Genomic DNA, 72,089 nt, shown 5'->3' with positions numbered 1-72,089 from the left:
CCGCATCAATCTGCTTCTGAACTTCCTCTTTGATCTTCACTGCCATATCTGGATGAGTTCTTCTGAGCTTCTGCTTCACAGGCACGCACTCAGGCTTCAAAGGCAGGAAATGTTGCACAATATCTGTATCTAAACCCGGCATGTCTTCATAGGACCAAGCAAAGATATCTGAATATTCTCGTAGCAAGCTGATCAAATCTTCCTTAACAGACTCTTCAAGAAGTGCCCCAATCTTCACCAGGCGCTCACAATCTTCAGACCCCAAGTTGACTGTTTCCAATTCTTCGAGATGTGGCTGAATGATCTTCTCTTCGTGCTCAAGGAGACGAGTGATCTCATCAGGAATCTCCTCAACGTCATCTTCCTCTGCCTCAAATACAGGGAATTCAAAGTTGGGAGATGGCGTTGGATCATTATGTTCAATGGGTTTTAGGATCAACCTGCATAATGATTTTGGTTAAGAAAAAACTTCAGAATTTTAAACAAGCAAATCATTATGCAGATGAAAAATGTTGCTTTTACAGCTTTTATTTTTGTTTTTATGGTTTTTTGTGATCACTGATTTCATAAAGAAAAGCAAAAAGTGAAAACAAAGGAAAAACAAATGTTTTGACAATGCAAAAATTGAATGAAAATATCATTGTATATATGCTTTGCCAACAATGTCATCACTTCTCCTTTTGGCATGGGAGAAGGGTTTTAAACAAGAGTGAACAATTACTCTGATCTATGGACAACTGTAGGAACATCCACAGCGACCCAATTGTGGCAGACACCACCAGGAATAACAAAATTGTTCAGATCTTCTGCATCTTCTTCTTCAATGATAGCAGCAGCTTCCTCTTCTGCAGGTTGATCAGCATGGATGAATCCTCCACTAGTGAACAGACCTTGCTTATTGCATGCCCCAGAACCATAGCCAATGCCAGCCCGGGATCGGTTATCTTCAAGTTCGAGCACTTTCCCTAATCCAGCGACTGCACCACATTCAATGGCCAGTTTAGCATCACGGTAGGAAGTGAATGAAGGAGACTTCTTCTCGATTGGTTTATCAATAGATAAAGCTTGGAACTGAGTTCCAACTTCATCCTCTGCATCAATGTACGAGAAGGAAGACAGATTACTGACCAGGAGAGCCTTTTCTCCCCCTACTACAACCAATTTCTTGTTTTTGACAAACTTCAGCTTTTGGTGTAGGGTGGATGTCACGGCGCCAGCCTCGTGAATCCATGGTCTGCCCAAGAGACAGCTGTATGATGGGTGAATATCCATTACTTGAAAAGTGATCTGGAAATCACTTGGTCCAATCTTGATCGGGAGATCAACTTCCCCAATCACGGTCTTACGCGACCCATCAAAAGCTTTAACAACAACCCCACTCTGCCTCATAGGAGGACCTTGATATGACAATCGTGAGAGTGTGGATTTTGGCAATACATTCAGAGATGATCCAGTGTCCACCAACACATTGGACATTGCATCAGATTTGCAATTCATGGATATGTGTAAAGCCATGTTGTGGTCTCTTCCCTCCTCAGGGAGATCAGCGTCACAAAAGCTCAAGGTGTTGCAAGCGGTAATGTTTGCAACAATGCTATCAAATTGTTCCAGGGTGACGTCGTGATCGACATATGCCAGGTCCAAGACTTTCTGCAGAGATTCCCTATGAGGCTCTGAATTCAGCAATAGAGAAAGGATAGAGATCTTGGAGGGCGTGTGTAGAAGCTGGTCTACAATATTGTACTCACTCTTTCTGATGAGCCTCAGCATCTCATCAGATTCTTCATCAACAATGCCACTCGGGCCATTTGAAGAAACAGGAGTCTTTTGTTCAGACGAGGAGGGTTGGGCAACAGCAAGTGCCGGATTCTGAACATTCACAGCAGTCCCCACAGGACGCTCAACAGATTCAGAAGAAACAGCAGGAGCTTTAGCAGGTGCAGAAAACACACGACCACTTCGGGTCAACCCACTAACATCAGCAATAGTGGTCACGGAAGTAGACGGCAGAGGTACTTCAACTCCATCCTGGACAGCAACAGGATTGTACCGGAAAGGTACGGCTCGATCAGATGAATACGGCACAGGGCCAGCTGGTTTGATAACCAGAGAAGGTGCAGCTTTCGACTTGTTGCTATTGTAACGAATAACAACGGGCTCTGGCAATTTGAACACCGGGGAGATGACACTCACCTCGGGCTCAACAATATCAACATTGCGATTCTGGAGAATCTCAATGGTACCTTCATTCAACATCTTCTGAAGTTCTCGGCGAACCTGATCACAACCCAAGCGGTTAGTAGAACAGACGCGGCACTGGTCATGGTTATGCTTCAAATAACTGTGCTGACACAGCATCTTATGTAATCCAACCAATGACTGCCGGATATGACTGACATACTTCACTTTGTACTTCCTAAGGTCTTCTTGGATCATATTCACAGACTTCCCATGCGAAGGCAATGGGTTCCTGGTAACATTAGGGTTGGAGTCTTCAAAACTCAGAATTCCGCTTCTCATGAGGTCTTGAACCTTATTCTTCAGCGGGAAACAGTTCTCAACGTTGTGGCCCGGAGCACCGGAATGGTAGACACAATGCTGGTCTGGCTTGTACCACCATTGCGGGTTTGCAGGAATTGCAGGAGGATCCCTGGGTGAAACCAACTTCCTCTCCAACAAGGAGGGATAAAGCTCTGTATATGTCATCGGAATAGGGTCGAAGCTGACCTTCTTCCTATCATAGTTCACATTAGCCTGATTGGTTGTACTTCCACGAGGCTGGTAAGCCTGTTGCTGTGGACGCTGCTGTTGCTGTTGATATTGCGGTTGGGGATATTGCTGCTGATGCTGATACTGCTGAGCATTATCCTTGAATACAGGCGCTACACTAGCCACCTGATGCTGATGTCTGGCACGATGTGCAGGCTTCCTCTGAACAGAGGGTCTTCGATGCTTTGGCTGAGACTGCACAGCATGGGCTTCACCTTCTTTCCTCTTAAACGCTCCATACCGTTTAGAGGAAGAACCATCATCTTTTGCTAATCGTCCTTCACGGACACCTTCTTCAAGACGCATCCCCATGTTCACCATCTCGGTGAAATCAGAGGGAGCGCTAGCCACCATTCTCTCATAGTAAAATGACCCAAGAGTCTTCAGAAAGATCTTGGTCATCTCTTTCTCTTCTAATGGCGGAGTGATTTGAGCTGCCAGCTCACGCCATCTCTGGGCGTACTCCTTGAACGATTCTTTGTCCTTTTGTGACATAGACCTGAGTTGATCTCTGTCAGGCGCCATGTCAACATTGTATTTATATTGCTTGACGAAAGCTTCGCCAAGATCATTGAAAGAGCGGATGTTGACGCTGTCTAGGCTCATGTACCAACGGAGAGCAGCACCAAACAAACTGTCTTGGAAGTAGTGGATCAGGAGTTGATCGTTGTCTGTCTGCGTGGACATCTTTCTGGCATACATGACCAAGTGTGCCAAAGGACAAGTGTTCCCCTTATACTTCTCAAAGTCTGGGACTTTGAATTTGACTGGTATTTTAACACCGGGAACTAGACAAAGTTCGGCTGCTGACTTGCCGAAGAGATCTTTGCCTCTGAGAGTTCTCAATTCCTTCCTCAGCTCAAGGAATTGATCGTTCATCGCATCCATTTTCTCGTGTACATCTGAGCCCTCAGACGCTTCAGAGTGATAAATGGTGTCGTCTACCCTTGGCATGGTATGCACGACAGGAGGAACAGGAATAGGGACCGGGCTAGATGCCGGCATTTGAGCAAAGGTAGGAGCTGGCAGATCAGGCATGAAGCCAGGAGGCATCCCCCAAGGAAAACCGGGAGGCATGGCATTTGGCTGCTGGGCACTGACAGGCACCGACGAAGTAGCTACTTCAGATATAACCGTCCGCTGAACGGGAGTTGCTGGCTGAGGAGCAGGCTGATTCTGGGCAGCAAGGAGTTGCTCCATCAATGCGCCAAGTCTGGCGACTTCATCTCTCAGAGTCTGATTCTCTTGTTCCAACTGCTCCATAATCCTTGCAGAGTTGGCCCTTGTATAATACCGGTGAGTCAGCTTGTCTTCAAAATAAATGAAGAGCAGATGGTTAGAACCAGAAGACCAGAAAAAGGTACCTGTTTATGCAGGAATGATGCATGAAATGCTTTGTGCAAATGCTTTGATTTTCAAGGAACCCTTAGGGTTTTGTTTGCAATATTTTTGAATATTTAAACATTTTGATCGCTCATGGAAAATATTTCATTCAAAGTGTTAGACAAAGAAGTACAGCATTCTTTTTAAATATTACAAAGAGAAAAGGTAAATAACATCCTATGGATCCCCATTAGCTCGGGATGCTGGAAGACGAGAAGTGTACAACTTCTTGATCTCTCTCTCATAGGCGGCCTCCATATCAGCCTTCTCCTTTGCAAGTTGATCATACTTCCTTTTCCAGAATTTGGATGACTGAGGAAGCAGAGAAGTCCAAGTGTCGTTCGGATCGTCGATCACTCGGTGCTCGAGAAATTCAATCATATCATCTTTCTCCTTGAGCTGCTGCAACAATTCCTCTCTCTCGCGGATCCAGGCACGCGAAAGGTCTTCTTCTCTCAACTCCTCTACACGTTGGGTAGGGAGGGTTGAAGGCCCAGCCACATCCAACAGTGTAGGTCTCGGATGATCATATGGCATCAGGTAGGTAGCAGCCCTCTGTCTGACCCAAGAGGTGTATGGCTCCAAAGCAATGCAGTTCTTTGGACCCAATTCATTCCTACTCTTTATGCGAATATTGCGCCAAGCGCGGACGAATCTGGCTTTCAGGCCTTGGGGATCTTTACCCTCCTGAAAGAACACACCTTCTAACAGAATGTTATGGGGTTTATCCTTTAGGGGGAACCCAAGCTGACGACGTGCAAGCGTAGGGTTGTAGGTAATCCCACCACATGTACCAAGAAGAGGCACATTGGGGAATTCACCACAAGAATTGATGATCTGAACGGTATCATACACGCGATCATACCAGGTGATATCATCATTGGTGAGAGACATGAGTCTCTGAGACCACCGTAGACATCCCTTGTTCTCCTTGAAAGCAACTGTCTGCGGCAAGTGCGAAATAAACCACTTGTACAGCAGGGGTAAACAGCAGACAATGACTCCTCCATTCTTCATATTCCTCAGATGCATGGAGACATATGCATCACCCAACAAGGTCGGAACTGGATTAAGAACTGAAAAGATCCTAATGGCGTTCATGTCGACGAACTTGTCAAAGTTGGGAAACAGCACCAATCCATAGATAAGCAAAACGAACAGAGCCTCAAAGGCATCCTCACTCATGGCCTTCCCATAGAAAGTGGCTTGAGCAATGAGGAACTCGGAAGGAAAACCCTGAATTCCGCCTTTGGTAGTCAGATTAGCTCTAATCAGATCTTCATCTATGTGCAACAAGCTGGAAATCTCTCGAGCAGATGGAATACTCTCTAAGCCACTGAACGGCACTTGATCCAGAATAGGAATCCCAATAAGGTGAGAGTATTCTTCCAAAGTTGGCAACAACTGGAAGTCCGGAAATAAGAAGCAATGATAGAGCGGATCATAGAACTGAGCAAGAGTGCTCATCAATCCCTCATCCACTTGAGTAGTCAGCAACGGCAGAAGCTTCCCATATCGAGCCTTGAAACCCAAGGGATCTAATACATATGATGTCAGATTCCTTAACTCTTTTACATCAGGCTGCTTAAAGCTGTACTTCTTTGTATGCCTTTTCGGTCTTTCCATGTCTGAAAATTTTGCAAATAACCCTTTAAGTTCCTTGAAAATTTTCTCTTTTGATGACATGAATGCGGATGAAATGCGTGAATGCATGAATGCAACAAACACACTCAAGGATCAAGCAAAGCACACCAAACAAAGGTCGTGGGAAAGCTCTATGTATCCCTAATATCAATCATCCATTTTGGTGGATTTAGGTTTTCACCTTATCGACACCCAAGTTCCATTGATATTAACGGTACATGAACCGGTTCAGACATTCCTAATATCAACCAGCCGCTTTGATGGATTTTAGTTTTACACCTGATCCGGGATCCATTGATATTAACAATGTTTGAACGACTCAACCACGAATCACGGGTTTGTTGAGAGTCACGAGCATGGAGTCTCGGTTAAGAACCACCCAAAGGGAGTGTACTAGGGTTTAAACCTGCCAGACATGTTCTATCAGAGGTTCCCATAATCATCGTTCCATCTTTCGAATATTTTCGGAGGAACGAATACTCGTATTCCAAGAATATTCTCAAGAGAAACTCTTATGAGTGTAGTATCGCGTAACAATCGTATCAGAACTGACATCTGAACGACCTCCGCACTACAGTCCTAAAAATAGGCCAAGATGGGTTTGGTAAACTAAGGTCCTTGGCTTCTGCGGAACATGATTGAAAGAATAATGCCTAACCACAAATAACTTGTGTGACATTATTAGTTCAACATGACCTCCACCAAGTGAATGGGCTCGCAAGTCAACTGGCTAAGGACTACTCCACACCAGTCGACAAGACTATGCCATTCTCCTATCCTAGAGAGCACTCGAGTTCGGGTACAGAACTCATCTCACAGATCACCAAAGCAAACAGCAAATGTATATCAAGCAATTCACACATTACAATCAATACAGTCATCCCAAATTGTACAAAAATATGTCAGATAAACAATAATAACATATATCACAACAAGGGTGAAAAGTAGGCAATACAAACCAGGGATGAAGCATGATCCCCAGCAGAGTCGCCACTTTTCTGTAGCGGTGTATTCGTCGCTATATGATCTATCGATTAAATCATAAGCTAAGTGATACGTTGAAATTTTTCGAGTCGCCACCGCACTTTTATTTATCCAAAGGATTGGCTAAAAAGCGAACAAAAGCCTAAGAAGTTTTACACGTAGAAAACTAATAAAAAGATCAGAGAGTCTGGGTAAGGGGTAAATTACGCAATGGGAAGGTGTTAGGCACCCACTACGTCCTAGGTACTCCTAGGGAGCCCTTTTCACACTTGTTATGCAAAAATTATTATTTGTTATGACATAAAGATTGTGCAAACATGATTGGGATGGTGAGAAAAGAATGTACAATTTTATTATTATTGGGTATTGGGTTCGAACGGATGAACCCGTTGCCTACGTACCTTCCATCAAAGGTAAGGATCAGAACGCCGTAGTTCGGCTAAAAGATTTCCAAAAGTGGGTTAGGTTCAATTTTAAACACAAACCCTAGGTCTTACGTTATCCACGGGAGAAAACTCAACCTTATACAAACAAACAACGTCCACCATGTGAGAACAGCTTCAACTGGCCAGGGAGGGGTTAACCCTATAATAGGCGAGGAAGACTTATAATTCAATCACTAAAGACAGAAGGTGAGATTAACATCAACCACTAAGATAAATCAAACCTATAGCTCATGTATGAAAAGATTAATGGACAAAGCCAAAACAAGTGAATGAGTGGAATTACTGATTATGATTATGAAAATGAAGTCAAAGTATAATTAAGATCAATTCAAATAAGCATTATGAAATGGATTTTGGAAAAAGGTCAAGGACTTGAGTCCAGGTTTTTAGTTAGAAAACATGAAGATGTTTGCACAACACTTATGTCACGTTTAAAAGATAAAGTGTGAAAAGTCTAGGACATAATGAATGATGAATGGATGAAGGATGGATAGTAAAAACTTCTTAGAAGGTTCACTTCTTGAGATCATATGGGAGATGATTCAAGTGTGTCCTTTGGAATAGCAATTAATAATAATAAACAAGCAAAGAAAGACGGATATCGGATGCCAATCAATGGTCTTATACCAATCTCCTAAAACAAAATGGGATATCAGAAGCCACTCAATGGACTTACACCGATCTCCACAGGCAAAGAAATAAAAGCGGATACCGGATACCAATAGATGGATTTACACCAGTCTCCTAAAACAAAACGGGATATCAGATGCCACTCAATGGTCTTACACCGATCTCCTCAAAAGAAAAGAACAGAGATGAAATATGGAAGTCAACTGCCAATTTATCTGGACTTAGGTTAACTCCACAGTATGGTCCTAGGAAATCCAATGCCACATCACTGGGACTTACAATGGATCCTCACATACAAGAACAAGAGCAACAATATGATCACAGGTATGCAAATGCCAACTTACAGGGACTTATAATTGCAACCTCACATCAACAAAGAAAACAAACTATGATCACAGGAAAGCAGATGCCAACCTACAGGGACTTATAACTGCAACCTCACATACAAATCAAACAGATCAAATTATGATCACAGGATAACAGATGCCAACTTACAGGGACTTATAACTGTATCCTCACATACAAACAGATAAACAGAAGATATGAGTGACCAATGAGGTCTTACACTCTATCCTTCCATATCACAGGAGCAAATGCCAAAGCAATGGACTTACAATTGTCCTCCATGGGCAAACAACAATGATAGCATCACAAAACAGATGAGATGATCATGCATTAATGGCAATTGATGATGATGATGCATAGCATATAAGCAAACAAGTGCATATGACAATCAATCGATCAATGAATATCAAACAGCACACTCTATAGCCAAACAATGGGGGCTCACACAAGAGGGTTTGACTTTAACAGTCCATTGTAATAGGTAAGTGTCGCTCTTAACCTGGCCATTGAGGGGCTCAGGTGAAGCAGATGAAAAGGAGATGAGGGGTGTGCCTCATTGCTTCTATCTCAAATCAGAGAGAGCATCAAAGAAAATGTGGGAGTTCAGAAAGTAGGAACTCTCTCCACATTATTGACTCGATTAGATCTTGGGTATTTATCTCATTTGCTTCAACCAGGTACTGGGAGCACAGAGAGGACACACTGAATAGTGGGGGATAGATTGCTTATCCCTACCTTCCACCAATTGCCTTACTTGAAGGACTTTTCCTGCTTGGGACAAATATAAACAAACACAGGCATTGCCTCTTAAGGAGGACTTCAGACAGTTTGCCCGGTCAAATAACAGACCGGGTCTCCAGACTACATGAAGAAGAAAGGTTTATACCTCAAAGCAAATGCTAAAAAGCAAAGCAAGCAAGCAAGTTCAAAGAACTTAGGCAACTAAAGTACCTGAAAAAGTCAACTCATTAGTAAACAAGTCAACAGTCAAAACTAAAAGGAAATGAACCAATAGTCACACAGAAGGACCAATTGTGCAAGGCACAAAGACTCAAGAATATGAGTCACCTACAAAACAAATTGTTAGCACATGATAAACAATTCAATTCAAACAAATTTGAATGATCCTCAAGGTATTGGTGCTTAACCTGAAACAGACAGCTCAATATAAGCTCAGAAGACCACTAGGACTAGCCTAGGGTCAAAGATGAAAGAAAAAGGCCAAGGCAGCAAGCAATATTCAATCAAAGTCAAAATCAATCATGTAGGAAAGTAAACACAATTGGATTCAAACTTATATCATGCATCAAGGTCATTTCATATGCAAAAGGATGCAAAGCATGGCAAGAGAAGCATACAAAAGTCAACAGCAAAGACTTCATCCAAAAGTCAACTCAAGCATTTTCAAAAATTAAGAAATAAATCACACTCAATCCTAACATCTAACATGGTATACATGCAAAATTTCATGGCATTTGGATGAGAGGAAGGCAGTCAAGTAAAATCATGAAGTCAAACCAAATTCAAGTAAGCATAGTGAAAGTCAACAAACATGGGTCAACTTCAAAAAATCATATCAATTTGAAAACAGAAGAGAAATGAATGAGATTAACACCAATGCAAAGCTTGAGATGTCTAGTTATCACATATGGAATTTCATGATCATACAATAAGATTTGAGAATTTCACAAAAGATTTGGCAAGGTATAGCACAAAAAGTCAACAAATGACCACATATGGAAGAAAATTCTCAATCAAATGGAAAACAGCAAGATTAATTCCAAGAAAATTCATACATCAATTAGACATACAAGGGATCATTCATGCAAAATTTCAAGTGATTTGGATAAGGGTAAGCATGTGAACAAAAATTGGGAAAATGTATGATCATGGTATAGCACCAAATGTAACACATAACTTCAGAAAATCATAACTCTCAATCCACAAATGATAAATGCACAAACTTTATATGGAAATGAAGATCAATGTGTCTAGTTTCACCACAAAAAATTTCAAGCTCATTGGATGCAATATGAGTATTTCACAAAAAGAATGGCACAATGTATCATTTTGGCATACATGTGAAGAAAATAATTATCATAAAAAATCCAGCCAATGGAAAAATCATTAAAATTCATAATTAAATACTAGACTCAATTGTGAACATCATGGAAAAAGAATCATAATTTTTGGATAAAAATGAATTAGAAAATAATTTGTGAAGTTGAGTGAAATAATTGGTGAAACATGAACAAAAGCATGAGCTAGATGGTCAACACAAGTCAACGTGTGGCAATGCTGTAATTTCCTGTCTCACTAATTGAAACGGCGTCGTTTCAGGGCGCCTCAGGAAATGTTCCTATTGGCCACTAGCCAATGGAACAGTGACGAGCCAAAGGCAACTCATGTTTTCTGTTTTAGAAGCCCTAGGTTTACATACAGCAGGGCAAGTATTCAACACCAATGTTCACCATTCAAACAACAATTTCAAATGGAATAGATCAAACAGCCATTGCAAAACAGCATGTCCCTCATGTAATCGATCAACATAACATCGAATGGACAGCAACAAATTAATCATGGCATTGGCATAGTAGATATCATACAAACATCATATGACAAAAACCCAACAAACCAAGTGGAATTTCTGGGCAGGTAGCAAGACAGAAACATCATGCAACATTCAACCATCACCTAACACGACAAACATAATGAGCATGTTTATGGGATTTCAAACAACAACATGGCTTTAGCAGCATGGCTGCACACTCATGTTCATCATTAACAAACAGCATTTCACCAAAGTCACACAACAGCATGTAAACAATACAAGTTCATCATCATCATGTACTCATCACTACTGACAGCAAATAAGGTTTTCAAGGAAATTCAAAACTGCAGCCAGGTTCTCAACATTGTATCATCAACAACATCAACAGACCAACATTCAACAAGCATCTCATAATGGCATGGTATGTTCAACTTCACAATTCATTATCAACATGTGATATCCAAATAGCATGGCAGTGGGAATCACAAACAACATGCCAAAATAAACAAAAATGAGAAATTCATGGCAGCTCAAGCTTTAGAAACAGCAGCATATCATTATCCACATGTTATCATCAATTGAAAATCGAACAAACCAAACCAACATGGCAATGACAACAACAGCAACATGATTCATCACCAATCACACATTCATCATTATTTATCAACCAAACCAAATGAACAACAGCATGGCAAAGGTATTTCATACGAGTTCAAAACAGTAGCAGTATTCATTCACCATTCAAAATTCATCATCATCAAACTGTCAAAACAACAACAGCACTAATCGAGCAGGACCATGACATACCAACCTCATGCATTATCAACCAACACAGCATAAGCATATTCATGAAAGAATTATGGGCGTGGTTATGTTTAACAGCAGCAGGATGTATACATTCGTTATCATCATCCACACCAAAACAAACAACAGCAAACAACTGACATAAAATGGATTTCAATGAGAAAGTAACAGGGTTTATCAGCATGGTTCAGCATGGTTGCATGTCTATCATGTTCAATCATCCATTTGCAGCATGGTTAATGGCAAGCAAACAATATCATATAACACAGACATATGGATTTTTCTAATATTCATCATTGTCATGTACTCATCACAACAGCATACAACATGAATTGGAGTTCTGAAAAAACATGAGGGTTTATCATGACAGCCTGGTATAGCATCATGTTCATCAATCATCATATTAAATTGAACAAACAAAAGCAGCAACATGTTCCAAAATTGTAGCAGGGTATCATGAACATCAACATCCTCATAACAGCAGCAAGCACACGTTCATCATTAAATGTCCATCAACAAATCAAGCAAAACAAAACAATGGCATATAGCAGCAACAGCAACATGGTTTTAGCAGCATTGAGGTTTTGGCAATGTTCTAGCAGGCATTTAACAAGCATACAACACAATCACATTGTTTTTTGAACATGTTCATAAGACTTCAGAAACTGCAGCAGGAATTTAGCAACAGCATGGATTTAGCAGCAACAGCAACAGTATTCATCATTCAATATTTAACATGGAAATTTCGAAATGTCCAGAAGTGAAAATCAACCATGCTAGTAGCATCATCAAGCAACAAACAACAAGAATATAGCAATGGTTTCTCTCGAATCAACCAAATGTGAGCAAATCGATTGGAAACAACCTCAAGCATGCAAAATGAAAACCATGTTTCTCTCAGCATAACCAACCGTTTCAAACCATTTAAATTTCATGATAATCAGCACAACTCAAACTAGCTAAAGCATATCATGGCATGGAGAAAGAAGGTACTCGAAAACTTACTTGTTTTTGAAGCAAGTTGTGAAACAGTGATGCTTTTGATGATATGAGTGCAAACAGCTGGCTCTTATGCTTTATGTTGAAGGATGTTGAAGCTTTTCTAGCTCGAGAACACTTGGAGCTCTTCAAATCTCATCTTGCCATTAAAGGTCCTTTGTAAAACAGAGCTTGAAAATGTTGGCCCAGCTAGGATTTTTCAATTGGAAAGCAGTCTACAAGGATGATGAATGATGAAGAAAGCCAAGAAAGCTCGAGGGTTTACAGCTTTTTGCAGAAAATCTCGGTCAAGCCAAAATGCAAGATGAGAGAGTAAGAGTATTTTCTGTGTGGTGGCTGTCAAAATTAGGGTTGGAAATGCAGAAGAATGGCTTAAATATCATCTGTTAATCCTCATTTAACCATGTGCTAAGCTGACTTAGTGTAAATGCCTTCATTTGCAAAGTTGCTAATTGTGGACAAAGTGGAAGTGGAGGGTGTGTGCTGCTGCGAATTGGGCCTCAAATAGGCTGGAAACAGACTGCAATTTTGCTGTTTTTGGTTGTACAGAAAATGCAGTGTGTGTTTTGTTTATGTACTTCCTTTTTGCACCTTTTGCCAACTTTGAATTTTGATTCAAAATGATGATAAAAGGATGGTATGATGATGGTTTTGGGATTGGAACAAGTCACAAATGTGATATGGAACATTTCCCAATTGACCAAATCAAGAAAAAGTCAAAAACTCAAAAAGTCAAAGTTTGGTCAAACTTTGAATTTAAATGCAAAAGGTCCAAAAATGCCATTTTGAATGGTAAGGTTTTAGGTCATGAAATTTATATTTTTGGAAAGAGGATGAAAAATGTGGTTTGTAGGAAAAAACCCCACCAAATTTGGCCTTATGGTTTGAGAGTTATGGCTTGTTGAAGTTCAAAATTTGGTGAAAATGATTTGATCATATCTTGACAACCACACATGGGATTTTGATGTTCTAGGACTTTTTGAAAATGGGAAGACAAGATCTTCAACTTTCATGTTGGGCAAAAATTCATTTGAAGCTTGTACCATGATGTAAGTTTAAGATCAAGAAGTTTCCATTTTTGGCAGTTGAAATTACAGGTCCACTTTCTATTTCTGGAAAATTTTCTGATTGACTTGATTTTCTTCCATGATGAGGTTGAACATGATAGATGAGGCTTATACAAGCATGAATGAACTCCTTCAAATCAATTCCATCCATTAAATCCTTGATTAAATCAACTGTTGACCAAGTTTGACTGTCTGTTGACTTTTCTAGGGTTTTGGACTGATTGGACCTCTTCTGATGAATTTCAAACCCTAATTCCTTGAGAACTTGACTTCAAATGATGTCTCAAGGTGTATGAACTTGTGATTATTGATCATGGTGCCCAAATTCTGCAAGAATGGCCACCATCCATTGCTTTGACTGACTGTTGACCATCTTTGACCTAATTGCTGATGATTACTTTATCTGCAAGCAAAAAGGTTAGACTGACAATATTTTTGTACTTTTTGAATGATAAACACATGAAAGCAAAGATATACAAATGCAAAGTATGCTTGGTGATCAAGAAACAAACCCACAAAGCAATCTATCCACTAAGAGGAAAGCAAAGGCATGCAGTGATCCTTGAGGCCATGATATGAATGATATGGGCCATGAGGGATCTTAGGGCCCAAAATTGGGGTCTTACAGATGCCCCTATTTAAGGTCATTCTAGCCGGAGAAGTGAAGTTTAGAAATCTTCATCTCGACGCGGTAGAATGGACTTAAATAACAGTAATGAGACAAATTTTGGTCCCTAAGAGACCTCATGATGCAGATGTATGTATGCAAAAGACACAAATTCTGTGGGGAATATGATTCACACAGAAGAAAAGACGATCCGTCGGAGTAATACACTCACCAGGAACAGAGACTCTGACAAGACTCTATGGGGATAGTAAAAGAAAAAGAAATGTGTGAACAATACACGACTCTAAACTGGGGAAAAACAAAACTGACATAACGTGACCAAAACACGACTCTGATTAGGAGAAAAGAAAACAGACAGGAGAACTCACTGGGGAGTGAAGGACTCACACTGGGAAAAGAATTCCAAATGGAAAATAAATCCATTGGAGAGACACAAGCTGACTCCTGAAGAGAAGCAAAAGAAAACTCCACTGGGGAAGTAACAAGCAAAATGAGATGTTACCAAGCATACGGGTAACAAACTCAGGAAAATCTGACTCCACAGGGGGACCGAGGTCATAATAGGGAGCAGAAAGGAGGGAACACCAAAGATACCGGTTACTGGGTATATAACAGGTGACCGACCAAAGCGTGAATTGGATTTCACTTCCAAAACACTCATCATCCTGAAGAGAGCAAAAAGCCAACTTGTTTAAAGGATGGACATTCAATTCCACAAGGAATGAATCTTACTCTGAGGGGAAAACAATCAAAAGATTGACTCAAGAGCGCACGAGATATAATATCCATTACCGTCAGAACGTGGATAGAATACTCAGATGAGACATATTATTCATTACCGGCAGACCGTGAATAATATACTCGAAAGGAAAATTATCCTGGACCGGTTACTGGGTTGTTTATAGGATAAAATCCGAAGACGTGAATTGGTTTTCACTTCCAAAACACTCATCATCCGAAAGGAGGGCTTGAAAAAGCAAATCGACTTACAGGATGGACATTCGAATCCACAACGGGAAAACGAATCTTACTCAAATGGGGACACAAACCCAAAGAGCGCATGAGATATGATATCCATGACCGGCAGACCGTGGATAAGATACTCGCATGAGATATATTATCTATTACCGTCAGAACGTAGATAATAAACTCGCATGGTAAGAAACACCAGAGATACCGGTTACTGGGCATATAATAGGTGATCTACCGAAAACGTGAATTGGATTTCACTTCCAAAACACTCATCATCCAAAACACAAACTGGTTAAAGGATGGCTATTCGATTCTACAAAGAATACGAATCTTGCTCAGTTGGGGAAAAATCAACAAAGATTCCAACTAAAGAGCGCATGAGATATATTATTCATTACCGTCAGAACGTGAATAATACACTCGAAAGGAAAAGACACCAGAGATACCGGTTACTGGGTATATAATAGGTGACTAACCAAAAAGAGAGACAATCGATACCAAGCATACGGGTAAACGAAAGACAACTCAAAGGGATAAATTGCAAGCATCCGGCAATTATCCAACAACAAGAATATTCGACTCCACAAAGGGAAATAACGAATCTTACTCGACCGGGGAAACGCAAAAGGCTTCGACTGAAGAGTGCATGAGATATACTATTCATTACCGGCAGACCGTGAATAATATACTCGCATGGAAGACTATCCACAACCGGTTACTGGGTTAACAAAGGATAAATCAACCGAACAGAAAGGCATCGGGATACCAAATTAGGTATATAATGATAACCAATCAAAAGGAGCAACAGACATTACCGACAAAAGGGTAAATGAAAGGCGAACTGCTGAGGATAAATTGCAAGCATCCGGCAATTATCGACAGAAGACTAGCTGGGGATGCATTGATAAAGGATCAATGATCCAGGGAACAAATCACAAGCATACGGTGAAAAGACCCACTGGGGATAAAATTGCTAGCATACGGCAATTATCCACAAAAGACTTGCTACGGATATAAGTGCTGATCTGAGCAACTTATACAAGCAAAGGAAAATCAACATCAAAGACTAGATGAAGATAACCACAAAAATTAGGGTTTACATCTACCGAATACGGGGTAGAAGACCAACAACTCCACGTGGGGATAGAACAAATCACAAATCCGCACGGGAAACCAAAATAGGGTTTATAACAAACCACAAACTGCTGAAGAGCAGGAAAATAGGATTTACAACTACCGGGTATGAGGTAGAAGACCAAAACTCTGGCTGGAGAGAAAAAGGTGTATAACCACAAATTCTGTTAAGAAGGCCAGGAAAGATAGGACTTACAACTACCGGTTACTGGGTAGAGGCCCAAAAAACATTCCGCTGGGGAACAACCCACTGGGAAGCACAAGATATCTGACAAATAGCCGATTCGGGAATGATCCGAAAAGACAGACTGAATAAAGACACGTCCTAATGAGGATATAACTCAAATAGGAAAATCCATCCCAATATATGTGTTGGGAGGATACGGAAGAAACCGTCATCCACGAGGGTATATCTCAGTGGGGAACTGCAGAAGGAAAGACAACATTTTCTGCTTATGGGGTTGACTCTATATGGAGAGATTTATAAACACCCGACATCTGCTTGGGGAGATCTGTAAAGAAGATCTGTATTACCATAGCAGGAGACACGACAAACAAAAGATATATGGCAAGAAATGCAACATGAATATCTGAATGTTTATGAATATGCATGAATATGCGTGATTTATGTTTGATGAATGCTGACAAAACAGACAATTCTAACACAAACAGGTTCAGGAACAAAACGTCCGGTATTATATTTCCAGGGAAAGAACCAGCTGGAGAGCCAATCTGCGGAGATCTACATGCTGTAAAGCAAAGATCTGCAAGTACTGCTGAAGAAGCAGAGAATCAGAGATATCAGTAAATAACCAATCCAGGGTACAGAAAGTCACAACGGGCAAAACAGCCACCAAGACGAATCTGTAGGGGAACAAGAGAAGTCCCAAAGTATATCTGCAGGGGATCCCAGTGTCAACTGAGAAACAAAGAGTGCGTTGCACAAGCACGAACTGCTGTAGAAGCAAATCCAAATAACTCCACCGGGGAACAACCCACTGAGGGAGAATGATATCATCCAAATAGAATCTGACTGCATAAGCAACTCTACTGGGGAAAACTGTCGGCTACACTCTTGGGGAACAAACCACTGAGGGAGGACAAACCAAACAGATATATTCTGCAACGAACCACTCCACTTGGGGAGAATATACAGCCAACTGATCACAACAAGTAGATTCTGCAATACAAGCCACTCTACTGGGGATCACAAACAGTCAGGAAATCAGATCCGTTCACTGGAGGCAAAAGCCATCATCCGACTATACGGGGATTGAAGGAGTAATCAACGGGCGAAACTGCCACAACAAACATTCTGCAGACTAAGCTGAGGAAAAGATGATTGCAATACTGGGATGTCAACCCAAACAACCACTGAGTAGGAAAATAAATCCTGCTCTGCCGGAGAGAATAACTCTGATGGAGAGATAGCAAAAATTCCGCAGACGACTTCGCCGGGGAGAAGGTAAAGTACCGGGTATCAAACCACTGACTTACCGAGTCTTCAAAAGAAAACAAACGTGCTGAGGAAACAGACAAATCCTGCTGGCACACTGCATGGGGAAAGCGGTAACAACTCCACTTGCAACCCTGGTGGGGATATTAATAACAACTCTACTCTCGACTCCGAGGGGAGTACCGATCAATCAGTTATACTCATGACTGCGCTGAGGAGACAAATAAAAAGTCTGGGGCACGACCCACTGGAGAAAAGTGACGGGGCACCAAGATGACAAACCATCAACCGCCGAAACTTCTATAAGGAAACACCCATGCTAGGGAGAACTGCTGCTGGAGGAAACAAAGTCTTCAACAACAGATCACTTGCGACTGTACTGGGGAACAGCCCCAACAACAACTCTGTTTGAGGAACAAACCCCAACGAAGATCTGAAGAAAGAAGATACCACCAAACCAGGAATATGAGCAATGTCTTACCTGTTGGGAATCGTGCCACCCTCGGGAGAGCACTGAGATATTCTTGAGTATCCTTTCAATCTTGTGAATGTTCACTTTGTTTAAAACAAAAAAATTTTGAAAAATTGATTTGTTTAAAACAATGACATTTTATCAATTTAAAACATGCAAAACATTTGTTGAATTGAAACAAATAAGAGTGCAAATAAATTGGATAAAAAGCTCAAATTGATTTGATAGAATGGTAGTCTGCAAATGGCAAGACTCCATAGATCTGTACAAATTTGAAATCAGTGATATATATTGGAAGAGGGCTACATTGAACATAATGATCCTTTCTCTACCAATTTGAATCTCGATGTATCCGAAGCTTCGGTTGACGACGAATCGAGAATCTTCTGACGAAATGACGACTGATGAACCAGAAAGTCTTGTCAGGATGCAGTTACTTGCCAAATCCCTAATTTTTGCCTAGATTGCCCCAGAGTGAGGTACTCAATCTAGCGGGATGCAAATATATCACTTTTTTAAGTCTCTAATTTTTGCCTGGATTACCCTTGCGGGTTCTCCACCGAGACGCTCATTTTTGCCTAAGCCACCCTTCCGGGTTTTCAACTTAGCGAGCTATTCTGTTTTTTCATTCTTTTTTCATTTGCATATACTCTCCTTTTTTTTTTTAGGCAAAGTATCTCTTAACTGCATCTGAATTCACAGGACGAGTGAAATCCTCCCCATCCATTGTTGTAAGCATCAAAGCTCCGCCTGAAAAGGCTCTCTTAACAACATATGGACCCTCGTAGTTTGGAGTCCACTTGCCCCTGGAATCGGGCGCGAAAGACAAAACTTTCTTGAGCACAAGGTCACCTTCTCGGAACACACGAGGCTTGACCTTCTTGTCGAATGCTTTCTTCATTCTCTGCTGATATAACTGACCATGACACATGGCAGTTAATCTCTTCTCTTCAATCAAATTCAGTTGGTCATAACGACTCTGAATCCATTCAGCATCAGTCAACTTGGCTTCCATCAAGACTCGCATTGATGGGATCTCCACCTCTACTGGGAGAACGGCTTCCATGCCATAAACAAGAGAGAAAGGGGTTGCCCCTGTTGAAGTGCGTACAGACGTACGATATCCATGCAAAGCAAATGGCAGCATCTCATGCCAATCTTTGTAGGTGACAGTCATCTTCTGGATAATTCTCTTGATATTCTTGTTAGCAGCTTCAACAGCCCCATTCATCTTAGGTCTGTAAGGAGAGGAATTATGGTGTGCAATCTTGAATTCAGCGCACAACTCATCCATCATCTTGTTGTTCAGATTGGATCCATTATCAGTAATGATCCTCTCTGGCACACCATAACGGCAAATCAACTGGTTCTTGATAAACTTCACAACCACCTGTCTGGTTACATTCGCGTACGAAGCGGCTTCAACCCATTTGGTGAAGTAATCAATTGCTACGAGAATAAATCGATGTCCGTTGGACGCTTTCGGCTCAATCATACCGATCATGTCGATTCCCCACATAGAGAAAGGCCATGGTGATGAAATCACATTCAGGAGTGTCGGAGGAATATGAATCTTATCCGCATAAATTTGACACTTGTGACATTTCTTCACATACTTGCAACAGTCAGACTCCATTGTCAGCCAATAGTAGCCTGCTCTCAACATTTTCTTAGCCATGGCATGTCCATTGGAATGAGTACCAAATGAACCCTCATGGACCTCAGTCATCAATAGGTTTGCTTCGTGTCTATCCACGCATCTGAGCAAAACCATATCAAAATTTCTCTTGTACAGCACTTCACCACTGAGGTAGAAACTGCCTGACAACCTTCTCAAAGTTTTCCTATCTTTCACAGATGCCCCAGGCGGGTAGACCTGGTTCTGGAGGAAATTCTTGATATCAAAATACCAAGGCTTGTCATCTTTCACGTCTTCGATTGCAAATATGTGAGCTGGTCTATCCAAGCGCATCACAGTAATATTGGGGACATCATTCCACCATCTGACAACAATCATGGAAGCAAGCGTAGCAAGGGCGTCTGCCATCCGATTATCCTCTCGAGGAATATGATAAAATTCAACTTCTGTGAAGAAAGTTGAAATTCTCCTTGCATAATCTCTGTATGGGATGAGACTTGGTTGATTTGTCTCCCATTCACCTTTGATCTGATTGACAACCAAAGCTGAATCACCATAGACATCAAGATATTTGATTCTTAAGTCAATGCATTCTTCCAGTCCCATAATACAGGCTTCATATTCCGCCATATTATTCGTGCATTTGAAAGTTAGCCTTGCTGTAAACGGAATGTGCGAACCCTGGGGATTAACAATTACTGCCCCAATTCCATTTCCATATTGATTAACAGCGCCATCAAACACCATCGTCCATCTGGAACCAGGTTCTGGACCTTCATCAAGTGTAGGCTCATCGCAATCTTTCATCTTCAAATACAGAATTTCCTCGTCAGGGAAGTCATACTGAACAGACTGATGATCTTCAATTGGCTGGTGCGCTAGATGGTCAGCCAAGATACTACCTTTGATAGCTTTCTGAGCTCGATACTCAATATCATACTCAGACAACAACATCTGCCAACGGGCAATCCTCCCAGTTAAAGCAGGCTTCTCGAAAATATACTTAATTGGATCCATTCTGGATATCAACCAAGTTGTATGATTTATCATGTACTGGCGCAAACGCTTAGCTGCCCAAGCTAAAGCACAGCACGTCTTCTCAAGCATAGAGTACCGAGACTCACAATCAGTAAACTTCTTACTGAGGTAGTAGATAGCAAACTCCTTCTTCCCTGATTCATCTTGTTGACCGAGTACACAACCCATCGAGTCTTCAAGAACTGTTAAGTACATAATCAGAGGTCTTCCTTCTACTGGCGGAGACAAAATCGGAGGTTCGGACAGATAATCTTTGATACTGTCGAAAGCTTTCTGGCAATCCTCGGTCCAATCATGAGACTGATCTTTCCGAAGGAGCTTGAATATCGGCGCACATGTGGCAGTCATGTGGGATATAAATCTGGAAATGTAGTTCAAGCGGCCAAGAAAACCTCGGACTTGCTTCTCAGTTTTGGGTGCGGGCATCTCTTGTATTGCTTTGACCTTTGCAGGATCAACCTCAATACCTCTTTCACTTACCACAAAACCCAACAACTTTCCGGAACGGACTCCAAAAGTACATTTGTTCGGATTCAGACGAAGCTGGAATTTCCTCAAACGCTGAAAAAGCTTCAACAAATGCTCAATATGCTCACCTTCCGTTCGGGACTTAGCAATCATATCATCAACATAGACTTCTATCTCCTTGTGCATCATGTCATGAAACAAGGTAGTCATAGCTCGTTGATACGTGGCTCCGGCGTTCTTCAAACCGAAGGGCATCACTCGATAACAGAATGTTCCCCAAGGTGTGATGAATGTTGTCTTCTCCATATCCTCTGGTGCCATCTTGATTTGATTATATCCGGAAAATCCGTCCATAAAGGAAAAGACTTTGAATTTAGCTGTATTGTCTACCAACATGTCAATGTGTGGTAGAGGAAAATCATCTTTTGGACTAGCTTTATTCAAATCTCTGTAATCAACGCACATACGGACTTTTCCGTCCTTCTTAGGAACAGGCACAATATTGGCCACCCATTGAGGATATGTCGAAGTCACCAGAAACCCCGCATCAATTTGCTTCTGAACTTCCTCTTTGATCTTCACTGCCATATCTGGATGAGTTCTTCTGAGCTTCTGCTTCACAGGCACGCACTCAGGCTTCAAAGGCAGGAAATGTTGCACAATATCTGTATCTAAACCCGGCATGTCTTCATAGGACCAAGCAAAGATATCTGAATATTCTCGTAGCAAGCTGATCAAATCTTCCTTAACAGACTCTTCAAGAAGTGCCCCAATCTTCACCAGGCGCTCACAATCTTCAGATCCCAAGTTGACTGTTTCCAAGTCTTCGAGATGCGGCTGAATGATCTTCTCTTCGTGCTCAAGGAGACGGGTGATCTCATCAGGAATCTCTTCAACGTCATCTTCCTCTGCCTCAAATACAGGGAATTCAAAGTTGGGAGATGGCGTTGGATCATTATGTTCAATGGGTTTTAGGATCAACCTGCATAATGATTTTGGTTAAGAAAAAACTTCAGAATTTAAACAAGCAAATCATTATGCAGATGAAAAATGTTGCTTTTACAGCTTTTATTTTTGTTTTTATGGTTTTTTGTGATCACTGATTTCATAAAGAAAAGCAAAAAGTGAAAACAAAGGAAAAACAAATGTTTTGACAATGCAAAAATTGAATGAAAATATCATTGTATATATGCTTTGCCAACAATGTCATCACTTCTCCTTTTGGCATGGGAGAAGGGTTTTAAACAAAATGAACAATTACTCTGATCTATGGATAACTGTAGGAACATCCACAGCGACCCAATTGTGGCAGACACCACCAGGAATAACAAAATTGTTCAGATCTTCTGCATCTTCTTCTTCAATGATAGCAGCAGCTTCCTCTTCTGCAGGTTGATCAGCATGGATGAATCCTCCACTGGTGAACAGACCTTGCTCATTGCATGCCCCAGAACCATAGCCAATGCCAGCCCGGGATCGGTTATCTTCAAGTTCAAGCACTTTCCCTAATCCAGCGACTGCACCACATTCAATGGCCAGTTTAGCATCACGGTAGGAAGTGAATGAAGGAGACTTCTTCTCGATTGGTTTATCAATAGATAAAGCTTGGAACTGAGTTCCAACTTCATCCTCTGCATCAATGTACGAGAAAGAAGACAGATTACTGACCAGGAGAGCCTTTTCTCCCCCTACTACAACCAATTTCTTGTTTTTGACAAACTTCAGCTTTTGGTGTAGGGTGGATGTCACGGCGCCAGCCTCGTGAATCCATGGTCTGCCCAAGAGACAGCTGTATGATGGGTGAATATCCATTACTTGAAAAGTGATCTGGAAATCACTTGGTCCAATCTTGATCGGGAGATCAACTTCCCCAATCACGGTCTTACGCGACCCATCAAAAGCTTTAACAACAACCCCACTCTGCCTCATAGGAGGACCTTGATATGACAATCGTGAGAGTGTGGATTTTGGCAATACATTCAGAGATGATCCAGTGTCCACCAACACATTGGACATTGCATCAGATTTGCAATTCATGGATATGTGTAAAGCCATGTTGTGGTCTCTTCCCTCCTCAGGGAGATCAGCGTCACAAAAGCTCAGGTGTTGCAAGCGGTAATGTTTGCAACAATGCTATCAAATTGTTCCAGGGTGACGTCGTGATCGACATATGCCAGGTCCAAGACTTTCTGCAGAGATTCCCTATGAGGCTCTGAATTCAGCAATAGAGAAAGGATAGAGATCTTGGAGGGCGTGTGTAGAAGCTGGTCTACAATATTGTACTCACTCTTTCTGATGAGCCTCAGCATCTCATCAGATTCTTCATCAACAATGCCACTCGGGCCATTTGAAGAAACAGGAGTCTTTTGTTCAGACGAGGAGGGTTGGGCAACAGCAAGTGCCGGATTCTGAACATTCACAGCAGTCCCCACAGGACGCTCAACAGATTCAGAAGAAACAGCAGGAGCTTTAGCAGGTGCAGAAAACACACGACCACTTCGGGTCAACCCACTAACATCAGCAATAGTGGTCACGGAAGTAGACGGCAGAGGTACTTCAACTCCATCCTGGACAGCAACAGGATTGTACCGGAAAGGTACGGCTCGATCAGATGAATACGGCACAGGGCCAGCTGGTTTGATAATCAGAGAAGGTGAAGCTTTCGGCTTGTTGCTATTGTAACGAATAACAACGGGCTCTGGCAATTTGAACACCGGGGAGATGACACTCACCTCGGGCTCAACAATATCAACATTGCGATTCTGGAGAATCTCAATGGTACCTTCATTCAACATCTTCTGAAGTTCTCGGCGAACCTGATCACAACCCAAGCGGTTAGTAGAACAGACGCGGCACTGGTCATGGTTATGCTTCAAATAACTGTGCTGACACAGCATCTTATGTAATCCAACCAATGACTGCCGGATATGACTGACATACTTCACTTTGTACTTCCCAAGGTCTTCCTGGATCATATTCACAGACTTCCCATGCGAAGGCAATGGGTTCCTGGTAACATTAGGGTTGGAGTCTTCAAAACTCAGAATTCCGCTTCTCATGAGGTCTTGAACCTTATTCTTCAGCGGGAAACAGTTCTCAACGTTGTGGCCCGGAGCACCGGAATGGTAGACACAATGCTGGTCTGGTTTGTACCACCATTGCGGGTTTGCAGGAATTGCAGGAGGATCCCTGGGTGAAACCAACTTCCTCTCCAACAAGGAGGGATAAAGCTCTGTATATGTCATCGGAATAGGGTCGAAGCTGACCTTCTTCCTATCATAGTTCACATTAGCCTGATTGGTTGTACTTCCACGAGGCTGGTAAGCCTGTTGCTGTGGACGCTGCTGTTGCTGTTGATATTGCGGTTGGGGATATTGCTGCTGATGCTGATACTGCTGAGCATTATCCTTGAATACAGGCGCTACACTAGCCACCTGATGCTGATGTCTGGCACGATGTGCAGGCTTCCTCTGAACAGAGGGTCTTCGATGCTTTGGCTGAGACTGCACAGCATGGGCTTCACCTTCTTTCCTCTTAAACGCTCCATACCGTTTAGAGGAAGAACCATCATCTTTTGCTAATCGTCCTTCACGGACACCTTCTTCAAGACGCATCCCCATGTTCACCATCTCGGTGAAATCAGAGGGAGCGCTAGCCACCATTCTCTCATAGTAAAATGACCCAAGAGTCTTCAGAAAGATCTTGGTCATCTCTTTCTCTTCTAATGGTGGAGTGATTTGAGCTGCCAGCTCACGCCATCTCTGGGCGTACTCCTTGAACGATTCTTTGTCCTTTTGTGACATAGACCTGAGTTGATCTCTGTCAGGCGCCATGTCAACATTGTATTTATATTGCTTGACGAAAGCTTCGCCAAGATCATTGAAAGAGCGGATGTTGACGCTGTCTAGGCTCATGTACCAACGGAGAGCAGCACCAAACAAACTGTCTTGGAAGTAGTGGATCAAGAGTTGATCGTTGTCTGTCTGCGTGGACATCTTTCTGGCATACATGACCAAGTGTGCCAAAGGACAAGTGTTCCCCTTATACTTCTCAAAGTCTGGGACTTTGAATTTGACTGGTATTTTAACACCGGGAACTAGACAAAGTTCGGCTGCTGACTTGCCGAAGAGATCTTTGCCTCTGAGAGTTCTCAATTCCTTCCTCAGCTCAAGGAATTGATCGTTCATCGCATCCATTTTCTCGTGTACATCTGAGCCCTCAGACGCTTCAGAGTGATAAATGGTGTCGTCTACCCTTGGCATGGTATGCACGACAGGAGGAACAGGAATAGGGACCGGGCTAGATGCCGGCATTTGAGCAAAGGTAGGAGCTGGCAGATCAGGCATGAAGCCAGGAGGCATCCCCCAAGGAAAACCGGGAGGCATGGCATTTGGCTGCTGGGCACTGACAGGCACCGACGAAGTAGCTACTTCAGATATAACCGTCCGCTGAACGGGAGTTGCTGGCTGAGGAGCAGGCTGATTCTGGGCAGCAAGGAGTTGCTCCATCAATGCGCCAAGTCTGGCGACTTCATCTCTCAGAGTCTGATTCTCTTGTTCCAACTGCTCCATAATCCTTGCAGAGTTGACCCTTGTATAATACCGGTGAGTCAGCTTGTCTTCAAAATAAATGAAGAGCAGATGGTTAGAACCAGAAGACCAGAAAAAGGTACCTGTTTATGCAGGAATGATGCATGAAATGCTTTGTGCAAATGCTTTGATTTTCAAGGAACCCTTAGGGTTTTGTTTGCAATATTTTGAATATTTAAACATTTTGATTGCTCATGGAAAATATTTCATTCAAAGTATTAGACAAAGAAGTACAGCATTCTTTTAAATATTACAAAGAGAAAAGGTAAATAACATCCTATGGATCCCTATTAGCTCGGGATGCTGGAAGACGAGAAGTGTACAACTTCTTGATCTCTCTCTCATAGGCGGCCTCCATATCAGCCTTCTCCTTTGCAAGTTGATCATACTTCCTTTTCCAGAATTTGGATGACTGAGGAAGCAGAGAAGTCCAAGTGTCGTTCGGATCGTCGATCACTCGGTGCTCGAGAAATTCAATCATATCATCTTTCTCCTTGAGCTGCTGCAACAATTCCTCTCTCTCGCGGATCCAGGCACGCGAAAGGTCTTCTTCTCTCAACTCCTCTACACGTTGGGTAGGGAGGGTTGAAGGCCCAGCCACATCCAACAGTGTAGGTCTCGGATGATCATATGGCATCAGGTAGGTAGCAGCCCTCTGTCTGACCCAAGAGGTGTATGGCTCCAAAGCAATGCAGTTCTTTGGACCCAATTCATTCCTACTCTTTATGCGAATATTGCGCCAAGCGCGGACGAATCTGGCTTTCAGGCCTTGGGGATCTTTACCCTCCTGAAAGAACACACCTTCTAACAGAATGTTATGGGGTTTATCCTTTAGGGGGAACCCAAGCTGACGACGTGCAAGCGTAGGGTTGTAGGTAATCCCACCACATGTACCAAGAAGAGGCACATTGGGGAATTCACCACAAGAATTGATGATCTGAACGGTATCATACACGCGATCATACCAGGTGATATCATCATTGGTGAGAGACATGAGTCTCTGAGACCACCGTAGACATCCCTTGTTCTCCTTGAAAGCAACTGTCTGCGGCAAGTGCGAAATAAACCACTTGTACAGCAGGGGTAAACAGCAGACAATGACTCCTCCATTCTTCATATTCCTCAGATGCATGGAGACATATGCATCACCCAACAAGGTCGGAACTGGATTAAGAACTGAAAAGATCCTAATGGCGTTCATGTCGACGAACTTGTCAAAGTTGGGAAACAGCACCAATCCATAGATAAGCAAAACGAACAGAGCCTCAAAGGCATCCTCACTCATGGCCTTCCCATAGAAAGTGGCTTGAGCAATGAGGAACTCGGAAGGAAAACCCTGAATTCCGCCTTTGGTAGTCAGATTAGCTCTAATCAGATCTTCATCTATGTGCAACAAGCTGGAAATCTCTCGAGCAGATGGAATACTCTCTAAGCCACTGAACGGCACTTGATCCAGAATAGGAATCCCAATAAGGTGAGAGTATTCTTCCAAAGTTGGCAACAACTGGAAGTCCGGAAATAAGAAGCAATGATAGAGCGGATCATAGAACTGAGCAAGAGTGCTCATCAATCCCTCATCCACTTGAGTAGTCAGCAACGGCAGAAGCTTCCCATATCGAGCCTTGAAACCCAAGGGATCTAATACATATGATGTCAGATTCCTTAACTCTTTTACATCAGGCTGCTTAAAGCTGTACTTCTTTGTATGCCTTTTCGGTCTTTCCATGTCTGAAAATTTTGCAAATAACCCTTTAAGTTCCTTGAAAATTTTCTCTTTTGATGACATGAATGCGGATGAATGCGTGAATGCATGAATGCAACAAACACACTCAAGGATCAAGCAAAGCACACCAAACAAAGGTCGTGGGAAAGCTCTATGTATCCCTAATATCAATCATCCATTTTGGTGGATTTAGGTTTTCACCTTATCGACACCCAAGTTCCATTGATATTAACGGTACATGAACCGGTTCAGACATTCCTAATATCAACCAGCCGCTTTGATGGATTTTAGGTTTTACACCTGATCCGGGATCCATTGATATTAACAATGTTTGAACGACTCAACCACGAATCACGGGTTTGTTGAGAGTCACGAGCATGGAGTCTCGGTTAAGAACCACCCAAAGGGAGTGTACTAGGGTTTAAACCTGCCAGACATGTTCTATCAGAGGTTCCCATAATCATCGTTCCATCTTTCGAATATTTTCGGAGGAACGAATACTCGTATTCCAAGAATATTCTCAAGAGAAACTCTTATGAGTGTAGTATCGCGTAACAATCGTATCAGAACTGACATCTGAACGACCTCCGCACTACGGTCCTAAAAATAGGCCAAGATGGGTTTGGTAAACTAAGGTCCTTGGCTTCTGCGGAACATGATTGAAAGAATAATGCCTAACCACAAATAACTTGTGTGACATTATTAGTTCAACATGACCTCCACCAAGTGAATGGGCTCGCAAGTCAACTGGCTAAGGACTACTCCACACCAGTCGACAAGACTATGCCATTCTCCTATCCTAGAGAGCACTCGAGTTCGGGTACAGAACTCATCTCACAGATCACCAAAGCAAACAGCAAATGTATATCAAGCAATTCACACATTACAATCAATACAGTCATCCCAAATTGTACAAAAATATGTCAGATAAACAATAATAACATATATCACAACAAGGGTGAAAAGTAGGCAATACAAACCAGGGATGAAGCATGATCCCCAGCAGAGTCGCCACTTTTCTGTAGCGGTGTATTCGTCGCTATATGATCTATCGATTAAATCATAAGCTAAGTGATACGTTGAAATTTTTCGAGTCGCCACCGCACTTTTATTTATCCAAAGGATTGGCTAAAAAGCGAACAAAAGCCTAAGAAGTTTTACACGTAGAAAACTAATAAAAAGATCAGAGAGTCTGGGTAAGGGGTAAATTACGCAATGGGAAGGTGTTAGGCACCCACTACGTCCTAGGTACTCCTAGGGAGCCCTTTTCACACTTGTTATGCAAAAATTATTATTTGTTATGACATAAAGATTGTGCAAACATGATTGGGATGGTGAGAAAAGAATGTACAATTTTATTATTATTGGGTATTGGGTTCGAACGGATGAACCCGTTGCCTACGTACCTTCCATCAAAGGTAAGGATCAGAACGCCGTAGTTCGGCTAAAAGATTTCCAAAAGTGGGTTAGGTTCAATTTTAAACACAAACCCTAGGTCTTACGTTATCCACGGGAGAAAACTCAACCTTATACAAACAACAACGTCCACCATGTGAGAACAGCTTCAACTGGCCAGGGAGGGGTTAACCCTATAATAGGCGAGGAAGACTTATAATTCAATCACTAAAGACAGAAGGTGAGATTAACATCAACCACTAAGATAAATCAAACCTATAGCTCATGTATGAAAAGATTAATGGACAAAGCCAAAACAAGTGAATGAGTGGAATTACTGATTATGATTATGAAAATGAAGTCAAAGTATAATTAAGATCAATTCAAATAAGCATTATGAAATGGATTTTGGAAAAAGGTCAAGGACTTGAGTCCAGGTTTTTAGTTAGAAAAACATGAAGATGTTTGCACAACACTTATGTCACGTTTAAAAGATAAAGTGTGAAAAGTCTAGGACATAATGAATGATGAATGGATGAAGGATGGATAGTAAAAACTTCTTAGAAGGTTCACTTCTTGAGATCATATGGGAGATGATTCAAGTGTGTCCTTTGGAATAGCAATTAATAATAATAAACAAGCAAAGAAAGACGGATATCGGATGCCAATCAATGGTCTTATACCAATCTCCTAAAACAAAATGGGATATCAGAAGCCACTCAATGGACTTACACCGATCTCCACAGGCAAAGAAATAAAAGCGGATACCGGATACCAATAGATGGATTTACACCAGTCTCCTAAAACAAAACGGGATATCAGATGCCACTCAATGGTCTTACACCGATCTCCTCAAAAGAAAAGAACAGAGATGAAATATGGAAGTCAACTGCCAATTTATCTGGACTTAGGTTAACTCCACAGTATGGTCCTAGGAAATCCAATGCCACATCACTGGGACTTACAATGGATCCTCACATACAAGAACAAGAGCAACAATATGATCACAGGTATGCAAATGCCAACTTACAGGGACTTATAATTGCAACCTCACATCAACAAAGAAAACAAACTATGATCACAGGAAAGCAGATGCCAACCTACAGGGACTTATAACTGCAACCTCACATACAAATCAAACAGATCAAATTATGATCACAGGATAACAGATGCCAACTTACAGGGACTTATAACTGTATCCTCACATACAAACAGATAAACAGAAGATATGAGTGACCAATGAGGTCTTACACTCTATCCTTCCATATCACAGGAGCAAATGCCAAAGCAATGGACTTACAATTGTCCTCCATGGGCAAACAACAATGATAGCATCACAAAACAGATGAGATGATCATGCATTAATGGCAATTGATGATGATGATGCATAGCATATAAGCAAACAAGTGCATATGACAATCAATCGATCAATGAATATCAAACAGCACACTCTATAGCCAAACAATGGGGGCTCACACAAGAGGGTTTGACTTTAACAGTCCATTGTAATAGGTAAGTGTCGCTCTTAACCTGGCCATTGAGGGGCTCAGGTGAAGCAGATGAAAAGGAGATGAGGGGTGTGCCTCATTGCTTCTATCTCAAATCAGAGAGAGCATCAAAGAAAATGTGGGAGTTCAGAAAGTAGGAACTCTCTCCACATTATTGACTCGATTAGATCTTGGGTATTTATCTCATTTGCTTCAACCAGGTACTGGGAGCACAGAGAGGACACACTGAATAGTGGGGGATAGATTGCTTATCCCTACCTTCCACCAATTGCCTTACTTGAAGGACTTTTCCTGCTTGGGACAAATATAAACAAACACAGGCATTGCCTCTTAAGGAGGACTTCAGACAGTTTGCCCGGTCAAATAACAGACCGGGTCTCCAGACTACATGAAGAAGAAAGGTTTATACCTCAAAGCAAATGCTAAAAAGCAAAGCAAGCAAGCAAGTTCAAAGAACTTAGGCAACTAAAGTACCTGAAAAAGTCAACTCATTAGTAAACAAGTCAACAGTCAAAACTAAAAGGAAATGAACCAATAGTCACACAGAAGGACCAATTGTGCAAGGCACAAAGACTCAAGAATATGAGTCACCTACAAAACAAATTGTTAGCACATGATAAACAATTCAATTCAAACAAATTTGAATGATCCTCAAGGTATTGGTGCTTAACCTGAAACAGACAGCTCAATATAAGCTCAGAAGACCACTAGGACTAGCCTAGGGTCAAAGATGAAAGAAAAAGGCCAAGGCAGCAAGCAATATTCAATCAAAGTCAAAATCAATCATGTAGGAAAGTAAACACAATTGGATTCAAACTTATATCATGCATCAAGGTCATTTCATATGCAAAAGGATGCAAAGCATGGCAAGAGAAGCATACAAAAGTCAACAGCAAAGACTTCATCCAAAAGTCAACTCAAGCATTTTCAAAAATTAAGAAATAAATCACACTCAATCCTAACATCTAACATGGTATACATGCAAAATTTCATGGCATTTGGATGAGAGGAAGGCAGTCAAGTAAAATCATGAAGTCAAACCAAATTCAAGTAAGCATAGTGAAAGTCAACAAACATGGGTCAACTTCAAAAAATCATATCAATTTGAAAACAGAAGAGAAATGAATGAGATTAACACCAATGCAAAGCTTGAGATGTCTAGTTATCACATATGGAATTTCATGATCATACAATAAGATTTGAGAATTTCACAAAAGATTTGGCAAGGTATAGCACAAAAAGTCAACAAATGACCACATATGGAAGAAAATTCTCAATCAAATGGAAAACAGCAAGATTAATTCCAAGAAAATTCATACATCAATTAGACATACAAGGGATCATTCATGCAAAATTTCAAGTGATTTGGATAAGGGTAAGCATGTGAACAAAAATTGGGAAAATGTATGATCATGGTATAGCACCAAATGTAACACATAACTTCAGAAAATCATAACTCTCAATCCACAAATGATAAATGCACAAACTTTATATGGAAATGAAGATCAATGTGTCTAGTTTCACCACAAAAAATTTCAAGCTCATTGGATGCAATATGAGTATTTCACAAAAAGAATGGCACAATGTATCATTTTGGCATACATGTGAAGAAAATAATTATCATAAAAAATCCAGCCAATGGAAAAATCATTAAAATTCATAATTAAATACTAGACTCAATTGTGAACATCATGGAAAAAGAATCATAATTTTTGGATAAAAAATGAATTAGAAAATAATTTGTGAAGTTGAGTGAAATAATTGGTGAAACATGAACAAAAGCATGAGCTAGATGGTCAACACAAGTCAACGTGTGGCAATGCTGTAATTTCCTGTCTCACTAATTGAAACGGCGTCGTTTCAGGGCGCCTCAGGAAATGTTCCTATTGGCCACTAGCCAATGGAACAGTGACGAGCCAAAGGCAACTCATGTTTTCTGTTTTAGAAGCCCTAGGTTTACATACAGCAGGGCAAGTATTCAACACCAATGTTCACCATTCAAACAACAATTTCAAATGGAATAGATCAAACAGCCATTGCAAAACAGCATGTCCCTCATGTAATCGATCAACATAACATCGAATGGACAGCAACAAATTAATCATGGCATTGGCATAGTAGATATCATACAAACATCATATGACAAAAACCCAACAAACCAAGTGGAATTTCTGGGCAGGTAGCAAGACAGAAACATCATGCAACATTCAACCATCACCTAACACGACAAACATAATGAGCATGTTTATGGGATTTCAAACAACAACATGGCTTTAGCAGCATGGCTGCACACTCATGTTCATCATTAACAAACAGCATTTCACCAAAGTCACACAACAGCATGTAAACAATACAAGTTCATCATCATCATGTACTCATCACTACTGACAGCAAATAAGGTTTTCAAGGAAATTCAAAACTGCAGCCAGGTTCTCAACATTGTATCATCAACAACATCAACAGACCAACATTCAACAAGCATCTCATAATGGCATGGTATGTTCAACTTCACAATTCATTATCAACATGTGATATCCAAATAGCATGGCAGTGGGAATCACAAACAACATGCCAAAATAAACAAAAATGAGAAATTCATGGCAGCTCAAGCTTTAGAAACAGCAGCATATCATTATCCACATGTTATCATCAATTGAAAATCGAACAAACCAAACCAACATGGCAATGACAACAACAGCAACATGATTCATCACCAATCACACATTCATCATTATTTATCAACCAAACCAAATGAACAACAACATGGCAAAGGTATTTCATACGAGTTCAAAACAGTAGCAGTATTCATTCACCATTCAAAATTCATCATCATCAAACTGTCAAAACAACAACAGCACTAATCGAGCAGGACCATGACATACCAACCTCATGCATTATCAACCAACACAGCATAAGCATATTCATGAAAGAATTATGGGCGTGGTTATGTTTAACAGCAGCAGGATGTATACATTCGTTATCATCATCCACACCAAAACAAACAACAGCAAACAACTGACATAAAATGGATTTCAATGAGAAAGTAACAGGGTTTATCAGCATGGTTCAGCATGGTTGCATGTCTATCATGTTCAATCATCCATTTGCAGCATGGTTAATGGCAAGCAAACAATATCATATAACACAGACATATGGATTTTTCTAATATTCATCATTGTCATGTACTCATCACAACAGCATACAACATGAATTGGAGTTCTGAAAAAACATGAGGGTTTATCATGACAGCCTGGTATAGCATCATGTTCATCAATCATCATATTAAATTGAACAAACAAAAGCAGCAACATGTTCCAAAATTGTAGCAGGGTATCATGAACATCAACATCCTCATAACAGCAGCAAGCACACGTTCATCATTAAATGTCCATCAACAAATCAAGCAAAACAAAACAATGGCATATAGCAGCAACAGCAACATGGTTTTAGCAGCATTGAGGTTTTGGCAATGTTCTAGCAGGCATTTAACAAGCATACAACACAATCACATTGTTTTTTGAACATGTTCATAAGACTTCAGAAACTGCAGCAGGAATTTAGCAACAGCATGGATTTAGCAGCAACAGCAACAGTATTCATCATTCAATATTTAACATGGAAATTTCGAAATGTCCAGAAGTGAAAATCAACCATGCTAGTAGCATCATCAAGCAACAAACAACAAGAATATAGCAATGGTTTCTCTCGAATCAACCAAATGTGAGCAAATCGATTGGAAACAACCTCAAGCATGCAAAATGAAAACCATGTTTCTCTCAGCATAACCAACCGTTTCAAACCATTTAAATTTCATGATAATCAGCACAACTCAAACTAGCTAAAGCATATCATGGCATGGAGAAAGAAGGTACTCGAAAACTTACTTGTTTTTGAAGCAAGTTGTGAAACAGTGATGCTTTTGATGATATGAGTGCAAACAGCTGGCTCTTATGCTTTATGTTGAAGGATGTTGAAGCTTTTCTAGCTCGAGAACACTTGGAGCTCTTCAAATCTCATCTTGCCATTAAAGGTCCTTTGTAAAACAGAGCTTGAAAATGTTGGCCCAGCTAGGATTTTTCAATTGGAAAGCAGTCTACAAGGATGATGAATGATGAAGAAAGCCAAGAAAGCTCGAGGGTTTACAGCTTTTTGCAGAAAATCTCGGTCAAGCCAAAATGCAAGATGAGAGAGTAAGAGTATTTTCTGTGTGGTGGCTGTCAAAATTAGGGTTGGAAATGCAGAAGAATGGCTTAAATATCATCTGTTAATCCTCATTTAACCATGTGCTAAGCTGACTTAGTGTAAATGCCTTCATTTGCAAAGTTGCTAATTGTGGACAAAGTGGAAGTGGAGGGTGTGTGCTGCTGCGAATTGGGCCTCAAATAGGCTGGAAACAGACTGCAATTTTGCTGTTTTTGGTTGTACAGAAAATGCAGTGTGTGTTTTGTTTATGTACTTCCTTTTTGCACCTTTTGCCAACTTTGAATTTTGATTCAAAATGATGATAAAAGGATGGTATGATGATGGTTTTGGGATTGGAACAAGTCACAAATGTGATATGGAACATTTCCCAATTGACCAAATCAAGAAAAAGTCAAAAACTCAAAAAGTCAAAGTTTGGTCAAACTTTGAATTTAAATGCAAAAGGTCCAAAAATGCCATTTTGAATGGTAAGGTTTTAGGTCATGAAATTTATATTTTTGGAAAGAGGATGAAAAATGTGGTTTGTAGGAAAAAACCCCACCAAATTTGGCCTTATGGTTTGAGAGTTATGGCTTGTTGAAGTTCAAAATTTGGTGAAAATGATTTGATCATATCTTGACAACCACACATGGGATTTTGATGTTCTAGGACTTTTTGAAAATGGGAAGACAAGATCTTCAACTTTCATGTTGGGCAAAAATTCATTTGAAGCTTGTACCATGATGTAAGTTTAAGATCAAGAAGTTTCCATTTTTGGCAGTTGAAATTACAGGTCCACTTTCTATTTCTGGAAAATTTTCTGATTGACTTGATTTTCTTCCATGATGAGGTTGAACATGATAGATGAGGCTTATACAAGCATGAATGAACTCCTTCAAATCAATTCCATCCATTAAATCCTTGATTAAATCAACTGTTGACCAAGTTTGACTGTCTGTTGACTTTTCTAGGGTTTTGGACTGATTGGACCTCTTCTGATGAATTTCAAACCCTAATTCCTTGAGAACTTGACTTCAAATGATGTCTCAAGGTGTATGAACTTGTGATTATTGATCATGGTGCCCAAATTCTGCAAGAATGGCCACCATCCATTGCTTTGACTGACTGTTGACCATCTTTGACCTAATTGCTGATGATTACTTTATCTGCAAGCAAAAAGGTTAGACTGACAATATTTTTGTACTTTTTGAATGATAAACACATGAAAGCAAAGATATACAAATGCAAAGTATGCTTGGTGATCAAGAAACAAACCCACAAAGCAATCTATCCACTAAGAGGAAAGCAAAGGCATGCAGTGATCCTTGAGGCCATGATATGAATGATATGGGCCATGAGGGATCTTAGGGCCCAAAATTGGGGTCTTACAACAGGGTTTATAACAAACCACAAGCTGTTGGAGAGCAGGAAAATAGGATTTACAACTACCGACTGTTAGGTAGAGACCAACAACTCTGGCTAGGGAATAAAAGGTGTATAACCACAAATTCTGTCAAGAAAGCCAGGAAAAATAGGACTTATAACTACTGGTATGAGGGTAGAGGCCCAAAACTACTCCGCTGGGGAACAACCCACTGGGAAGCACAAGACATTTGACAAATAGTCAATTCGGGAATAATCCGAAAAGACAGACTGAATCAAGACACGTCCTAATGAGGATATGACTCAAATAGGAAAATCCATCCCAATATATGTGTTGGGATGAAACGGAAGAAACCGTCATCCACGAGGATATATCTCAGTGGAGAACTGCAGAAGGAAAGACAAACATTTTCTGCTTATGGGGGCGGACTCTACATGGAGAGATTTTAAACACCCGACATCTGCTTAGGGAAGATCTATAAAGAAGATCTGTATCACCCGAAAGCAGGGAATAACCAACAAACAAAAGATATATGGCGAGAAATGCAACATGAATATCTGAATGTTTTATGAATATGCATGAATATGCGTGATTTATGTTTGATGAATGCTGACAAAACAGACAATTCTAACACAACAAGGTTCAGGAATCAAACGTCCGGCATTATACTTCCAGGGGAACAACCAACTGGAGAGCCAATCTGCGGAGATCTTCATGCTGTAAAGCAAAGATCTGCGGGTACTGCTGGAGAAGCAGAGGATCGGAGATATCAGGAAACAACCCAATCAGGGTACAGAAAGTCACAACGGGCAAAACAGCCACCAAGACGAATCTGTAAGAGAACAAGAGAAAACCCAAGATATCTGCAGGGGATCCCAGTGTTAACTGAGAAACAAAGGGTGCATTGCACAAGCACGAACTGCTGTAGAAGCAACTCCACATAACTCCGCTGGGGAACAACCCACTGGGGGAGAATGATATCATCCAAATAGAATCTAACTGCATAAGCAACTCTACTGGGGAAAACTGTCGGCTACTCTCTTGGGGAACAAACCAACTGAGGGAGGACAGATCAAACAAGTAGATTCTGCAACGAACCACTCCACTTGGGGAGAATACTCATAGCGAACTGATCACAACAAGTAGATTCTGCAATATAAGCCACTCTACTGGGGATCACAAGCAGTCAGGAAATCAATCCATTCTCGGGATGCTAGAGCCATCATCCGACCATACTGGGGATTGAAGGAGTATTCAACAGGCAAAACTGCCATAATAAACGCTCTGCAGACTACGCTGAGGAAAAGATGGATGCAATACTGGGATGTCAACCCAAATCAACCACTGAGTAGGAAAATAAACCCTGCTCTGCTGAAGAGAAAAACTCTGATGGAGAGATAGCAACAATTCCGCAGACGACTTCGCCGGGGAAAGGGTAAAGTACTGGGTATCAAACCACTGACTTACCGAGTCTTCAAAAAGAAAAGCAACCATGCTGAGGAAACAGACAATTCCGCTGGCAACTGCACTGGGAAGAGTGACAACAACTCTGCTCGCGAATCCGATGGGGATATCAACAACAGCTCTACTCGTGACTGTGTTGAGGAGACAAATAAAGTCTGGGAATGTTGACCCACTAGAGAAAGTGACGGGGCACCAAGATGACAAACCATTAACCGCCGAAACTTCTACACGAAAAGCACCCATGCTAGGGAAGGTTGCTGCTGGAGAAAATGAAATCTTCAACAACACTCTGCTTGCGACTATACTGGGGAACAACCCCAACCACAACTCTGTTTGAGGAATCATCCTCAACAAAGATCTGAAGAAATAAGATTACAACCAAACCAGGAATATGAACAAATGTCTTACCTGTTGGAAATCATGCCACCCTCGGGAGAGCACTGAGATATTCTTAAGTATCCTTTCAATCTTGTGAATGTTCACTTTGTTTGAAAAAAGATTTTTTTGAAAAATTTGATTTGTTTAAAACAATGACATTTTATCAATTTAAAACATGCAAAACATTTGTTGAATTGAAACAAATAAGAGTGCAAATAATTGGATAAAAAGCTCAAATTGACTTGATGGAATGGTAGCCTGCAAATGGCAAGACCCCATAGATTTGTACAAATTTGAAATCAGTGATATATATTGGAAGAGGGCTACATTGAACATAATGATCCTTTCTCTACCAATTTGAATCTCGATGTATCCGAAGCTTCAGTTGACGACGAATCGAGAATCTTCTGACGAAATGACGACTGGTGAACAGAAAGTCTTGTCAGGATGCAGTTACTTGCCAAATCCCTAATTTTTGCCTAGATTGCCCCAGGGTGAGGTACTCAATCTAGCGGGATGCAAATATTCTCTTTTTTTTTCAAGTCTCTAATTTTTTCCTGGATTACCCTTGCGGGTTCTCCACCGAGACGCTCATTTTTGCCTAAGCCGCCCTTTCGGGTTTTCAACTTAGCGAGCTATTCTGTTTTTCATTTGCATATACTTCCTCTTTTTTTTTAGGCAAAGTATCTCTTGACTGCATCTGAATTCACAGGACGAGTGAAATCCTCCCCATCCATTGTTGTAAGCATCAAAGCACCGCCTGAAAAGGATCTCTTAACAACATATGGACCCTCGTAGTTTGGAGTCCACTTGCCCCTGGAATCGGGCGCGAAAGACAAAACTTTCTTGAGCACGAGGTCACCTTCTCGGAACACACGAGGCTTGACCTTCTTATCGAATGCTTTCTTCATTCTCTGCTGATATAACTGACCATGGCACATGGCAGTTAATCGCTTCTCTTCGATCAGATTCAACTGGTCATAACGACTCTGAATCCATTCGGCATCAGTCAACTAGGGACTTGAGGGTATACTTTTCTTTTTTCTTTTTGAAAAAATTTTGAAATTTTTTTGCTGATTTTTGATTTTTTTCTTATTTTTCACCCTCTTTTTTTTTTTTTTTGATTTTTTTTTTCTCTTTTTTTTGATTGCATTTCATTTGTAATGCCCCAGTTTGACTGTTTTGCTGATTCTTGTGATACAGCTGAATGAGCCCCTTGGTGCTCAAGAAGGCGGGTAATCTCATCAGGAATCCCCTTCAACATCATCTTCCTCTGCTCCGAATACAAAGAATTCAAGATTGGGAGATGGCGTTGGATCATTATGTTCAATGGGTTTAGAAATCCCTGCATAATGATTTTGGTTAATGAAAAAAACTTTAGAATTTTAAACAAGCAAATCATTTATGCAGATGAAAAAGCTGTTCTTGTTTTTCAAGGTTTTTTGTGATCACTGATTTCATGCAAAAGCAAAAAGTGAAAACAAATGGAAAAACAAATGTTTAACAATGCATTAATTGAATGAAAACATCATTGTATTATGCTTTGCCAACAATGTCATCACTTCTCCTTTTGGCATGGGAGAAGGGTTTTGCACAAAGTGAACAAATCACGCTGACTTATGAATGACCGTAGGAACATCTACAGCGAACCAATTGTGGCAGACACCACCAGGAATGATGAAATTGTTCAGGTCCTCTGCATCCTCTTCCAAGATAGCAGCAACCTCTTCTTCATGTTGATCATCATGGATGAATCCTCCACTTGCGAACAAACCTTGCTCCTTACATGCCCTAGAACGGTAGCCGATGCCAGCCCGGGATCTGTTAACCAGGAATAAATCCATCAACAGTACTTAGTCTGGCAAAATATCTCTCTGAGTTCACAATTCTCTTGCTCAGGATGATCCATCAATCTGGCAGAATCGGCCCTGGTATAGTACCGGCGAAGTGCGTCTTCAAAATAAATGAAGAGCACGGGGGTCAAACCACAGGACGGGAGACCGGAATAAAACACCCGCTTATGCAAATGATGCATGAAGTGTTTGTGCATATGCTTTGTTTTTTATATCAAAGGAACCCGAGGGTTTTATTTGCAAACTTTGAAATATTTAAGCATTTTAATCATATATGAGAATATCTCATCAGATATATCAGGTGAAAAAATTTTCCCGGTTTTTCCATGTTTGAAATTTTTGCAAATAAACTCCTTTGAGTTCCTTGAAAATTTTCTTTTTTCTGATGATATGGATGCAGATGAATGCATGAATGCATGAATGCAACAATCACACTCAAGGATCAAGCAAGGCACACCAGACAAAGGTCGTGGGAAAGCTCATTGTATCCCTAATATCAATCATCCATTTTGGTGGATTTAGGTTTTCACCTTATCGACACCCAAGTTCCATTGATATTAACGGTACATGAACCGGTTCGAACATCCTTAATATCAACCAGCCGCTTTGGTGGATTTTAGGTTTTACACCTGATCCGGGATCCATTGATATTAAGGTTGTCTGAACGACTCAACCACGAATCACGGGTTTGTTGAGAGTCACGAGCATGGAGTCTCGGTTAAGAACCACCCAAAGGGAGTGTACTATGGTTTAAACCTGCCAGACATGTTCTATCAGAGGTTCCCATAATAATCGTTCCATCTTTCGAATATTATCGGAGGAACGAATACTCGTATTCCAAGAATATTCTCAAGAGAAACTCTTATGAGTGTAGTATCGCGTAACAATCGTATCAGAACTTACATCTGAACGACCTCCGCACTACGTTCCTAAAAATAGGCCAAGATGGGTTTGGTAAACTAAGGTCCTTGGCTTCTGCGGCACATGATTGAAAGAATAATGCCTAACCACAAATAACTTGTGTGACATTATTAATCCAACATGACCTCCACCAAGTGAATGGGCCCGCAAGTCAACTGGCTAAGGAATACTCCACACCAGTCAACAAGACTATGCCATTCTCCTATCCTAGAGTGCACTCGAGTTCGGGTATAGAACTCATCTCACAGATCACCAAAGCAAACAGCAATTGTATATCAAGCAATTCAAACATTACAATCAATACAGTCATCCCAAATTGTACAAAAATATGTCATATAACAAATAACAATATAGCACACAAGGGTGAAAAGTAGGCAATACCACCAAGGATCGATTTCATCCCCAACAGAGTCGCCACTTTTCTGTAGCGGTGTATTCGTCGCTATATGATTTATCGATTAAACCATAAGCAAGGTATACAAAGATTTCGAGTCGCCACCGCACTTTTATTTATCCAAAGGACTAGCTAAAAAGCGAACAAAAGCCTAAGAAGTTTTACGCGTAGAAAACTAATAAAAAGATCAGAGAGTCTGGGTAAGGGGTAAATTACGCAATGGGAAGGTGTTAGGCACCCACTACATCCTAGGTACTCCTAGGGAGCCCTTTTCACACTTGTTGTATAAAATTGTTATTTGTTATGACATAAATATTGTGCAAACATGATTGGGATGATGAGAAAAGAATATACAATTTTTATTGGGTTTGAACGGATGAACCCGTTGCCTACGTACCTTCCATCAAAGGTAAGGATCAAAACGCCGTAGTTCGGCTAAAAGATTTCCAAAAGTTGGTGGATTCAATTTTAAACAATAGCACTGAGGCTCTTCATTATCAATGGGAGAAAACTCGACCAAGACCAACATCCACCATGCGAGGATAGCTTCGACGTACTAGAGGGGTTAGCCCTGTTTTCAGTACGGAAGTCTTATAGTCGACTCACTAAGGATAAGGTGAGGTTTACATCAACCACAATGATAATTGAAACCTATGGCTAATGTGTGAAAAGATTAACAATGGACAAAGCCAAAACAATTGAATGGGTGAAGTTAATTGATTGTGATTGTGAAAGTTGGGTCAAAGTATGATTAAGATTGATTCAAAAGAAGTATTATGAAATGGAGTTTGAAAAAAGTCAAGGACTTGGGGTCCAGGTTTTTGATTTAAAAGCATGAAGATGTTTGCACAATATCTATCTCAAGTTTGAAAGTAATGTGTGAAAAGGTTTAGGACATAATGAGGATGAATGGATGAAGATGGATTGTAAAACTTCTTAGAAGGTTCACCTCTTGAGATCATATAGAAGATGATTCAAGTGTGTCCTTTGGAATAGGCAATGGATAATAATAATGTAAGCAAACAAATGATACCGGATGCCACTCAATGGTCTTACTCCAATCTCACAAACAAAAGCGGATATCGGATACCAATAGATGGATTTACACCAATCTCCTAAAACAGAAATGGATATCAGAGGCCACTCAATGGACTTATACTAATCTCCTAAAGCAAAATGAGACTTGGATACCGGATGCCAATCTGTCTGGACTTATACCAATATCCAACATATGATCATAGGAAAGCAAATGCCAACTTGCAGGGACTTACAGTTGCATCCTCACATAAACAAACAAAAGCAAAACATGGATGTCAAATGCCAATCTATCTGGGCTTACTCTAACCTCCACAGTATGGTCCTAGGAATACAAATGCCAACTTGCAGGGACTTACAATTGCATCCTCACATACAACAAAGAAAAGCAAAACATGGATGTCAGATGCCAATCTATCTGGGCTTACTCTAACCTCCACAGTATGGTCCTAGGAATACAAATGCCAACTTGCAGGGACTTACGATTGCATCCTCACATACAACAAACAAATGCATCAAGCAAAGAGAAGATGAGTGGCCAATGAGATGGTCTTATACTCACTTCCATATCATAGGAACAATGGCCAATGGATGGTCTTACAATCGTCCTCAATGGGCAAACAACAAGGATATGTCACAGAAACAAATGAAATGATCATGCATTAATGAGCAATTAATGATGGTGAATGCACAAAGCATGCAAGCAGACATGTGTATATGAGATAAGCAATCAATCAATGAAGTCATTCAGCACACACTATAACCAAACAATCAGGCTCACACAAAGGGTTAGGCATTGAAGCCAACTGGAATAGGGTTAATGGTGCTCTTAACCTTGCCATTGAGGGGCTAAAGTGAAGCAGGTGAAAAGGATATGAGGGGTGTGCCTCATTGCTCTTATCCCTGGTCAGGGAGAGCATTTGAATATCAGAAGGTGTGGGAGTTCAGAAAGTAGGAACTCTCTCCACAGATTATTGACTCGATAGATCTTGGGTTTGGATCTCAATGCTACAACCATGTAATGGGAGCAAGGAGAAGACTCACAGAATAGTAGGAGATAGGTTGCTTATCTCTTGGATTCTACCAATTGCCTTATTTGAAGGACTTTTCCTGCTTGGGACAAATGTAAACACACACAAGCATTGCCTCTTAAGGAGGACTTCAGATAGTTGCCTGGCCAAATAACAGGCCAGGTCTTCCAGACTACATGAAGAAAAAGGGATTATACCTCAATGCAAATTGCTATTTAAGCAAAGCAAAGCAAGTTCAAAGAACTAAGCAACTAATGGTACCTGAAATAGTCGAACAGAATCAGTACACAATTCAAAAGTTAAAGCAAAAGGAGGTAGGAATCAACAGTCAAAACAAACAGACAAATGTGCAATGCACAAGTCTCAAGGCATATGAGCCAAGCAACCTACAAAACAAAGAGGTTAGCTCATGATAATCAAATAAACTCATTCAACTTGTATAAGTTTCTTTGAGGCAATTGCTTCTCAACCTGAAAACATGAACTCAAACATAAGCAAAAGGACCACTAGGACAAGCCTAGGGTCAAAAGAGGATGAGAAAGTCAAAACAGCAAGTGATATTCAATCAAAATCAAATTCAAACATTTAAGAAGCAAACTCAATTGGTTTCATGTTCATATCATGCATCATCATCATTTCACAAGCAAAAGAAGTCAAAGCATGGCAAATGAAAGCTCATAGGAGTCAACAGCAAGACTTAACTCAAAACCAACCATAAACAATTCCAAAAATCATCAAATAAATCATGATCAATCATAATCCATAACATGACATGCATATAAAATTTCAGCTCATTTGGATCATGGGAAGATAGTCAATGAAAATCAGAAAGTCAAAACAATTTCAAACATGCTCAAAGAAGTCAACCAAACATGCATCAACTTCAAAAATTCATAAATCAGTGATAACATATGAGAAATGAATGGGATCAACACCATGGCAAAGCTTAAGATGTCTACTAACCACATGTCAAATTTCAAGTTCATCCAATAAAGTATGAGAATTTCACAAATGATATGGCATGAAGTGTCACAAAAAGTCAACATATGACCAAACAGGGGAGAAAAATCTCAAACAACTAGGAAATGCCACAAATAATTCCAAGAAAAATCACATGTAAACTAGACATACACAAGTTCAATCATGCAAAAATTCAAAGCAATTGGAGTTCAAGACGCATGGTTTTGAAAATCATGAAGTTGCATATCAATGGTGTGACACAAGTTGTCACACCCTAATTCAAAAAATCATAACTCACAAACCAGAGATGATAAATTCATAAACTCTATACCAAAATCATCATGAATGTGTCTAGTTTAAGCACAAAAAATTTCAAAGCCATTGGATAAAGTATCATCATTTCACAAATGTTTTAGCAAAGGGTACAAAAAATGAGCACATGTCATAAACCCTAGCACCAATTAAAAACCATTCATCCAAAAATTCTGGAAAAATCATGACAAATAACTAGAGATCCAGATGAACAATTTGCAAAAATTCTCATGAATTTTGGATTAAAAATGGATGAGCTATGATTTTTCAAAGATGAGCATCAAAATGAAATAAAAATTAAAACAAAACATGAATTAATGGTTTAATTGGGCACGGAGTGGCAATATTGTAAATAAGATGAAACATTAGTGAAACGCTGCGTATGGAATAGAGGCGTGGCAAATGGCTACTGGTCATGAGCAATACAACAGTGAACAGCATGCAAAAACACGTTCAAGGCAAATTCTGGAAAAATGAATTTAGGGTTTCACGTGCACAGTGTATCTTCATCTTCATCAACAACTCGTGAAAATTTTTCTTGCCCAGAAAATGAAATCAAACATGGAATTCGAACCATCGGGCAATGTACATTCATAATCCAACAACCAAATTCATCAAATCATGTTAACCAAGATGAACTAAGCAAAAACATATTCATATGTGCAACTTCATGTCAACATAACTATCAGAATACACAACCATTTCATGTGATTTAAAGCTCATTAGAATCAGCGAAGTGAGATCTATCATAAGCATGGCATAGTTTAGCAAATGAAGGAACTCGAAAACTTACCAAAAGTGAAGAGCAGCTGTGATATAGTTGTTGTTTGGTGGTTTTGGTCCGAAACAGATGCTCACAAAGCTTCCACAAGGTGAATGGTGAAGGATGTTTAGCTCAGGAAAGCTTAGAATGGTTCAAATCCAACTCTGCCATGGACGAGTGCTTGAGGTAGCAGTGCTTGGTAAAGGCTTTACAGTCGGGTTTTTCCACTTGCAATGAGCTCAAGATGGTGAGTACATGATGAAACCAACAAGACAGCTCGAGTTCTCTTTGCTTTTTTCAGTAAAAGTTCAAGAATGAGGAAAGTGAGAATTGAGAGAAATGGGATTTTTCTGTTTTGGATAATGGCTGCTAGGGTTCTCTTCTGGCAGAAAATGGAGTATTTGTATGCTGTTTAACATGCTAAGTAGGATTGCTAATCACAATTAGCTTAAATGAGTTGCTTTTGGTCATTTGCTAAAATTCCACCAATTTCACATGGGGTGTATGTGCTGCACGAAATTGGGCTTGTAACAAGTCATAAACAACATTTCTGAACTTATTTGAATGGCAAAATTGGTTGGGAATGGTTAATTTGAAACTTCACTTTTTCACCTCACTTGAAAATAAATCATGTAAGTGCAAAAAGGCCATTTTGATTTGTGATGTTTTGATGAATGAGGATTACATATTTGGAAAGAGGGGATCAAATGTGACTTGTAGAAAAAAAACCCCACCCAATTTGGCCAAATGTTTTGAGAGATATGGCCTTTTGAAGTTCAAAAATTTTGGAGAATGAATTGATCATAACTTGCCAACCATACATGGGAATTGAGTGTTCTTGGACTTTTTGGAAATGGGAGAACAAGATCTTCAACTTTCATTTTGGGCAAAAATTCATTTGAAGCTTGTATCATGATGTAATTTTGAGGAGAAGAAGTTTCCATTTTTGGCAAATTCCAATTACAGGTCAACTTTCTATTTTGGGAAATTTCTTGTTTGACTTTAAATTCTTCCATGATGATGTTTGACATGATATATGAGGCCTATATGGACATGAGTGAGACCTCTCAGACCAATTCCCATCATCAAATCACTGATTAAATCCACAGTTGACCAAGTTTGACTTTTCTAGGGTTTTGCTTGACTGAACCACCTTCTGATGAATTCCAAACCCTAATCTCTTGAGATCTTGATTCCAAATGATATCACAACATATATGAACTCTTGATTATTGATCATGGTGCCCAAATTCTTCAAGAATGGCCACCATCCACTGCTCAATGGCTGGTTTGACTGTTTAACTGATGATTGCTTCAGCTGCAAGTAACATGGTTAGATGACAATATTTTTGTACTTTTTGGTTAGTAAACATATGAAAAGCAATGATATACAAATCCAATACATGCTTGGTGATCAAGAACCACACTCACAAGGCAACCCACCCACTAGGAGGGAAGCTAGGGCATGCAATGATCCTTGAGGCCATGATATGATATGATATGGGCCATGAGGGATCTTAGGGCCAAAATTGGGGTCTTACATCAAGCAATTCAATCATTACATACAATACAGTAATCCCAAATTGCACAAAAATATGTCACAAAACAATATACAATACAATACAACAAATATGAAAAGTAGGCAAAACCCACTAGGCAAATTGTTCCCCAGCAGAGTCGCCACTTTTCTGTAGCGGGGTATTCGTTACCATTAGAGATATTGACTAAATCCAAGGTAAACCATACAAGTCGAGTCGCCACCGCACTTCTATTTATCCAAAGGAATGGTTAGAAAGCGAACAAAAACCTAAAAGTTTTATCGAATCAAAAACTAGTAAAAATGTCAGAGATCTGGGTAAGGGGGTTGGTTATGCAATGGGAAGGTTTTAAGCACCCAAAACATCCTAGGTACTCCTAGGGAGCCCTTTTCACATTTGTTGTAAGGTTGGTATTTTGTGAAAATTTATTTGTGCAAACATGATTGAAGAGATGAGAAGAGAATATACAAGTTTATTTACATTTTTGTGTTTGGATGGATAAACCCATTGCCTACGTACCATCTTAAAAAAAGATTAGGATCAAAACCTCGTAGTTCGGGATAAAAATCTCAAAATGAGTGGGTGAATTGATTGGTCCAAAAGCCTTAAGGTCTTTTTTTATCCAAGGGATAAAACTCAACCTAAAAACCATAAATCCACCATGTGAGGATAGCTTCAACATGCTAGTGAGGGGTTAACCCTATAATAAGCATGGAAGACTCATTGTCCATCACTAAGGATATAGGTGAGTATTACATCTACCTTAAGGATAACTCAAACCTAATAGCTACAGGTTATGAAAGGTTTTTGATTAAGGAAGTGTCCATTGAAACCACAAAAGTATTTGAATGAGTTATATTTACCAATTAAAAGTATTTACATAATATGGTCAAAGTTGATTTAAAAGTTCAATTCCAAATAAGTGTTATGAAAAGAAAGTTTGAAAATCAAAAGCATAAGGCTTAGGTTTCTAATGTTTGAAAAGAATTGTTAAATGCTTGCACAAAAAATTTGGCTTGGGTTAGAGTGGAGGGAAGAAGAGGAAAGGCTAAAGTCCTAATCATACAAGAGATAAGGGAAAAGAGAACAATACCACAAATAGAGTTCCTCTCTTGAGATTATATTGATGATCCAAGTAGCTCCCATCCTTTGGAATAAGCAAGATAGACAAATACTCAAGCAAGCAAGCACACAAACACAACAACCTCCTAGGAATATTCCAATGGCTTTTAGATCTCTCTCTCTTAGAAACTCATGGCAATGGTTCCTCAATTTGGCTCAATGTTGGAATCCCTAGCACAAGAACACACACATTAAAAATTTCCATAATGCAATCAAAGAATGGACAAGAGGGAGTTTAGAATTTAATCCTTTCAATATTCATCTTCAAGCTTTAAGCATTCTAAAGGCATGAGGCCTAGTTGCTCTTTGACATTTTTAAGCATTCTAAAGGCATGAGGCCTAGTTGCTCTTCAAACTCCACTAGCTTGGGTAAGGTCCTAATTATCTAAGTCCTTTTGTACATTTTTGCAATTGGTCAACAACAATCAAAACACAAACAAAATGATATATACACAATTATGTGCTCAAGTGAGCAAAAGGAAAATTGCATTAACATAAACATGTGCTCAAGTGAGCAAAAGGAAAAGTAAATGAATAATATGTATAAGGATAATAAATTGCATAAAAGTAAAGTGCAAGAAGTAAATGTTAATGGTTAATGGTTAATGTTAGTAGTTAGTGTGCCATAAGGCAAATTTAGCGCTATGTTAAGCAATCGTAATTCGACTTATGTAGAAGTCACAACTATCTGAGGCCGGTCAATAATAATGTAGGCAACAACACAAGTTAGAAGTCTTGATTAGTGAACCAAGTTGCAACAACTTGCCATGCCAAAAAGAAGAAGAGAAATGATCTTGTATTGGTTTATGGCCTTTGCATGATTTAGGAAGCAATCTATCCTTAATGCAAAGCCATTCACTTGATCAATTGATCAAGATGAATTAGATTTGAATCAAGGAAGATTAAACCTCCCTAATCAATGCTAACTTATCAACCTTTAACTCATTGATCCAAAAGAAAATAAGAAGAAGAAGAAGAGGAAAAAGAAGATGAATAATGGAAATGAAAAGAATAAAGTGTATTAAAATAAAATGGAATATACAATCAACAAGTGTTGACCAATGACATTGAGGATCATAGTCAAACTATCAAAAACAAAAGTGGGATGAAGATTGGAAGTCAAGAAATGAACAAAATATTTTTGGCATTTTTAATATTTGAAAATAAACTTGAATTAAAATATTAAAGAAAGGTCAAACTTCAAAATCACTAAAAATTAACTTTGGAAAGTCCAAGTGAATTATCCTAAGTTCAACAAAGTCAAACAAAGTTTGACAAAAAATTTCAGCATTTTTAAAAGTCAAAAACTATTTTTAATCAATTAAAAATGAATAAAAATAACCTAATTGAACTAAAATCTCAAATAAATCTCAAATCAATTAAAAAATTGATGAGAATCTTTTTCATAGATCCATCATCATTCAAATAGGCTGAGAAAATATTTTTGTATTTTTTGAATATCAAAAACTATTTAAAATGAATTAAAAATAACCAGAAGAGAGAAAATTCACAAAAAATATCAAATGATAAAATAAAAAATATTAAAAATCATTTTTAAAAACTAGAATTAAAAAGAGAAATAATGCAATTGGTCCAATATTTTTTGGAATTAAAATGAAAGAGTTATGAATTTTTGAAGTTAAATGAAATAAAAGAAATAAAATGGAAATTAGAAAAATCAGAAAAAAGGAGAGGCGTTGGATCCAGTTCATTAATTGACCTGGCAGATCAGATGGATCTCAAGCGCGCGCCTACCAAATGTCTTAGTCAAACGCGTCACACAATGCATTTAAAAAAAGTCATAACAAACAAAGGTCATGATTCAATCTGGAAAATAGATCAAACGGTCCACATGCAATCTAGCAATGAGACGGTGGCCAGCGCCACCGTCTTCTCCGGTGAACTCCGGCGAAGCTCAAAAAATGCAGAGATTCAAATGTTCATTAAAATGGACGATCCAGGCACCGTTCGAAAGGTGAAGTGATATACATCACTCCTATATCACTCACTTCCACTCTAGATTCTCATTAAGAGAGAAATCAGAGATGGAAGTTTGGTGATGTCCAACTAGACTTGCTCGATTTCAACAATTAAGCATACAACAATGATGCCTCTATAGAGAGGACTTCAGAAAACACAATATCAAGTTCAATAGATCAAAGAAATAGGAGATTCGAAGTAAAAAATAGTTGATCAAAACCTTTAGATTGTGAAGCTTTGAGTCCCTTTCCTTGGTTCCTTTTGCAAAACAGAACTTCAATGGATCAGATGATGAAGGTTTGGGAACTTTAGATCTGGAAATTCAACCAAATGCAATTGAATTTCAGATCTGAATTTTTGAAGAAAGATGAACTTAGTTCCTTTGGTATGGTTGGGGATTCACTCTTGCAGCATTTCAGGCGCCCTTAGGTTGGTTAATTATGAAGCAACGCACATGTATTTATAGCTGGAAATGGCTGAGTGCATGAGTTTACTCGTGTGCATGGCAAATGGATTTCTCCATGCATGGACTTGTGTGATCATGTGGAAGGCCTAATGAAGACTGAAACAAGCTGCTGAGTTCATATGAATTGCAAATGGACGTGTACATTAAGTATAAACAGCTCATGCATGGCAATTTGAATGGAATTTCACAAAATGCACTTAATCTTCATGTCTTCGAAAATGGTGCTTCCAAACTCCAAATGCTACCTCATGAGTAATGGTTAGAAAGCTTATTGCATAAGGAACAAATGATATGTTGATCAAAATTTCAATTTGGTCTTGGAAATTAGTGAATTTTGAATTTAAAGTGTAGGGTGCAAAACATGCATAAGTGAAGTTTCCAAATTTGGCCAATGTTCAAGCCCTTTTGTCTCAATGATGTAAGCTCCAAATGATAAAACCTTCAACATGAAAGTTGTAGATATTTTCAAGTCAATCAATTTGGACTTAAATTTTGCGTCATTTAGATTTTTAATGAAAACGTTATGGGCACTTGAAGTAGGACTTTTTTCCATTTCAATGCATTTGGCCCAAAGTGACCTATAATATTTTGCATTATCACATGTACTTCTTTTGAGATTTTGAAATTTTGTTCAACATAAAATTTGAAGTAGACACAATAATATTTCCAATGCATTAAGTCTCATTCCAAAATCATGAAAAATGAATGAGTTATGTTCTTGGGAAGTTGACCCAAAATTAGGGTTTCAGTCAAAATGACCTATAATGTCTTGGAATGGATGATGACCTTCCAAGCTTAAAATCCAATTTTGATGAACATGAAAGTTGTTCATATTGTCCTTAAGAACATTGTTTTTCTTGGTATCATCTCCATTTGACCAACACACAAAAAGTTAGGTCTCAGTGCATTTCAAAATAGTCAGATGAATTGACTGATCAATTTCTCAAGTTCACAACTCATATCTTGATGAATTGATGATTGAGGATACTCAAAATAGTTCAAATATTCATGGAATGATGAATTAAAGAACTTCCCTTGATTTCATTTGACCATGGGCTAAGGTTGCTTCATGAGCAAGGCACAGTTGGTACACAAATGAATTAGGGTTTCCTTGGGACACAAACCTCAAACCCTTTGATTTGCTTTGATCAAAATGATGAATTGAGATACTAGGGAGGCATATCTGATGGATGAGATCTTTGGGAACCATTTCCATGATTGCCTTCATCTTCTCTTGGCCATATCAATGCACAAAGGATCACCTAGAAGCTTTTAGATCTTGTGACTGCTCAAGCTACAAACAAAAGATGTTAGTGACATATTTTTGTGCTTTTGGTTAGTAAACAAAATGAGAAAAGCAATAATATACAATTCAAGCATGCTTGGTGATCTCAAACCACTCACAAGAGGTCCCACCCAAAGGCAAGGGGAACCAAAATGCTTATGATCCTTGAGGCTTTGCAAAATGCAATGTTATGATGCCATGAGGAATCTTAGGGCCAAAATTGGGGTCTTACAGGAATGTATTAGCACTCCTCACATCAGTTATACTCAACGGGATCCGTTTTGTTTGTTCTATTCTCGATTTGGTGCGATATCTAAAGATTACTCATGAAAGGATAAAGGGAAAGGAAGGAATAGATAAAGTGATCGGTGAGGATTAGGGCCCTCATGTCTATGCATTCTTATAGTGCACTAAGGAATTTAGAGCTCTGTAGTACATAGAACTAATGGTGGGAGATGAAAGAAGAGTGATAAAGGTATCATTTGAACCTAAGGATAATGTTGTTTGAACTCATAGTATAGGTATGTATGAACCAATGAGGAAACTGACATCAAGCCAAAACATAGTATAGGTACTTGTATCGAATTATTTATTAATAATAAAAGGATTTTTCTTTATTATGTTTGTTTAATAAAGTCCCTAGAATAGCTAGTCCGTTTAATGTATCAAGTATGACTTAATCATGAGATCACATTAAACATAAGGACACTATTCTTAAAGTATCTGTAGTCGAGCTTTATTGTGAAGTGGGATAACATTAAAGCATGAAGACTATTATGTTTATAGAATGATGATCACATCTCATGGATCATGGATAAGGAGTTATCAAGTCTTAAACATAGGTATGAATATTAAGAGTAATATTTATACTGGATAGACCCGCTATGAGAATACGATATAGAATGTTATGAAAAGTGTCATAAGTTATTCTCATGGTGATAATGGTGTATACCACCCTTCGACCTGAAACCACTATGGACCCTAGATGTAGAGTCGAGTGCCTTATTGTTGATCAAACATTGTCTGTAATTGGATGACCACAAAGACAGTTGATGGGTACTCCACGAAGCATGCTAAGGGACATGAGTGACCTAGATGAAATTTGCCCATCCTGCGTAACAGGATAAATGTCTATGGGCCTGTAAGACCCTAATTTTGTCCCTAAGATCCCTCATGGCATCATAACATTGCATTTTGCATTGCCTCAAGGATCATAAGCATCTTGGCTCCTTACCTTTGGGTGGGATCTCTTCTTGTGAGTGGTTTGAGATCACCAAGCATGCTTGAATTGTATATTATTGTTTTTATTATTTTAATTACTAACCAAAAGCACAAAAATATGTCACTAACATCTTTTGTTTGAAGCTTGAGCAATCACAAGGTCAAAGGCCTCTAGGAAATCATAAGCACAAAGGTATGGCCAAGAGAAGATGAAAGCAAGCATGGTAATGGTTCCCAAAGCTCTCATCCATTAAATATACCTCCCTAGCATCTCAATTCATCATTTTGATCAAAGCAAGTCAAGTGGTTTGGGGTTTGTTCCCCAAGGAAACCCTAGTTCATCAGATCATCCACAATGCCTTGCTCTTGAAGCAACCTCAGCCCATGATCAAAAACAATCACGGGAAGTTCTTTAACTCATCATTTCATGCATATTTTAACTTATTTGTGTGCCCTCAATCATTAATTCATCAAGATATGAGTCATGGACTTGAGAAGTTGATCAGCCAATTCATTTGACTATTTTGAAGTGCACTAAGACCTAACTTTTTATGTGTTGGTCAAATGGAGATGATTACAAAAGCAAAACTGTTCTTAAGGACAATATGAACAACTTTCATGTTCATCCAAAATTGATTTGAAGCTTGGAAGGTCATCTCCCATTCCATTACATTATAGGTCATTTTGAGTGAAACCCTAATTTTCTGTCAACTTCCCAAGAACATAACTCATTCATTTTTTATGATTTTGAGGTGGTATCAAATGCATTGGAAATATTAAGATGTCTACTTAAAATGTTATGTTGAACAAAATTTCAAAATCTCAAAGGAAATACATGTGATAATGCAAAACATTATAGGTCCCTTTGGACCAAATGCATTGAAAGGCAAAAAAGTCCAACTTCAAGTGCCCATAACTCTTTCATAAAAAATCCAAATGATGCAAAATTTAAGTCCATTTTGATGTTCTTGAAACATTATACAACGTTTATGTTGGAGGTTTTTCCATTTGAAGCTTTCATCATCAAAACAGAGGGGCTTGAACATTGGCCAAATTTGGAAACCTTGCCTTTGCATGTTTTGCACCTTGCACTTTAAACTCAAAATTCACTAATTTCCACACTTCAAATGGATTTTTTCCCAACATAACATTTGTTCCTTACATCAAGACCTTTCCAACCATTACTCACATGCTCATGTTTGGATTTGGCAAATGGCATTTTCGAAGAGAAGAAGTTTTAGGCATAATTGTGCATAACATGTTGGAACTTATTGTACAAGCTTGTGCATTGCTAATTACACGTCCATTTCAGTTCAATTATGCCTCAGATTGCATTTGGCATTGAATTTGGGTCTTTTAAATGATCATGCAAGCCCATGCAAAGGGTATCCATTTTCCATGCACACGGATTGAATCACACTTGCCTTGCCTCTCCATCTATAAATAAGAGCATCATTCCATTCAATTTTCATCCATGAATCAACCTGAAGTGCTGCAGAAATCAAAATCGAGCCACACCTAAAGGAACTATTTCAATTTTCTTCAATTTCTCAGATCTGAAATTCAACTAAATCAGGTTGAATTTCTATATCTAAAGTTCCTAGACCTCTCTCTCATACTCCATTGATCTTCTGTTTGGCCAAAGGCAGCAAGGAAGCAAGCTTAAATATCCAGAATTCAAAGGTGATCATCAACTGGTTTTCTCTTCGAAACTCATTCCTCTTTGATCTATTTGCCTGGCCAATGTGTTCTCTGAAGTCCTCACTTGAGAGGCAAGCTAGTGAGAGCTTCAATTTCGTGTTTTATTGAACTGCATTTTTTATACCTGAATCTTCCAGCTCAGATTTCTTACTCTATAGGAATTTTGAGTGTGATTCAAGGTTACATGGGTGATGTACATCACCCCAGCTTCATTTTGATATATGGATCATGAATTTTGGTTGAGGTTTTTGAACCTGCAATTCTGGCAGGAGTTCATGTACTCACCGTAGAAGATGGTGGCGCTGGCCACCGTCCCATTGCCAGATCGATCCTGGACCGTTGGATGCTTTCTCTAGTTTATATCACAACTGTTTGATCTTATGACTTTTATTAAGTGTCCATGTGATGCGCTTGAGTGAGGACCATGGTGAGCGCGCGTTTAAGATCCATTAGATCTGCCAGGTCAATTAATGAACTGGATCCAACGCCTCTCCTTTTTCCTGATTTTCTGAATTTCAATTTAATTTCTTTTATTTCCTTTTTTTTCAAAAATTCATATCTTCTTTATTTTTAATCAAAAAAATATGGGACCAATTGCATTCTTCTCTAAATAATTTCTAGTTTCTAATTTTGATTTTTTTTTTTTTTTTATTTTGTCATTTGATATTTTTTATGAATTTTCTCTTTTCTGGTTATTTTTAATTCATTTTAAATAGTCTTTGATATTCAAAAAATACAAAAATATTTTCCCAACCTATTTGAATGATGATGGATCTATGAAAAATATTCTCATCAATTTTTTAATTGATTTGAGAATTATTTGAGATTTTAGTTCAATTAGGTTACTTTTATTCATTTTTAATTGATTAAAAATAGTTTCTGACTTTTAAAAATGCTGAAATTTTTTGTCAAACCTTGTTTGACCTTGTTGAACTTGGGATAAATCACTTGGACCTTTCAAGGTTGATTTGAAGTGATTTTGAAGTTTGACCTCTCTTTTATTTTTAATTCAACTTTATTTTAATATTAAAAATGCCAAAAATATTTTGCTTATTGTTTGACCTCCAATCTTCATCCCATTTCTGGTTTCTCATTGCTTGACTTTGACTTTCAATGTCATTTGGTCAACACACATGGATTGGTACATTTTATTCCACCTTATGCATTTTATTCTTTCCATTTCCTTTTCTATTATTCATCTCTCCTTCTTCTTCTTCTTTTTCTTTTTGATCAATGAGTTGAAGGTCGATAAGTTAGCATTGATTAGGGAGACTTAATCTTCCTTGATTCAAATCTAATTCATCTTGATCAATTGATCAAGTGAATGGCTTTGCATTAAGGATAGGTTGTTTCCTAAATCATGCAAAAGACTTAAACCAATACAAGATCAATTCTCTTCTTCTTTTGGCATGGCAAGTTGTTGGAACTTGGTTCACTAATCAAGACTTCTAACTTGTGTTGTTGCCTACATTATTATTGACTGGCCTCAGATAGTTGTGACTTCTACATAAGTCCAATTACGATTGCTTAACATAGCGCTAAATTTGTCTTATGGCACACTAAATACTAACATTAACCATTAATCATTAACATTTACTTTTTGCACTTTACATTTATGCAATTTATCATTCTTGCACATATTATCCATTTGCTTTTTCCTTTGCTCATTTGAGTACATGTTTATGTTAATGCCATTTACCTTTTGCTCACTTGAGCGTATAATTGTGTATATACTATTGTGCTTGTGTTTTGTTTTGATTATTGTGAACCAAATGCAAAGAATTGGACAAAATGGACTTAGACTTTACGACCTTCCCTATGCAAAATGGAGTCAAAGAGCAACTAGGCCTCATGCCTTTAGAGTGCTATAAATGTCAAAGAGCAACTAGGCCTCATGCCTTTAGAATGCTTAAAGCTTGAAGATGAACAGTGAAAGGACCATATTCTAAACTCCCTCTTGTCCATTCTTTGATTGTTAATAGAACCTTTTGATGTGTGTGTTTCTTTGTGCTAGGGATTTTCACTTCAGCCAAATTGAGGAACCATTACCATGAGCTCCTAAGAGAGAGAGATTCAAGATACATGGAAGAGCCTTCCAAGAATTCATTTGATTGATGATTGCTTGAGTTTATGCTTATGTGATTGTTTATTCCTAAGGATGGGAGCAACTTGGATCATCAATATGATCTCAAGAGAGGAACTCCTTTTGTGGTTTTGTTCTTATCCCTCACCTTTTGCATTGTTTAGGACTCCAACCATTCTTCTTCTTCCCTCCACTATAACCCAAGCCAAAACTTTTTTGTGCAAACATTTAACAATTGTTTTTAAACATTAGAAACCTAAGCCTTATGCTTTTGATTTTCAAACTCTCTTTTCATAATACTTATTTTGAATTGAATCTTTAAGTCAACTTTGACCATTTTGTGAATACTTTTCATTGGTAAATACCACTCATTCAAATATCTTTTTGTGGTTTCAATGGCCACTCTTCTTAATCACTCTTTCATAACCTTTAGCTATTAGGTTTGAGTTATCCTTGAGGTAGATGTAATACTCACCTATATCCTTAGTGATGGACAATGAGTCTTCCATGCTTATTATAGGGTTAACCTCTCACTAGCATGTTGAAGCTATCCTCACATGGTGGATTTGTGGTTTTAGGTTGAGTTTTCTCCCTTGGATAATAAAAGACCTTAAGGCTTTTGGATCAATCAATTCACCAATTCATTTTGAGATTTTTACCCCGAACTACGAGGTTTTGATCCTAATCTTTTTTAAGATGGTACGTAGGCAATGGGTTCATCCATCCAAACACAAATGTAAATAAACTTGTATTTTCTCTTCTCATCTCTTCAATCATGTTTGCACAAACAAATTTTTTCACAAGAAACACCAACCTTACAACAAATGTGAAAAGGGCTCCCTAGGAGTACCTAGGATGTTTTGGGTGCCTAACACCTTCCCATTGCATAACCAACCCCCTTACCCAGATCTCTGACTCTCTTTTACTAGTTTTTGATTCGATAAAACTTTTAGGTTTTTGTTCGCTTTCTAACCATTCCTTTGGATAAATAGAAGTGCGGTGGCGACTCGACTTGTATGATTTACCTTGGATTTAGTCAATATCTCTAATGGTAACGAATACCCCGCTACAGAAAAGTGGCGACTCTGCTGGGGATATGCAGTCTTCAGTGGGTTTTGCCTACTTTTCACCTTTGTTGTATTGTTGTGTATATTGTTTTGTGATATATTTTTGTGCAATTTGGGATTACTGTATTGTATGTAATGATTGAATTGCTTGAACATTAATTCTTTGTATGCTTGGTGATCTTGGTGAGATGAGTTCTATACCCGAACTCGAGTGCATTTAGGATAGGAGAATGGCGTAGTCTTGTTGACTTGTGTGGAGTTATTCCTTAGCAAGTTAAATTGCAAGCCCATTCACTTGGTGGAGGTCATATTGGGATCAATAATGTCACACAAGTAGTTGTGGTTAGACATTACTCTTTCCAATATAGACCTTAGAAGTCAAGGACCTTAGTTTACCAAGCCCATCTTGGCTTATTCTTAGGATGTAGTGTGAAAGTCGTTCAAGTGTAAGATTTGATACGATTGTTACGCGATACTACACTCATAAGTCTCTCTTGAGAATATTTTTGGAATACGAGTAGTCGTTTCTCCGATAATATCCGAAAGATGGGATGATGACTATGGGAACCTCTTGTAGAACATGTTTGGCAGGTTAAACCCTAGTACACTCCTTTTGGGTGGTTCTTAACCGAGACTCTATGCTCGTGACTCGCAACAAACCCTTGATTTGTGGTTGATCCGTTTATGTATCCTTAATATCAATGGAACTTGGGTGTTGATAGGGTGTAAACCATAATCCACCAAAATGGATGACTGATATTAAGGATAACATGATCCATCCCATGACCTTTGTTTGGTGTGCTTTGTTTGATCCTTGAGTGTGATTGTTGCATTCATGCATTCATGCACCCATTTGCATCGATATCATTAATAATGAAGAAAAATTTCAAGGAACTTAAGAGGTCTATTTGCAAATTTTCAGACATGGAAAAACAAAGAAGGAATACAAAGAAGTACAATTTCAGACAACCAAATTTGAAAGAGTTAAGGAATTTGACATCCTATGTACTAGATCCCTTGGGTTTCAAGGCTCGTTTTGGGAAGCTTCTTCCTCTTCTGACTACTCAGGTGGATGAAGGATTGATGAGTGTATTGGTGAAGTTTTATGATCCTTTGTACCGTTGCTTCACATTTCCAGACTTTCAGCTTTTGCCTACGCTTGAGGAGTATGCTTATCTTGTGGGTATACCAATTCTAGACCAGTTGTCGTTCAATGGCTTGGAGAGTATTGCTACTTCTCGAGAGATAGCTGACATGTTGCATATAGATGAATCTCTGGTTGGTGCTCATATGACTACCAAAGGTGGAATTCAAGGTCTCCCTTCTGAGTTCCTCATTGCTCAAGCTACTATGTATGGGTTAGTGTTGTTCCCCAACATCGACAAGTTTGTGGATGTGAACGCTATTAGGATCTTCTCTACTCTTAATCCCGTTCCGACTCTGTTGGGTGACACTTATTTTTCTTTGCATATGAGGAATGCAAAAGGTGGTGGTGCCATTGTGTGTTGTTTGCCTCTGTTGTATAAGTGGTTTATTTCTCACTTACCACAGACAATCGCCTTCAAGGAGAACAAGGGATGTCTACGGTGGTCCACGAGACTTATGTCTCTCACTAATGATGATATCTCTTGGTACAACCGTGTGTATGATGGTGTGCATATTATCGACTCTTGTGGTGAATTCTCCAATGTACCTCTTCTTGGTACATGTGGTGGGATTAACTACAACCCTGTTTTGGCACGTCGTCAGCTTGGGTTCCCCCTAAAGGATAAACCCAATAACATTCTGTTAGAGGGTGTGTTATTTCAGGAGGGTAAAGATCCCCAAGGCTTGAAAGCTAGGATGGTCCGCGCCTGGCGCAAGATTCATAAGAAAGGAAGGAATGAGTTGGGTCCCAAGGACTGTGTCGCTTTGGAGCCTTACACTGCTTGGGTTAGGAAGAGAGCTTCTAAGTATCTCATGCCTTACGAATATCTGAGACCTACACCTTTGGTCGTGGCTGGGCCTTCAACCCTCCCTGATCAAGGAGTAGAGGAGTTGAGAGACGAAGACCGTTCACGTGCTTGGATCTGCGAACGAGAAGAGTTGCTTCAGCAGATTAAGGAAAAGGATGCTTGGATCGAGTTCCTCGAGCATCAGGTTATTGATGATCCTAATGATGCATGGACTTCTCTACTTCCTCAGTCTTCCAAGTTCTGGAAGAGGAAGTACGATCGACTCGCCAAGGAGAAGGCAGATATGGAGGCATCTTATCTTCCTGTGTCCCGAGCGTTAGATTATTGTTTCTAGGGATCCATAGGATGATTGTTTCCCTTTTCTCTTGTATGTGGTTACCAATGTTGTACTTCTTTGATGTAAAACTATTTTCCAGATATTAGTGACAAGATACTTTCATATATGATAAGTGTTTAATATTTCCAAAATTTGCAAGTAGAAGCCTAAAGTTCCTTTGAAATAAAAAATAAATCATATGCACAAGCATTGCATGCATCATGTGCATAAGCAGGTTTTGTTCCTGATTTCCCGTTCTATGGTCTAACTCGGTGTTCTTCATTTATTTTGAAGACAAGCTGACTCACCGGTACTACACCAGAGCCAATTCTCCAAGACTGATGGATCATCTAGAACAAGAAAACCACGAGCTGAAGGAGGAAGTAGCCAGGTTGACTGCCTTGATGGAGTCATTCTTGGCCGCTCAAAGCCAATCTTCTCCAACGCCATCAACTCCTCCCCAGAGGACGGTCATTTCTGAGATCGTGACTTCTATTGTGCCTGCTGCAACGGCTCATTTCGCACCATCTATGCCAGTTGGATTCCCCTGGGGAATGCCCCCCAACTTTGTACTAGAGGGTTTCGCCCCTACTCTTGCTTCTCTGCCAGCATCTAGCCCGGTCCTTTCAGTGCCACCTCCTGTTGTGCACACGTTACCAAGGGTCGAAGATACCATCTACCACTCTGAGCCATCTGAGGGCCCAGATGTTTATGAAAAGATGGATGATATGAAGGACCAATTCCTTGAGCTTCGCAAGGAACTGAAAACTTTGAGAGGGAAAGACCTCTTTGGTAAAAGTGCTGCTGAGTTGTGCCTTGTGCCCAACGTGAAAATCCCTATTAAATTCAAAGTACCTGACTTTGAGAAGTATAAGGGAAACACATGCCCCCTCAGCCATCTTGTGATGTATGCTCGCAAGATGTCGACGCAAATTGACAATGACCAACTGCTCATCCATTATTTCCAGGACAGTCTGTCCGGTGCCGCTCTCGGGTGGTACATGGGTTTGGAGAGTTCGAACATCCGATCTTTCAACGATCTTGGCTAGGCCTTCGTCAAGCAATATAAATACAATGTGGATATGGCTCCTGATAGGGACCAATTAAGGGCGATGTCCCAAAAAGAGAAAGAGACCTTCAAAGAATACGCCCAGAGGTGGCGCGAATTGGCAGCTCAGGTAGTGCCTCCCCTAGAGGAAAAAGAGATGACCAAGATCTTCCTGAAGACCTTGAGCTCGTTTTATTACGAGAGGATGATAGCCAGTGCTCCCTCAGACTTCACCGAGATGGTGAATATGGGAATGAGATTGGAGGAGGGGGTCCGTGAATGACGCTTAACTCGAGACGAAGGCTCTTTGGCAAAGAGATATGGAAGCTTTGCGAAGAAGAAGGAGGGAGAGGCACATGCCGTGTCTTCCCATGTCAAAAGAAGACCCTCTTTGAAGAGGAAGATTGCTCACTCGGTCAACAATCAGCATCAGGTGGCCCATATAGCACCTGTTTTCAGGGAAGCTCAACATTATCAGCAACCACAAACTCAGCAATATCAACAACAACAACGTCCACAACAGCAGGCCTACCAGCCTCGAAATAACAACAACAATGCCAGCACCAGCTATGAGAGGAAGAGGGTCACCTTTGATCCAATTCCGATGACTTATGCTGAACTCTATCCGTCGTTGATCGATAGAAAAATGATCATGTTGCGAGACCCTCCCACTGTCCCTGCCAATCCCCAGTGGTGGTACAAGCCCGAACTTCATTGCGTGTATCATTCCGGTGCTCCTGGACACGACGTAGAGAACTGTTATCCCTTGAAGACCAAGGTGCAAGACCTTGTGAGAAGTGGGATTTTATTTTTCGAGGACGTAGGTCCGAATGTAAAGAAGAACCTATTGCCCGAGCATGGGAAGTCTGTCAATATGGTCCAGGGCTGCCCTGGCAAGTACAAGGTGAAATATGTCAGTCATATCCGGCAGTCGCTGGTTGAGATGCATAGATTGTTGTGTGACTATAACCATTATGAGCATCACCACGATAGATGTCGAGTATGCTCTGTTAATCAGAGAGGTTGTCGCCAGGTGCGCAAATATGTGCAAGAGATGTTGGACGAAGGAGTCATTGAGATCCTTCAGAATAGAAATGTTGATGAAGATGAGCCCGAAGTTAATGTGATTTCTCCGGTATTCCGGATACCTGAGCCTGTTGTCATCAAGTATGATGGTAGCAAGCAAAAGGCTTCTCCTACTCTCGTCATCAAACCAGTCGGACCTGTACCGTACTCCTCTGAGAAAGCGGTTCCCTATCGCTACAACGTTGTGGCAATGGAAAATGGGAAAGAGGTGTCCTTGCCCTCCTCATTTGTTGTTAACATCGTCGACGTCAGCGGTTTGACCCGTAGCGGTCGTGTATTTTCAGCTCCGTTGAAGCCTCAAGCTGATGCTCGAGGATGTGTCGATGCTGATTTTGTTGAGCGCCCGATTGGGAATGCTGTGAGCGACCTGAATCCGGCACTTGTTGTTAAGCCCCCGTCTACTTTGAAAACTCCTGCTTCTGTTGGCCCGAGTGGTAATACGAAAGAAGATTGTGATGACATGTTGAGGCTCATCAAGAGAAGCGAGTACAACGTTGTAGACCAGCTTCTACAAACGCCATCCAAAATATTTGTGTTATCATTGCTTTTGAATTTAGAACCACGCCGAGAGGCCCTGTAGAAGGTTTTGGATGTGGCGTACGTGGATCACGATGTCACGATAGAACAATTTGATAGCATTGTTGCAAACATTACCGCTTGTAACAACTTGAGTTTTTGTGACTCTGATCTCCCCGAGGAGGGAAGATACCACAACTTGGCTTTACACATATCTATGAGTTGCAAAGACGATGCCATGTCCAATGTTCTGGTGGACACTGGATCATCATTAAACGTATTTCCGAAATCCACTCTTGCAAAGCTGTCATATCAGGGACCTCCCATGAGGCAGAGTGGAGTAGTTGTGAAGGCTTTCGATGGGTCTCGCAAAACTGTGATTGGTGAGGTTGATCTCCCAGTCAAAATCGGACCAAGTGATTTCCATATTACCTTCCAGGTTATGGACATTCACCCATCGTATAGCTGTCTCTTAGGCAGACCATGGATTCACGAGGCAGGCGTCGTGACATCCACCCTACACCAGAAACTGAAATTTGTAAAGAATAAGAAGCTGGTGGTGGTAGGGGGAGAAAAGGCTCTCCTGGTTAGCCATTTGTCTTCCTTCTCTTATATAGATGTTGAGGATGAAGTTGGAACTCCGTTCCAAGCTTTATCCATTGCTGAGCCTATTAAGAAAGGAACTTCTTCATTTGCTTCCTACAAAGATGCAAAGTTGGCCATTGAGCATGGCACAACTGCTGGTTTGGGGCAAATGATTGAGTTAAAAGACAATAAGTCCCGGGCTGGCATAGGTTTTTCTTCTAGGGTTTCCAATATGCAAGGGTTGTTCAAGAGTGGAGGTTTCATCAACACCAGTCAAGACGAGGAGGCTGCTGCCGTTTTGGAAGAGGACGAAGAGGATTCTGGCAACTTCGTCATCCCTGGGGGGATCTGCAATAATTGGGTCGCTGTGGATATTCCAACAGTTATCCATAAGTCAAAGTAATGTTCGTTGTGTTTAAAAACCCTTCTCCCATGCCAAAAGGAGAAGTGATGACATTGTCGGTGCATAAATACAATGATATTTTCATTCAATAGATTCATGTTAAATGTTTGTTTTCCAATTATTTTTCCTTTTTGCTTTTGCATGAAATTGGTGATCACATAAAACCTCAAAAAAATAGAATAAAATCAATCTTTTCATCTGCATAAAGATTTGCCTTGTTTGAATTCTAAAGCTCTTTATATCCGAAATCATTATGCAGGTTGATCAAACCCATTGAACATAATGATCCAACACCACCTCCCTACTTTGAATTCCCTGTATTTAAGGCGGAAGAAGATGATGTTGAAGAGATTCCTGACGAGATTACCCGTCTACTTGAGCATGAAGAGAAGATCATTCAGCCGCATCTTGAGAATCTGGAAACAGTCAACTTGGGGTCTGAGGATTGTGTGTGAGAAGTGAAGATTGGGGCACTCCTGGAAGAGTCTGTTAAGAAGGGGTTGATTGAGTTGCTACGAGAATCTGCCGATGTCTTTGCCTGGTCATATGAAGATATTCCTGGTCTAGATACTGATATTGTGCAACATTTCTTACCTTTGAAGCCTGAGTGCGTGCCTGTGAAGCAGAAGCTCAGAAGAACTCATCCTAATATGGCAATAAAGATCAAAGAGGAAGTTCAGAAGCAAATCGATGTGGGGTTTTTGGTGACTTCTACATATCCTCAATGGGTGGCCAATATTGTGCCCGTGCCCAAGAAAGATGGAAAAGTCCGTATGTGTGTGGATTATAGAGACTTGAATAAAGCTAGTCCGAAAGATGATTTTCCTCTACCACATATTGATATGTTGGTAGATAATATGGCTAAATTCAATGTCTTCTCATTTATGGATGGATTTTCCGGATATAATCGGATTAAGATGGCACCCGAGGATATGGAGAAGACAACATTCATCACACCTTGGGGAACATTCTGTTATCGAGTGATGCCCTTCGGTTTGAAGAACGTCAGAGCCACGTATCAACGAGCTATGACTACCTTGTTTAATGATATGATGCACAAGGAGATTGAGGTGTATGTTGATGAAATTTTGCAGGGCAAGGTTGCTGAATTCTTTTTTGTTTGAGTAGACAACAGGGTATGAGGTTTTCTCCAGGGCAACAAGTTCAATTGAATAAATGCATGGCCATGGTGTATTTTGTGTGTTTTCTTGAGCAGAATTGCAAGGCAATGGCTTGGTGAATTGTGGGCTTGGACGTTGATGGATATAATGGTTGGACTTATCAATTAGTTTGTAAGGTTGAATGTAATGTGAATAGGATTATGATGGAAATTTTAATGAATTGGATGTTTATTGTATTTAATGTATCAAAATGTGTATTGATATGAATCATGAACAAGTTAATTGACTTGAATGTGCATTGAATGTTATGTAAAGGAATGCTTTTGAATGTCAAGATTGTCATGTAATGAATTGAATTGGTATGGAAAGTGTATTATGAAATCAAATGGTTTATGGAATTAAATTTTTATGGAATGTGTATTTATGGAAATGGTTTGAATGTGTTTTGAATATGACAATGTTAGGCTTATGCTTATTTGAAAAGTTGAGTGATAAAAACAACAAATGTATAATGAAATTAATTGAACCTAGTGGCATGGAAAATGGACCAATGGGCTTGGGAATGATCTAGGGAAGATGGTTTACTTTCGTTAACTAGTTGACCAAAAAGTCAATAGTTGACCAAAGTCAATGGTGGGTTAGAAACTAGGGTTTTATTGTTTGGTTTAAATGAAACAATGGTTTTATGTGACTTGGTCAAATGCTAAACAATATGAATGGACCTTGACTTAATGGAATACAATGCACGAATGAACCACTAATGAATGACCTAAAATGCCTTAAGAATCACAATGGATAAAAGACAAACCAATGACCAAAACACCAATGCACTAATGACCCAAGAATCAAAGACCAAGGACCAATAGATGAATAATCAAGACAATGAAAGTTATGAAGTATACTTGCATGACCAAGTACCAAAGACTAATGAAAGCATGAATTCAATAACCAATGACAAATGATCTTTACAATACCATATGAATGGAAGCAATGGCCATGAATCAAAACCTAAGATCTTGAAAACACCATAAGAATGGATGTGTAGGTTTAGAAGACAAGATGTATGATGAGATGGTCAAGAACTTCTTCCTCATGAGCTAGGGTTTCAGTCAATCCATGATCACAAGTAAAACTCAGATGGCACACAAGTACCAAGCACCCTTGATTAGGGTTTCATGATGCACACCCCTAATCAAAGTCTTCAAACTAAGCATGAAGCTCCATAGACAAAATTCCAACACATGGGCCCATAACTATGCTTTAGATGATTAGATCAATGCCCAAGAGTCAATCACAAGATCCCAGAGGAACAATGCCAAGAATTAGGGTCTTGATGCACAAATGAAGGCTAAGTTGTAATCTTCTCGAATCCATGATACAAAGATCAAGAAATTAGGGTTTCACCCCAATGACTCCATATGATGAGCCATGCCACATTTCTAGGGCTTGATCCACAAGAAAACCCTAGATTTTTTAACCATGAACTTTGAATCTATGATGATTATTTGCAATTGTTAACATGAATGAATGATGCATATGAATCACGCATGAATGAGCATAGATGAATCTCAAGTCATAGGTTTAGATGAAAAATGACAAGAGAAAGAATATTTATCATAGATGTCACACTTTTTTACCTTAACACAAATGATTTGTTAAGCTCTTTAATATAACTCAGAGTCCATAGTACAGAAAATTCTCAAAGAGATTTTGACTCTGGACATTTTGAACGAGAGAACCTTAACACTCAGAGGACTAACTGGTTCAAAGTCAAATAACCCAAAAATATATATGAAACAATCAGAACCACAAAGGTTTTATTTTAATATAAAACAACAGTTGATGACAAATGGATGGGCGTGTGATAAGTATTTAAAAATAATTACATCATTACCCATTAGTTATTACCCAAAAACTAAGAAACTAAGTGTCAGAAAACCTTTTCGATTCATGACACATATGTGGACATGTGTTAAAAATTAATTGTCCACTTATACTCTATTAGAGGAAATTGATCATATTTTGAGCATCGCAAGCTGAGTTGCATCAGATGATATTATTCATCATAAGAGATGTCAGAGCTTGTGATTACAGTAGATTCTGATCATTTAGAAGAAAGCACTAAACTTTTACAAAATGAATGTTTAGATTCTTTTTTATAAACTCAAATCTTTCTATACTAATAGGCTTGGTAAATATATCATCCCATTGATGATCATTATCAATGAACTGTATATTTATCACACCCTTCTGAACATAGTCTCTAATAAAATGAGGTTTTATTTCTATGTGCTTGGTTCTAGAATGTTGAATAGGATTTTTTGTCAAACAGATAACAACAGTATTGTCATAAAAAATAGAAATATTGCTTCCACTTATCTGATAGTCTTCTAACTAATATTTGATCTAGAGTAGTCGTGTGCAATAACTTGCAGCTGAGACATATTCAGCTTCTGTTGTAGACAAAGCAATAGTTTCTTGCCTTTTACTAGCCCATGATATAATATTTTCACATATGAATTGACAATTTTCACTAGTGAGTTTTCTTTCAATTCTATCCCCAACATAGTCAGCATCACAAAATCCAACTAGCTTATAATCTAGGGATTTTTTTATAAAGCAACCCTAGATTTGTTGTTCCTTTCAGATACCTAAAGATCCTCTTCGCAACAGTTAAATGCTCCCTAAGATCTGACTGGAATCTTGAACACAAGCATAAACTAAATAAAATATCTTGTCTGAAAGCTATTAAATAAAGTAAAGAGCCAATCATACCCCTGTATAACTTCTAACATACTTTGTTGCTATTTTAATCTTTGCTCAAGTTACAGGTTGAATGCATATGAGTTGTCATGATCTTGCAATCATCTAGCTTGAAATTCTTTATAAGCTATTTTGTATATTTAGTTTGATGAACATATAATCCATCCTTGCATTGATTGGTTTGAAATACCAAGGAAGAACTTATAATCTCATATCATACTCATCTTGAACTTAGCCTGCATTAACTTGGAAAATTCTTGGAAAAGGAAAGCATTAATATAACCAAAGATAATAGCATCCATATATACTTAGAAAATTAAGATATCATTTTAAGTGTCTTTCTAAAGAGTATAGTATCTACTTCCCTTTCTAAAAACCATTTTCTAACAAAAAATCACTCAGTCGCTCATAACAAGTTCTAGGAGCTTGTTTGAGTACATAAAGTGATTTCTTAAGTTTGAAAACATAATCTATATACACTGAATTCTCAAACCCAGGTGACAATTTGACATGCGCTTCTTCAGAAATGACTCCATTTAAAAATTCACTCTTAACATCCATTTGGTATAAAATAGTGAAATTCTGGTATCAGATATAAGATGTCGAAGGTAATGTTACGACACTGATATCTGCTGACACACAATGGATAAAATAAACAGAATGGTAATGCGAATAACACAAGCAATTGTTAACCCACTTCGGTGCAACTCACCTACGTCTGGGGGCTACCAAGCCAGGAAGGAAATTCACTAAAATAGAATTAGTTCAATGACTATCCGTACACTTCAACAAGTTACAGTCTTTCTCACCTAATCTCTACCCGTGCAACTTCTACCTAAGCACTCTTAGATATGAGAACCCACTCACTTCCCTTACAATCACACACCAGTGATCTTAAACAACAATCCCTTGTGAAAAGAAAATACTTTTCAATTACAAACTCTTGGTTTTACTTCACAGTTTCAATCAAGAAGACACACTCTTGAGCTTGCTTCACAGTTTTGATCAAGAAGACACACACTTGATCTTGCTTCACAGCTTTGATCAAGTGAACACACACTCTTGCTTAACAGCTTTAGAGTGACAAATTACAACCACAAATCAATCCAATTCAATCATCAATGGATGACTTGAATGACCTACAAGTCTTATGACTAAAACAGACACAAACCCTAGCTCTCTCTCTCTATTTCGCTCAGTCTTGGTTGTGTGTTCAAACAGGTTTTCTAAGTCCCTTTTTATAGAAGCATTGGACATCATGAAAACCCTAAATATATTTTCCAATCAAATCTTTTTATAACAGCTGTAGAGATCTCCTTGGAAAATAAGCAAATCTGGTTGTAATCCATGATTGAATGCGCCAGCTAGCCATATCTTCAATCATCCAATGATTGCCATTAATTGTGCAATCACAAAACACCAGACATTCATACTGAATGTTCTGTGTACAGGATGTCATGACATCGGGTCTGACATCCTGGAAAAATCCTGCATAATCCAATTTCCTTTTATAGCAGGTACAACCATATCAGATACCATGGCATTGTGTATGTCATCTGAAACAATCCTGCATGAACATGTCTTCCATATAAGCTCCAGCAGGTACAACCAATATCAGAAGCCTTATCATTGTATGTGGCATTCTGAAACAATCCTGCTTGCACATGTTCTTTAACTCCAGCAGGTACATAAGATATCTCATGTTAAGACATCACACATGACATCTTGTGAACACTCTTTGTGTTTACCAAAATTGCTGCCAACACTTAGAATCAACAAACTCCCCCTTTGGCAAATTTTGGCTAAAACATATATTTGTCCTTTTTGTTCACAAGGCAAACTATCAGCAGTTAAACAACATAACAGAAGTTTAATCAGCAACAGAAGAAAAACAATTACTAGCTATGGCTACTAGTAATACACACATGCATAAGGGTACTTCTCCTCCCCCTAAATCTGTGCAACAATCAACAGAATTACTAGTTATGGATGCAACTAGTAATATACACAAATGCACAGTGCACAAGGGTACTTCTTCTCCCCCTAAATCTGTGCATGCAACAACCATAACAGCTATTGAACTCCAGTACCTGTACCAGCCAGAATGTCATACTGACATCTGCTTCAACATCAACACCTGTGCACCATATCAGACATCCTCTTTGACATCTGTAAACAGAACACCATTCTGTCTTCGCACCTGTGCACTTCTTTCAATAATAGATGTCCTCCAGTCCAGCCACACACATCTCACAACTGTTTCCATATCAACACTTCTCCCCCTTTTTAGTCAAAATTGACCAAAGGTGACCAATCAGACAAAATAAATGTCCATTAGTTTGTCAGAGAATGTCAGGACAGATGTTATAACATTTAAACATGTTAAAACATAATATTCATGCAGTACAAACCAACATTATACACAGCTGAAAGCTGAGATAATGAACAAATTCAAGGAACTCATTAAGAGCCCTAAAAATTACATAACATGCATCAATAAGGACTGTCACAAAATAAAAAAAAAACAATCAAGACAACAGCCTTCCAAACAGCAACCCAACTTCCACCACACCTCTCGGTCTTCAATTCAGGCAGGAACCATTAGTCAGAAGAAGAAGTATCACCTTTACCTTCATCTTCATCTTCACCTGCACCTTCAGAGTCTTCTGAGCTTTCAGAACTGGATTGGGATCTTGTATTTGAGTCCTTTCCAGCCTTTTCTATGTCTTCCCTTTCCAGGCTACAGATGAGAATTTCTAATGCTTCTTTTCTGGCCTTGGCCACCCTTATACCATTGTCCAATTCTTTGCAGGTCTCTTTTAGTTGGTCAATCAGGCTTCCCTTAGATGTAGACTCCCTTCTGGCAGATGTCATGACATCATTGACATGACTTCCCTCAAACAGCTTGTAATGAATGGACATAGGGGATTTTCTCCTGCTTGGAATGTCACTTGTGCTCAGAATCCCTGGTTGTTGGCTCAGGATAATGCCACAAATAAGGGAGGGGAAGGAAATGGGTAACTTCACAGCATTAGTAGAAGCATGTCTAATGGTTTGTTCAAATATGAACTTGCCAAAATCATAGTTAACCCTTGTTCCAATAGCATGAATGATTCTTCCAAATTGATGGAGATAGTAGAGGCATGATTAATAGGAATCCAATTAGCTGAGCCAATCTTGTGCAGGATGGCATATTTAACACTGAGCTTTCCAGCTGATAAGTGATTTCTACTAGGCCATTCCTTAACTTGGCCAGCTGTGATAACCCTACAGACCTCATTGTCTGTGGTTTCTAGGTCTACTCCTCCATCCATTCCTCTTCCTAGGAACTTGTTGATGACACTTGGTGAGAATTTTACACATTTGCCTCTTACAAATACCTTGCAAAACTCCCTGCTGTTCTTATTATGAATATCCTCAGGGATATTCACAATAAACTCTTTAACCAACCCCTCATAGCATTGGGGTAGAGTTACCACAATCTTCATGAGTCCAGCATTTTTGATCAGCTCAATAACCTCTTTTACCTCTACAGCTTCTTGTCCAAGTTCTCTTTCAATGGCTACTCTTCTCTGAATGACATATTTCCACTTTGCTGCTCCATCTTCCAAATGAAAGGAGATATTGTCTAGATGAACAGCAACAGCCTTGCCAGGAGATTTCTGAACAGCCTGCCTTTTTGCAGGCGAGATGTTTGGGACATCGTCTTTAACATCCTCCTCAGAGTCAGAGCTGTCTCTTTCTTTTCTTTTCCCAACCTCAACCTTGCTCCAGGGTTTTGAGGGTCCTATTCCTGTAGTCTTTTTCACTCTAGCAGCTCTCATTTTAGCCATACTTTCCCCTTTCTTAGTTCTCAGTTTCTCAGCTACGCTAGGTTTAACCAGATGAACCAAAGGCTCATCCTCTCCTTCAGTGCTTTCTTCCTCTAGATCAATAATATTTTCTTGAGGCACATTTTGTTTCTTGCTAGGTAGGGTTTTACCTAGAGAGCAAAGCCCTTCAGCAGTCACCTCTTTTTCTGATCTAGATGAATCATCATCTTTATCAGCATGGGGTTCTCCCTCAGGAGAGGGTTCCCTTCTGGACAGAGGGGTAGAGACCCCTTCAACTTTATGTCCTTCACTCAGAATTCTAGTAACCAGTCTCCTTATATCACGATCAGTGTAATACATGTCTTTAGGAAGAGAGGAGTTACCAGAGGTATTACCTTGCTTATCTCCAGCATTGGAGGAGGTACCTGTGGTGTCGCCCGGTATCATGCACAGAGGAGTGACGTCCATTACATCTTCATCTACAAACTCCATAGATGAAGTCTTTGCATGTTGGGAGGATTTGGAGCCAGATGATGATGGATGTTGAGACATGTTGTAGGACTTTTGAGGAAGGTTTCTTTGCCCTAGCTGAGCTTTTCTTAGAAGTTGAATGGAAATGGCGATTGCTGAGTTTAGGTAGCGTGTGCTAAGGGAATAGCTACTATTTTCAAAGCTTGGGAATGATTTATCATTAATGTGGC

This window comes from Lathyrus oleraceus, chromosome 4 (assembly GCF_024323335.1).
Source record: "Lathyrus oleraceus cultivar Zhongwan6 chromosome 4, CAAS_Psat_ZW6_1.0, whole genome shotgun sequence".
NCBI lineage: Eukaryota > Viridiplantae > Streptophyta > Magnoliopsida > Fabales > Fabaceae > Lathyrus > Lathyrus oleraceus.
The sequence above is the reverse complement of the archived record's forward strand: the minus strand, read 5'-3'. Positions refer to the sequence as shown.